The sequence below is a fragment of the Lagenorhynchus albirostris genome, chromosome 10, assembly GCF_949774975.1.
Source record: "Lagenorhynchus albirostris chromosome 10, mLagAlb1.1, whole genome shotgun sequence".
NCBI lineage: Eukaryota > Metazoa > Chordata > Mammalia > Artiodactyla > Delphinidae > Lagenorhynchus > Lagenorhynchus albirostris.
In genome coordinates, this window is record NC_083104.1 from 72,443,787 (window position 1) to 72,513,907 (window position 70,121).

The 70,121-nt window shown below is 53.6% G+C and overlaps 1 protein-coding gene across 1 annotated transcript; it reads left to right on the plus strand.

The window, feature by feature from the left end:
* Nucleotides 1-2,421: 2,421 nt before the first annotated feature.
* On the plus strand, nt 2,422-20,298 carry VEGFA (vascular endothelial growth factor A). The gene is made up of 9 exons (XM_060163925.1): nt 2,422-2,430; nt 4,518-5,294; nt 8,303-8,351; nt 11,529-11,725; nt 12,544-12,620; nt 12,989-13,018; nt 14,876-14,947; nt 16,071-16,202; nt 18,358-20,298. The coding sequence occupies exons 1-9, from the start codon at nt 2,422-2,424 to the stop codon at nt 18,377-18,379; spliced, it is 1,365 nt and encodes a 454-aa protein (XP_060019908.1). The 3' UTR covers nt 18,380-20,298.
* The last annotated feature ends 49,823 nt before the right edge of the window (nt 20,299-70,121 follow it).

Sequence of the window (70,121 nt, forward strand, 5' to 3'; positions counted from 1 at the left end):
TTGCCTAAGGTCACACAGTTAAGGAGTGGCAGTACCACTTGGGTCCATTTGGATCCAGAGTCCTTGTGCTTTCCACTGCTCTACTTAGGTGCCCCTGTATCTTCTATAATATTAGCACAGTGCCTGGTGCCTGTCAGGCTTTGGGAAGGATCCACAAATTGGAACAAAGCTCGGCTCCCAGGCATGGCCCAGGTGGGGAGGGAGAATGCAGCTTTAGGTCCTTAGCTGCCACCTCTGCCACCACCTTCTTCCCAGCAGAGGGAGTCCCTCCAAGACTGGGTGAGGGTGTGAACAGACGCAGCAGTGGGCAGGATGGGGGTCAGACTTTGAGGGATGGCAAATTTGGGGTGTCAGGAAGTGGACATGCCTGGGGCTGTTGGGGAGAAGCGATCCAGAGAGACAGCCTGGTGTTCGGGGATGAAACTGAGGCCCGTGAAGGAGGGGCAGAGACGTGGCTGATGGGTCTGGGGCTGCTGTGGGTAGGGGTGCTCCCTCAGACAGTGACCCTACCCTGCCCCTTCTGCTTCCTCTCCCTCTTCCCTCCCCTTTTCCTGACTGGCTCCTCTTCCTGGGCTTCCTCTGCCCTAATCTTGTTCCCCAGTTGGCATCATTACTCCAAGTCAGACCTCCAAAACCAGATGGGAACGTGACACTGGCACTGGAGAAAGAGGGCCTTCTTCCTTGCTTTCGCTTCATCTTCCCATTGCTTTATTGTAAAGACCTAGTGAGAGAGAGAGAGAGAGAGAGAGAGAGAGAGAGAGACAGAGAGAGAGAGAGACAGAGAGAGAGAGACAGAGAGAGAGAGAGAATTGAGGGAAACCAAACCAATTCTCTCTCCTTCCATTCAACAGATTCTATTCCTACCCTTGCTGTGGATCAGCTCTGTGTCCTGCTAGGCACCTGGGGGTTGGGGGATGGCGTGAGTGAGACACCTTTCTTCCATCACAGAGAAGCCACTTGGAGAAATGTTTAGACAACAGTGAGACTCAGCGCCTCTCTCCCCCATCTCCCTTCTAGCTTCAGAGAGGCTCTGCCTCTTTACCCAAGCAGGGAACAGCCTCCACCCACACAGGGAGAGCGACCCTGAACATCAGAGGTGTCAGGACATCAGGACAAAGTACAGCTATTGTGCCTTGGGCCTGATCACTACTCCCTTTGTCTGGGGCCACTGCTGGCTTCTGGACACCTTTCATGCTCTTCTCCACCCACCTCTGCCCTTCTCTCCCCTTCACCCTCACCTGGAACACCTTCCCCTTCCTCTTTGGCTCCTTCTGAACTACTACAGAGCCGCAGGCCGAGGCTGCCCTGGCTGTGAGGTGGGGCCCTCTGAGTGGGGCTGAGGTTGCCGCTGAGGGGGCCCAGCGTGACCTCTGTCTGGGCTGCTCGCTGCTCCACACGCCCCCACCCCTCCTTGCCATGTTGCTGGGTGACCTTGGGTCCCTCTGTACCCTTGGAATTCTCTGGGGGAAAGTCTGCCCTGATAGTCCCTGTCCTGAAGCAGCCTGCAGAGGGAGGATAAGTGGAATCAAGTTTGTTGGAGGGGATTAAGTCCATGGAAGGAGAAGATGCTATAGAGATGTGATGTGGTCTTATGGCTGTTGACTTGTGTTCTTGTTCTGTGTGTTTCTGGCCCCCATTTTTGAAGACCCAGGAGCGTGGGGCTCTCAGTTTGATGATCACCCATGGGGTTGGATCCATGACAGCGTATTAATGTGAAAGCTGGTGACATCATATTGGGGGATGGGACCCAGAGTCAACCCCCCACCCCCAAGTCACCACCAGGTTGTGGCTGTGAAATGAAGGGTGGAGATGGGAGACCCCTCCTCACCCTAGTGAAGGGTGCTCAGGACCCTTCAGACAAGGCTGCAGTTCTGCTCCCTCATCCCCCTGGTTTCCTGAGCAGAGCTCACAGAGGTTGCTGTAACACACTTTGCTGAATGGGGAATGGTTGGCTCAGGTAGGGGAGAGACTTGTGGCTATTAAGTGACAACTGATGGCCATCCCTCCTTGGAACGCCTCCGTCTTCCTCCCAACTTCAGGGTCCTTTATTAAGACCTCTTCAGGCCTCTCCCGGGGCCAAGGAAGGCTGGGATGAGAAGGGATGCAGAGGAGGGGGCCAGAGTGACCCCCGGTGGTGAAGCGGGGAGCCTCTGTCCTGGGCTCTGCCGGCCCCAGGGTAGGGATAAGGCAGGGGATCCCTGCCAAGGTGCCCACATCTTGTGTTCTGGGGGTGCTAGACGAGGACCACGTTGGGCAAGGAGGAAGTCTAGTGGCTTCGCTTCCATGTCCCACGTGGCATCTTGGAGGGTGGAGCCTTGGTGAGGAGGCCTGCCTGGGAGGTGGAGACTAACTGTAAAAAGACCTTGTCCCTGCTGCTGGGGAGCCTGCCAGGTGGTGGAGACGGGACTGGAGGCATGAACGATGGAGAGGGTGCGATAGGGTGGCGGCTGAGCCAGCCCCTCTGCTCGCTAGGGCCTCAGGACACCACTCCTGTGGAACCGGGGTACTAAAGGGATAACCTGTCACCCCCACCAAACCACAGCGCCATGAGCTGAGGAGTTGCTGTGTTCTGTTCTCAGCCTAGCTCCCGTTCTCAGCCCAGGCCTTCACAGAGGCTACATCAGCCCCAGGCCAGGCCCTGGCCAGATCTGGATGAATAATAAGACCGGTTAGTCCCTCTCTTCCCACAGGTATCACCCCCACTCCTTGTTCCCTGGGGGAGCCTGGGAGCTGCTGGGTCAAAGCCCAACCAGGAATTTTTCCAGGCTGGTTCCTGTATGCAAGGGTGAGTTGGGGGGCCTTGGGGAGCACTTAGGGAAGACATGAGGAGTTGGGGGAGAGGGAGGCTTTGAAGGAACGGGGGTGACTGAGGTAAAGGGAGAAGAGACTGCCAGCTGCGAGAAGTGGGCAAGGGATCCCGGAGGTCTGGGGGCTGCTGAGGAGGACTCCCCAATTCTGTTCGGAAGATGAGCTGTGAGCCTGGACTCTGGGGCTGATAGAGGCCTTGGCCTCCGGCCTGGTGGGAGCTCTGGGCAGCTGGCCTACAGACGTTCCTTAGTGCTGGTGAGTAGGTTTGAATCATCACTCAGGCCCTGGCCTCCATCCGCCCCCACCAGCCCCCTGGCCTCAGTTCCCTGGCAGCATCTCGGGGGGGGGGGCGGGAAGCAGGAACAAGGGCCTCTGTCTGCCCAGCTGCCTCTCCCTTTGGGCTCTGCCAGACTCCACAGTGCATACGTGGGCTCCAACAGGTCCTCTTCCCTCTGGGCCACTGACTAACCCCAGAACCACACGGTTTCCTGTTCTCAGCCCCACGAACACGGTGCCAAATACTTCTCCCCAGGGGAGACTCCCTGAACACTTCCCAAAGGACCCCAGTCACCCCAGCCTGTGGGCTGCAGCAGGCCAGATGAGGGCTCCAGAAGGGCACAGTGTCCAGATGGATACATCGTGCCCTCTGTGCCTAGCACTGGGCTCTGTGCACATGGGGCCATTTGAGTCCCAAACATGCCACTGTTTGAGAGGTCACAAATGGGGATACCAGGGGTAATCTCCCTCAACCCTCTTCCTGAGGCCTCTTGAACCGGAGCTGGGGTGTGCAGACGGTAGTCACTAGGGGGCGCTCAGCCACCACAGGGAAGCTGGGTGAACTTGGGAGAGGGAGAGCAGCATCTGCGTGAGAGTGAGGACGCGTGTGAGTGTGTTGGGGGGGTAGCTGAGAGTGTTGGAGCGGGGGAGAAGGCCAGGGGTCACCCCAGGATTCCAGTAGATCTGTGTGTCCCTCTTTCCACCAGTCCCCTTCCGACTCCCCCAAACCCCTGCCCACTCCAATATTCCCAGCATAGAGGGAATAGCTCTCGAGTCCTGTCCGCACATAACCTCACTTTCCTGTACCCTCCCCCCAAATACCGCGCGGGCGTGTGTGTCTCCGGGCAAAGGGGGTCGCATAGGTAATTTTCAGGCTGTGAACCTCGGTGGGGGGTCGAGGTTTCGCTTCGCTGGTGTGGGTGGGGGTCCAGGCTTCGCTTGGGGTCCCCAGGCGAAGGCAGCGCCAGGGGCCGAAGACGCGCGGAGGGGACGGACTCAAGGAGCCGAGGCAGGGCCTGTTCCCGCCCCTGGGCGTGTCGGGGCGGGGCCAGGCCTTCTTTTTAGTCTGCTCATAGCGGTGAGGAGCGCAGAGGCTTGGGGCAGCCGGGCTGCAAGGAGGCCGCGGCGCGGGGGGCGAGTGGAGCCGGCGGCAGCGGCGCTCGGTCGGGAGACGCATCGGCGAGGCGGACGAACCAGCGGGGTCACCAGCCAGGAGTCTCCGCACTGGAATTTGATATTCATTTATCCAGGGTTTACCCTCCTCCTTTTATTCTGAAACATTTTTTTTGGAAAAAACCGTATTCTTTCCCCCTTTTAATTTATTTTTGCTTCCCATTCCCCGCTAAATCGGGCCGACCGTTTGGGGAGATTGCTCCTTTACTCCCCCAAATCACTTCGGATTTTGGAAACCAGCAGAGAAGCAAGAGGTATAGCAAGAGCTCCAAAGAGAAGTGGAGGAAGATAGAGAGACCGGGTCAGAGAGCGCGCGCTGCCGAGCGAGAAACGAGAGGGACAGGGGCAAAGTGAGTGACCTGATTTTGGGGGTGACCGCCAGAGCGCGGCGCGAGCCCTCCCCCTCAGGATCCCACGTCGGACCAGCCGCGCTGACGGACAGACAGACAAACACCGCCCCCTGCCCCAGCGCCCACCTCCTCCCCGGCCGGCGGCCGACGGTGGACGCGGCGGCTAGCCGCGGGCAGGAGCCGGAGCCCGCGCCCGGAGGCGGGGTGGAGGGGGTCGGGGCTCGCGGCGTTGCACTGAAACTTTTCGTCCAACTTCTGGGCTGTTCTCGCTCCGGAGGAGCCGTGGTCCGCGCCGGGGCAGCCGAGCCGAGCGGAACCGGGAGAAGTGCTAGCTCGGGCCGGGAGGAGCCGCAGTCCGAGGAGGGGGAGGAGGAAGAAGAGAAGGAAGAGGAGAGGGGGCCGCGGTGGCGACTCGGCTCTCGGAAGCCGGGCTCATGGACGGGTGACGCGGCTGTGTGCACAGACAGTGCTCCAGCCGCGCGCGCGCCTCAGGCCCTGGCCCGGGCCTCGGCTCCGGGAGGAAGAGGCGCCCGCCTGGGCGCCGAGGAGAGCGGGCCGCCCCGCAGCCCGAGCCGGAGAGGGAGCGCGAGCCGCGCCGGCCCCGGCCGGGCCTCCGAAACCATGAACTTTCTGCTCTCTTGGGTGCATTGGAGCCTTGCCTTGCTGCTCTACCTCCACCATGCCAAGGTAAGCCGCCGTGCCCGCCTGGCGCCGCGGGCCGCTGCGAGCGCCTCTCCCGGCTGGGGACGTGCATGCGAGTGCGCGCGTGGGGGCTCAGTGCCCCACGCGGGTCCTTGGGCACCAGGCGCGCGGCTTCGCCTCTATCTTCATACGTGTAGGGGGAGGGGGCGCGCGCTAGGTGGGAGGACACCGGGACAGAGTCTCACCGCCCACGCGGGCCCTGCCCACCCACCAGAGTTACCGCACGTAGGATCTGGGCCGACCAGCGGAGGGCGGGAGCCGGAGGAGGCAGCTGAGGGGGCTGGGCTTGCGCTGCCGCTGGCGGCTGAAGTTTGCTCCCGGCCGCTGGTCCCCGACGAACTGGAAGTCCGGGCAGCGGGGGCGGGAGCCGGAGCCCAGCGGGCGGGGGTGGGGGTGCTCGGACCTTGGACCGGGGGAGGGCAGAGAGCGTGGAGACGGCAGGGTGCAGGCGAGAGAGGGGCTTGCTGTCACTGCCGCTCGATCTCTGCGGCCCTCGCCTCGAGTTGGGGAAAAGTTTTGGGGTGGATTGCTGCTGGGACCCCCCCCCTCCGCCGGGCCACCTGCGCCGCAACACCCCCGCCCGTCCCAGCTCGCGTCCCGCTCGGTGCCCGCCCTCCCCCGCCCGGCCGGGCGCGCGCGGCGCGGAGCCGATTACATCAGCCCGGGCCTGGCCGGCCGCGTGTTCCCGGAGCCGCGGCGGCCCGAGCGGGGAACCCGGGGTGGCGAGCGGCGCCCCTCCCCCCGCCTGCCCTCCGCGGGAAGGTGACCTCTCGAGGTAGTCCCTTGCAGAGGACCCGGAGAACCACCCCTATTCCTTCCCGCTGTCCCCAGCCCTTAACTCCCTCCTAGGAGGAATTTCCTAACGTCCCTTCCCCATTTCCTCTCTGCTCGAAGAGAAGCCCCTGCCACCTCTTTATTTTTTATTCCCCTCTGCTGAGAAGACCCATCTAACCTCTCTCCGGCCCCAGAGTCTGGGAAAGAATGATCGCTGTCAGGAGTCGGGCTGCCTGGGCCCAGCCGGGTGCTTTGTCGAGACTCAACCTAAAGTCCCGACTTCGTGACAGTCTGCTTCCCTCCCCTCCCCCACACTTCCGAGTGAGCTGTGCTTTAGCTTTTATGGGGGTGGCCTAAGGGAGGGTTTAAAGAGGGTCCTCAGACCACTTTACACTTTTTGGAAAAATGGTTTGAAATTTGCTGTGACATGGGCCGTGTGGGACTAGCCCTCCCCGAACCTTTGGAGGGAGCTCCTGCCAGCCGTGCAAACACACTTTGTTCTGGTGAAATGGGCGTTGGAGCAGGAGCAGGTGGTTTTTTCGGAACTCCAAACTTGCCCACCCACCTTGCCTCCCAAAACCACCTAAGGGATCCTTTTCCGCTCTTCCTTTAGCTACAGAATCCCCTTAGAGAGTGGCAGAAGGAAGAAAATGGGCTGGGGTCCCTGCTGCCACCCGGAGTTCCTCAGACCCTGGCACAAAGGCCTTGGCTCCAGGCCTCCAAGGGGGGGGAGGGGGAGGAGAGGCCGCCTGGCCACAGTGTGACCTTCAGAGGCCCCCAGAGAAGGGCACCTGGCCCCTCCCCGCCCAGAACTGCCCCTCCCAGTGCCCCCTGGACTTGGAGGGGGTATGAAGTTTCTGATCCCTTTGCTCTTTGGGGCCCAGGAGGAGTGGAGGGCATAGGCAGAATGTTGGCAGAGGGAAGCCAGGGGGTGCCATGGAGATGGGTGAGGGGCTGAGGCAGAGACTCCAGGGGGGTCCCTGAGGGAACTGTAGGGGGAGGCTCCAGCTGGGATCCTGGAAACTTGGCCCTGGAGGCAAGGCTGGGGATCTGGGGTGTATTGGGGGGGGTGTGGGAAAGAGAGAGACAGACAGACAGACAGAGTCTCTGCGGAGTCTGCAGTTCTGTGGGCTACAGCGCAGCTCTGCTGCTCGGGATCTGCCCCAAAAGAGGGGCAGGTGGGGTGGGCAGTTGGTGACAACTGGAGACCCTCTGGAAGGGCTGGGAGAAGCCTCTGCCTGCGGGGTGCTGTCAGGTCCACATGGTTGGGCTAGTTGACCTTCACAGCTTCTGGGGAGGGGAGGAATGATCTGGTGGGGGTGGGGAGGGATGAGAGGCCTCAGGCCTAGGTAGTGCAGGGGGCCCCCTAGGGGTTGGGCAGTGCTAAGGCATAAAAGGCTTCCCTGGTTGCCTTTGAGGAAGGTGTCCAGCAGGTGAGAGGGACTTGGGAACCCCCTCAGTCCGGGAGGGAGAAGAAACCAGGGAACAAGGTGGGAGCCCGAGGCTCGGGGCTTTGGAGATAAATTCAGGCTCTAGGGAGATGGGTGCGCAGGGAAAAATGGGGCCCTCCCCTCCCCCAGGGTTTCCTCCCATGTTTTCCCCTCTAGGCAACCTGTGGCTTTGCTAAGTATTCCTGAGGATAGAAGAGTTTGGATGGGGGAGGGTGCTCGGTGCCCTTCGGTCCTCTGTACCGCCCCCCCCACAGCAACAGCGCACCCTGGTATTTGTTATGTCAGCAGGAGAAGGTCACCATGTTGTTTTTCTCGCCCCCAGTCCTTCCTTCCTGCCCCAGTCCAAATTTGTCCTCCTGTTTGACCTTAATACTTACCCGTGGCTTTGGACCAGGGAGTCAGGGGGGCTGAGAGACTTCACTTCTTTTAGCTCAGCAAGGGGCCAGTGAGGGCTGGGAAAGGGAAATGTGGGGGAGGGGCGGGGACCTGGGCAGCACAGCATTCTGGTGTTTTCCTCCTGTGTTTTGAGCCCCCCCACCAATATCTGGTCAGTCTTTATCTTCCTTGGCTTCAGAACGGGAGCAGTCCAGGGGTGGTGCTTTGTGCTGTGGAGAGCCCCCGGAGGTGCCCTGCACCATTGAGAAGCCCCGGGGAAGCCAGAGGCTGCGGGTTGGGAGGGACTTAAGGAGGGAGCAGGGGCGGGGTGGCTGGGTCTGTGCATCCCTGCTTCTGCCCATGCCCATTCTTCGTTCTTTGTTTTGTCTTCAGTGGTCCCAGGCTGCACCCATGGCAGAAGGAGAGCAGAAACCTCACGAAGGTAAGTCCCCCCCCACGCCCACCCCTGCACATGGATGGGGGGGGGGTCCCTTGATCCCCCAGGGGATGGGTGGGAAGGCCTAGTTCCTTCTCAGGTCTGCTGGGGTTTGGGTGGGGAAGGGGCACAGGAATCTGGGGATCTAGAAGGGAAAGGTGAGCTCCGGGAGATTAACCCTTTCATTCTGGAGCACTCTGTCTGTACTACTCAGACCATGGCTAGAAATAGGACTTGTGGTCTTTTTTTTCTGCTCTTTCCAGTAAAATTTTATTTGGAGAGGGAGTTGCGAGCACAGACCAGGAAGACGAATAGTGTTCAAGGATCCCAGGTGTCAGGGGAGGTGTCCCTTGTCGCCCCTGCTCCCAGGGGAGGATGGATACTCCATGTCACTTCCAACCCAGCCAGATTCCACCTGTGGGGTCTGTGTGGCAGAGGCTGTGACCCCTGCTGTCTAGATTGCTGGCTGTGTATGAGCTGGAGGTGCAGAGGGCCCAGGCTCATGGAACTCCCTCCCCCCACTTGGCATTCCTTTGGGGGTGGAGAGAGAAAGCCCTACAGCCTCCCGCTGCCCTCCTGGGGAGTAGGTTTGGGTGCTTGTGAACTTCCCTCTTGGTCCAGCAGAGGGCTGGCTGTAGCTCCCAGGAGCCCCGCCCCTCTGCCCAGCCTGAGTCTGCCTGCCTTTTGTTTGCCGCGGTTTGGAGTACAGATCCTCCCATTTCTCTAGGGATGCCCTGGCTCTCCCCACTACTGAATGTGGCCTCTGCTCCAGCCCGATGTGCCACTCCCCCAGCTCCCCACCTCTGAGAAGGGACGACCCTGGGGTCTTCCTCCAGGCGAGTTTCCCTGACCCAAATCCAGTGGCCCGGATGGTGGCCAGGGGCAGTGTTTCTACTCCCCAGGCTGGTGGTGACGCCTGGCCAGTTCTGCCTCCTTCCTCACTCAGGAGCCCTTTCCTTGACCCAGGGCCTGGCTTCCCCACCTGTGCCACTGACAGGCCTCTGCTCCCAGGGTGCACCCACCCTGCCTCAGCCTCCACTGGTCTCTCTCTGAGGTCTGGGAGAGGCAAGACAAATGGTCTTTGTTTGCTGGGGTAAAGGTTGTCTTAGAGAAATAAGGAAAACCACGAAGCCTGAAGTTGGAGTGTATGTGCGCCCACGCCTGAGCAAAAGCAGGACAGCTTTCCTTGGAGGTGTTGGCTGGGGTGCGAAGGGTGCGGTGAAGTCACCCCCCTCTACCTCCTGTGGGCCCTGAGGATACCAGGGAGCTTTTCCAAGGAGTTCCCACCCTGGATCTTTTTACCATCAGCTACCAACTGCCATGACCCAGGCCAGACTGTTCTGCCGTCCTGTCCTTGTGGCCCTGAAGGCTTGGCCACCTCTAGCCCCAGCCAGGACGCAGTGTCAGGGCAAGAATTCTTGATTAGTCATCTTCTTCAATATAGACCTGGCTTACAAAAGGACTTCTTCAGATCCCTGGTCTTGTTTATACTCTTTTTGGTGATGCTTGGTCCTAACCCTTGTAGCGGTGGGGAATTCTGTGCCCATTGTCTGGATGGGGAAGCAGAGACCTCAGGCAAGGCCAAGGACTGGCTTGGGAGCCCCCAGTGTTTTCCTTCCTGTTTTCACACGTACAGCCTCCCCACTTCCCCTCAGCTCCTCACATTCTCCCTAATCCACTATATATACCCCCCTCCCCAGCACCCTGGCTCATCTTCCTTCACCCTTCTGGAGGGAGGAGTGAGGAGAGGCTCAGCTGTGGCCTCTGGGAAGAGGCAGCTGGGGGTATGCCCTTCAGATGTCTTGGTGGGGCTCTAACCTTGTGTCTCCTGGGCTGAGAAAAGGGCGCTTGTTCTTAGGGCTGGAGATGGAAGGCAGAACCCTATACTTCAACCTCTGTTTCAGTGTCTTTAGAGATCAGCCCAACCCACTTACACAGATGTGCAGAGTCTGAGGCCTAGAGAGGGAGGAACTGTCCCAAGGTCACACCAAGTCCTGGCCAGAGCCCAGGCTTCCTCGCTGGCTGGATGCTGCTGCTTCCCTTCTGTTCAGGGGAAACTCATTTCAGGGACAGGATTGCTCTGTGGTGGTGGTGGAGGGCTGATGGGGAGTGGCAGTCCGGGCCACAATTTGGAGTAGTCATTCAGAGTCCTGACTTTATTTATTCTCAGGGGCCCTACCTCTGTGGCCCAGAATTACCCCTTCATGCTCCGGTGCACCCCAGGCTCCACGGCCAGCCTGGGAAGTTGTCTTTACCCTGGTCTCCCTCCAGATCAGCTTCTAGAAATGCTCCGTGACTGCAGTGGCGGCACCGTTTTTTCCATGATGCAAGCAGTTTGCCCTCCTGGGTGGGGTTATCGGTGGCTGGCAGGGCCAGCACAGTGCTCCCGCCCATAGCCACCTGCTGTTTCCAGGCAGACCCAGCCCCTGTGCCAGTGCCCACCACCTCCTCAGCCCGAGTCTGGGGAGGGGGTCTGGCAGGTGGCAAAGTGCCCCCTGATGCTTCCCCTCTGTTTCACAGGATGTTGGCTTGGGAAGGCTTTGATGTCAGAGTTGACTTTAACTCTGTTACTTACTGGCAGTGTGGCCTTGGGGCCAGTTACTCAGCCTCTGTAAGCCTCTAGTTCCCCATTTGTAAAACGGGGGGTCCTACTAGAACCTCAGAGTACCATGGGGGGGAGAATTGTTTGGGGTGGCATCTGTGGACTCCTGTACACAGTGCCCAGCGCATAAGAAGTGCTCAGTAAGTGGTTGTCGGTTAACGGCAGGGCAGCCGCTGTGGGGAGTTGGAGGGAAATGGAGAGTGGGCTTGCCAAGCTGGCTGCTCCTCCTTTCACGGGAAGCTTAGAGACCCCCAACAGGTATACTCATACTCAGACTGTCCTCTGGCATCACGGTTGACCTAGGGATTGGCTTGGCTGTCCTGGCGAGGCTAGGGGATCAGATGTGCAGGCTGACTCCCTTCGAACCTGACAGTGCCATGTGATCTTTGGAATAAAAACAGGCCTTTCTCAGTGTTGGTGGTGGAAAGCTAGGAGAGGACTTCAGCCACAGCCAAGAGACTTAAGTTAGATTTTCAGAAGGACGGTAGTGGGTACCTCTTCCAGACAGGAGCGGGTGGAGAGAAGGGCCGGCCACCTCTAACGTGACCTGCTAGGCTCATGTGTCACCCCCTGCCATGCAGTGGTGAAGTTCATGGACGTCTACCAGCGCAGCTACTGCCGTCCAATTGAGACCCTGGTGGACATCTTCCAGGAGTACCCCGATGAGATCGAGTACATCTTCAAGCCGTCCTGTGTGCCCCTGATGCGGTGTGGGGGCTGCTGCAATGACGAGGGTCTGGAGTGTGTGCCCACCGAAGAGTTCAACATCACCATGCAGGTGGGCACCTGTGGGGAGCGGGGGAGGGGCCGCGTGGGTGGGTGGGGCATTAGGCTTTGACAACAGGTGGTCCCCAGCCCTCTCCTGGGCAGCTCTCGAAGGGAGGAGCCAGGCTTGCCTTGCCCACCTCTCGCCCCTGAGTCAGTCAAGGGGAGATGTGGAGGTCTTACCCTCTTTGGAGAGAAAGATGCTCGCATTTCTGAGCCCAGGTTTCCAGCAAGCCCCGACCACCTCCTCCTCCTCCCTGACCTCTGTCCCCTGAGCTCAGGAGGGGGATGACACCTGTGACAGGAGCCCCTCCCTTCCTCTCTAGGAGGGAGAGAGCCCTCCCTCCCTGGGGGCTCTGTTTGGGAAGCTGGATGAGCCTGGTCTGTGGGGAGTTTAAAAAGCCAGTCGTTTGGTACTGCCTGGTGATGGGGCACATCTCAGCCTGGATGGGGCTGGAGGGAACTCTGAGACCCCAGGGAGGGGTGGGTGGCTCTTGGGTAGTTACTGGGGGTAGGGTGAGGCCTGGAGGGGTAAGAGGAGGGGAGGGATGGGGAGTGGCAAGAACCCAGGACCCAAATTCCCAGCCTGGCCAACCCTGCAGCCATGTCTGCCCTCAAGAGAAGCAGGGGCTCCTCGAGGTCAGCGGGGTGGGGGGAGTTGGGGGGGGCCTGAGGCTCTTTCTGGTAGAGCCCCTGGTCCCCCCGTACTTCCGCCACCCTTCCCTGCTCTGTAGAACCCCTGGGTGCTGAGTGGCAGGAGCCATGGGGTCTCCCGCCTGGGTATGGCTGGCTGGGTCACTAACCGCTGTGATCTGCTTCCTTTTCCTCCAGATTATGCGGATCAAACCTCACCAAGGCCAGCACATAGGAGAGATGAGCTTCCTACAGCACAACAAATGTGAATGCAGGTAAGGATGGAGTCACGGAGTCATTTGTTCAGTGAATGGCTGCTGAACGAATTCAGGGGGCCCACTCTAGGCCAGGGTTAAGTACGTTCCACTTGTTAGCCCGTTTCCACCTTCCAGCTGTGTAACTGTGGGCATTTCGATATTACTTCAATGTGCCTCGGTTTCCACATCTGTAAAATGGGCACAGTAATAGTATGTACTGCTTAGCATTGTTATAAGGATTAAATGAGTCCTTATATGTCAAGAGTTTAAAACTGTAGTGATGTATCATAAATACTATGTTAAGTTTTTATTATTATTATTCTCGTTACCATCACCATCTGAACTCCTCTCTGTTTTGTTCTTTTCTCTTTCTCTACCCACTGCAGACCAAAGAAAGATAGAGCAAGGCAAGAAAAGTAAGTGGCCGTGACTTTCCCTCTTCTCCCTCTACTTGGTGGTTGTCTTGGTTTGGGGCTCTTGGCTTCCTCTCTCAGGGGGGTCTGATGGCTTCACTGGGTCTGAGAGTTGGTTTCATGGGGACTTGTGGTGGCAGCAGTGGGATGGAGCAAACTCCAGGATTATGGCTCTAGAACAACTGACAAAACCCAGCCTGGTGCCTGGAACTTCCTTTGGAAGAGACGATGCATCTCCGGGCCATTCCCGGCCAGGACTTGCGGTCTTGGCGTGTCGGGGGCTGTCGTGGAAGCTGGCTCCCGGGCCTGCTCTAGCCTCCTGTCACCCATGGCAGGGAGAGGGAGTGGGTGGCAGAGAGGCCAGCTTTTGTGTGTTAGAGGAAATGGCCTCGTTGGTGGCTGCAGTGGTGGTGCAGTTGGATTTGGGGCCAGCTGGGGTGTTTTCTTGGTGCGTGCCCTCCTGCGGGAGTGAGGCAGGCCAGAGACGCTCAGCCGCCTTGGCCGGGGAGAAAGAGGTGAATGTTGGCCATTTCCTGAGGCTTTCAGTTGCTCAGTGTGGAGGGTCAGGTCAGGATGGAGCAGGGGGTGAGGTCTGGCAGCGGTGATCCTTCAAGACAGGGCGAGCGGCTGGCATGGGAGAGAGCCTGCAGGGGAAGAGACTGAGAGAGAGCACCTCTGCCCTTCCCCCACCCATCGTCCTGTCTGCCCCCAACGCTCTGGTGACATTGAAGCCCCCTAGGCCTCAACCCCTTGCCTCTTCCCTAAGTCCCCAACTTCAGGATTGCTAAGCAGTGACTGGGGACAGGAGGCTCAGAGAGAGAGAGAGTGTGTCTGTGCGCGTGTGAATGAAGACCTTCCTTCCTCCAGAACTTTCTCCCGAGAGGGAACAGACTTGCCCCTCTCCTCCATCCCCTCCCCTTCATTTGTCCCATGTGGCAGCCATCCTGAGGGGCATTCTCTGGGGCCGGGCAGGTGTGGAGAGGGCTGGTTCCCTGGAGGGGGACAGGCTTCAGCTTGCCGCCCTTGCCTGTTCCCCAAACGCCTGCCTTGCCCACAGGGAGAGTGGGGTTTCGCCTGGTCTCCGAAGAGAGTCTGGTGAGATGGTGTAGCAGGCTTTGACAGGCTGGGGAGAGGACGCTTCGCCAAATGCCGCCTAGGCCCCCCTCCCCATGCCTCCCTAACTCCCACCCCACCCTGCCGCCTGCCTGGGGCCCCGCCTCTCAGCCCAGGTTATGGCCGGGCTGGCTGGCGCCTTTCGTATGCCACCCTTGGTTTTGCGCCAGCTCCCAAGATAGCTGCTCCCCTACACTGAGATTCACAGAGGCAGGGCCCCTGGAGGGACCCCTCGCTCTGGTACTTGGAAATGAAGGCAGAAGGTGCCTGGAGTACAGCCTGCACCCCCTTCCCTCGCCCCCCATCGAGTCAAGTCTCTGACCTTCTCCCCAAACTCTGGCCTACCTCTTATGGCCCCTGACCTTCAGGGTCAGACTTGTTCAGGGATGCTGGGCAGAGAGCCTGCCCCCTAGGCTTTGCCCCCTGCCTGGAACCAGGAGACACCATGAGCGTGGAGGCCTGTGGGTCCAGTGCCCTCCACCCAGCCTCTGCTCCCCCCGCCACACACACAGCCTTGCTAGGAGCTGGGTTTGCCACCCCCCCCACCCCCCGCTCCGCCCAAGGGTAAAGTGAGAAGAAGGCGCCATTGAGTGCCTGCCGCCCCGGCCCATCCCGTGTGCGTGCACGTGTGCAAGCTCTCCCTCGTGCCTCGGAGCGTGTCCTGTGTCCTGCCCTCCTCACTGCTTCCTTTCCTCTCCCCTACCCCCTTGCTTTCTCTCTGTCTGTCTCTGTTTTTTTATTTTCCAGAAAATCAGTTCGAGGAAAGGGAAAGGGGCAAAAAAGAAAGCGCAAGAAATCCCGGTATAAATCCTGGAGCGCGTACGTGGTGCCACCGCTGTCTCGTTTCCTGGAGCCTCCCAGCCCCCAATCAAACTCCCGCCTGCAGGACCCTGGAACCCTGCCTCCCTCCTGCTCCCCTTCCCTGGCTCCTATCCTCCCTCTCCCCTAGTGACTCTCTCTCACTCTCACTCCACTAATTGGCACCGATGGGTAGATGTGGTGGTGGCATTGCTGGTCCAGGGCTGGGGGTGGGCGGGTGGGCAGAGTGGGCCTGGAGGATTCAGGGAGGGGCCTCTGGCTTGGCTGGGCACCCACCGCCTTTCCCTCACCCACTGGGCACTGGTGGCGGGCCCATGTTGGCACGGGTGCCGGGCGCTGATGCCTGCTCACCCAACTGGTTTCCACTGCTCTAGGCTTCCGCACTTCTCTGGAAGCTGGGGGGTGGGGGTGGGGAGGGCAGACGTGGCGTGAGGAAGGGGCGTGGATGAGGTGAGGCAGCTCGTTGTTGGCTGAAGGAGGATGTGGCGTCAAACACCACCGCGGCCCCTCCTTGTGGACTTGGGGCCTCTGGAGGAGAGCCCCCTATTCCAGCCCAACCCATGGCACCCACAGAAGCCTTCCCGTAGGGTGGCCTCTTCCTCTGGGTTTGAGGCTGTGGGCGACCCTTTGGCCACAGCGGCCTGGCCTGTGGACCCTGCCTCTGGGCCTAGCCTGCCGTCACTCCCTGCTTCAGCCCCCACTTTGGTGGAGGGGCCTGGGCATGAGCCTTCACACAGGGAGGAGGTGGCCCCGATTGCCATCCCCAGCAGGTGGAGAGTGAAGGTGTGCTTTTCCGGGGGTGGTAGCCGTTGGGGCCCTGTGGCCCGAGACTTGCACTTGTGCCCGTGGGACAGCGCTGCCCCTTACAGCACCCCTGTCCTTGCATTCTGCCCGTGTACGTCCGCCTCTTCCTGCGGGCAGGCTTCCTAGCCAGTGCTGCCTCTTTCCGCCGCTCTCTCTTGTCTTCCGCTGTGGCGTCGGACCCTTCCAGGGCGTGGAAGGGTGTGGGGCCCGTGAGCTGGGTGGGGTGCAGCTGCTGACGTGGTCGGGGGTGTTGCATGGATTTTTTTCTCTCTCTTTGCTGACGCTCTAGCTTAGATGTCTTTCCTTTTGCCTTTTGCAGTCCCTGTGGGCCTTGCTCAGAGCGGAGAAAGCATTTGTTTGTACAAGATCCGCAGACGTGTAAATGTTCCTGCAAAAACACAGACTCGCGTTGCAAGGCGAGGCAGCTTGAGTTAAACGAACGTACTTGCAGGTTGGTTCCCAGAGGGCGAGCAAGTCAGAGAGGGGCTTTGCACAGAGATGGGGAGAGAGAGAGAGAGAGAGAGAGAGAGAGAGCGCGCGCGAGCGAGCGAGCGAGAGCGAGCGAACGCGCACCTGAAAGGGGCCAGCTGCTTGCTCAGCTTCTAGCTGCTTGCCTGGTGACTGCTGCCTTCTCTGCTCGCGGGGCCCCTGCACTGGGCAGCGGGTGCTGGCCGGCCCGCCAGGGCCAGTTCAGAGCTTGCCCTGGTTGCGTGAGTGGGCAGGCCAGTGTGGCTTCCCGTGGTGGTGTGGACTCAGGCTGAGTGTTGTGTCCTGTGGTCCTGCTCGTAGTGGCTGTTGGTTCTGACGTCGTGATTCCTACCTCTGCTGCTAATAGGAAGGGCCCTTCCCGGCGTGGGGGGATGCGCCTCTACAAAGCGCAAACACTTGGGGGCCTCGCCACCGCCTCTGAGGTCTGCACCGCTGGGTTTCTCATCCCCTCAGTGTCTCTCCTTGGGGACAGGGCTCATCCTCAGACTGGGGTCCTGGAGGGCGTGGGCTCTGCCTGTTGGTTTAGGGCAGATAGGAGATTCAACATCAGGAGACGCTAGATAGCTTAATACTCCAGTCATCACGGGCGACAACCCCAAACAGCCCACCTATTTCCAAATGCCCCTAGGATGGGTGGAGGGAGGGAGCCACACCCATTCTCCTAATGTTAGGCTGTGAGCTCCTCACACCTGGGCCTAGGTTTTATTCATCTGTGTGACCCCCCACTCCCACCCCAGGCATCTGTGCCTCTGTCCCTTGTTCACACCAGGGACCAAGGAAGTGTCAAGTGCGTGAGTGAATACATGACCGAGTTCAGGGGTGAGGGCAAGAGCACGGGGCCGTGACAGGTGGCTGGCAATCTTTTGATGCCTCGCTGGTGTTTATACTCGTCTGGCCTGTGCTCAAAGGCAGGGAGCCCTCTGGGCCAGCGTAAGCTTCACCCAGGAAGGAGAGGCTTTTATGGGGATTCCCGGGCAGGGCCAGGGTGCCCCCGGCTAGTCCAGATGCCTCATTGGTTAACAGGGTCCTTGGAGTGTAGCTCTCTCCCCCGTCTCCCGTGTTCCTGTGGCTTGTGCGTGTCAGGGAGGCTGGGGACCAGGCCCTGGGGGTGTTACCGTGGGTTCTGTCTGTCTTGGCGGTACGTGAAGGCAGGAAGTGTACACTAGTGCTGGGGTGGGGGCTCTGCCTCACCCCAGGGCTGGCTGAGGGGTCTCCACATCTCCCAGGGACCTCCGAGAAGATAAGGGATTTGCCATTTTAGGGTTACCACGGTGATCATTCTGCAGTGATGGGATAGGGGGATGTCTGCAGTGACCTGGGGGCTAACTGAAGTTACCCGAACCCATCCTCTCACCTGGCTGTATGGGGGAATTTCAGTCCTCAAACAGGAGGCTTAGGATCCCCATTCCTAAGCTGTCAGAAGGGCAGGGCCTGCTCTGACCTCTCTTCAAGTGGGGAGGGTAAAAGGCAAGCAGCCCAGGTGCAGGGGCATGATGGGAAAGTTCTAGGAGTCCCCTCTGCCTCCCCGACCCTAAGTTAAATAGCATATTGGAAAGGTAAGGCAGCCTGGTACCTGGGGCCTGCAGCTGAGGCCAGGACAGTGGGCATGGCGAGGGGAGGTGTGTCTCTCACCTTCCCAGGGCCCCAAGCCCTGCTGGCTCCGCCTCTCTTGGGAGCCTCACTTCCCCAGCTTCCTGGCCTGCTTGGCCTCTGCACAGGCCCTATCCTTTGCTCTCCCAACTCACTCCCCCAAACCAGCACCATAGGGACTGCACTGAAACATCTCCTTCTGCAGGGAGGCTTTGCTGATTAACTTGGTCCAACTTTGCTCACCTATCAGCTCTTAAATGTCAACTAGGGACTGTTCTTTGGGACGTGTTCATTTGTTGCTTGTGATGAGATGTCATTCTGCCTTTGTCTTGTCTCAGCTAGATTGTAATCTCCAGAGGGCAGACTGGGAGCCCCGGACGTAGCTGCCACTCTCCCAGAGGCAGGACTGCGCTTTCTCTGTCCTCTCCCCTGCTGGCCTCGGGCTGCAGGAAGGGGAGGCTGCGGCCTCCCCACCGGGGCTCCTCCCCTGGCCCTAACCCCCAGCCTCTGTTTCCCGTTCTCTGCAGATGTGACAAGCCAAGGCGGTGAGCTGGGTGGGAGGAAGAAGCCTCCCTCAGAGTTTCAGAAACGAGACGTCTCACCAGGAAAGACTGACACAGAATGACCCATAGCCGCTGCCCCCGCACCACCACCACCATCAACAGAACAGTCCTGAATCCAGAAACCTGACATGAAGGAAGAGGAGGCTGTGCGCAGAGCACTTTGGGTCCGGAGCACAAGACTCCGGCAGAAGCATTCCCGGGCGGGTGACCCAGCACGGTCCCTCTTGGAATTGGATCGCCATTTTATTTCTCTTGCTGCTAAATCACCGAGCCCGGAAGATTAGAGAGTTTTATTTCTGGGATTCCTGTAGACACACCCACCCACATACATGCGTTTATATATATATATAAAATATATAAAAATAAATATATATATTTTATATATATATATAAAATATATATATTCTTTTTTTTTAAATTAACATTGCTAATGTTATTGGTGTCTTCACTGGATGTATTTGACTGCTGTGGACTTGAGTTGGGAGGAGAACGCCCCCATCCAGATCCTGACAGGGAAGAGGATGGAAGCAGAGACTCTGGCATCATCTTTTTATCCCTCTTAGGGAAGCCGGGGTCCCCTCACCTGCCTGGGGACGCGCAAGGCCAGGGCACGGGGGCAAATTTGGCCTGCTTTTGGAAACACCGACAAACCCAGCCCTGGCCCCGAGCCTCTATCCCGAGTCAAACGGACAGAAAGACAGGCAACAGGTACAGGGCACGAGGACGCTGGCTCTGACCAGGAGTTTGGGGGAGCCTCGGGACACTGCTGTGCTTTGGAGAACCCCTCCACGTGCTGCACGGGCATCTTGCCCCCAGGGGCACTTGCCTGGAAGATTCAGGAGTCTGGGCAGCCTTCACCTCCTCTCACCCGCTTCCGAGATGCCCAGGAGGCCACTGACATGCCTTGGCGAAGAGAAGAGAGACGTTGGTGGAGGAAGGGCCGCCCAGTGGCAGCTCATCCTCCGAGGGAAGGGCCTCCTGCCTTGGCCCTCTCCCAGCTTCGCTTCCCGGGGCGCAGCCCAGGAGGGCCCGATGTCCTCAGACCATTGAAACCACTAGTTCTGTCCCCCCAGGAGACCTGGCTGTGTGTGTGTGAGTGGTTAACCCACCTCCATCCCCCAACCCGACCCTTCCTGCGGCATAGAGAGACAGGGCAGGGTCCCGGTGCCCACCCTGGAGGCAGAGAAAAGAGAAGTGTTTTATATATGGTAGTTATTTAATATGCCCTTTTAATTAGAAATTAAAACAGTTAATTTAATTAAAGAGTAGGGTTTTTTTCAGTATTCTTGGTTAATATTTAATTTCAACTATTTATGAGATCCATCTCTTGCTGTCTCGCTCTCTCTTATTTGTACTGGTCTTTGTGTATAAAATTCCTGTTTCCAATCTCTCTTGCTCTGATCGGTGACAGTCACCAGCTTGTCCTGAGCAGATATTTAATTTTGCTAACACTCAGTTCTGCCCTCCCCTTTCCCTTGGCTCCCCACCACACATTCCTTTGAAATAAGGTTTCAATATACATCTACATACTATATATATATTTGGTAACTTGTGTTTGTGTATATATATATAATATATATATATATGTTTATGTATATATGATTCTGATAGACATTGCTATTCTGTTTTTTTATATGTAAAAACAAAACAAGAAAAAATAGAGAATTCTACATACTAAATCTCTCTCCTTTTTTAATTTTAATATTTGTTATCATTTATTTATTGGTGCTACTGTTTATCCGTAATAATTGTGGGGGAAAAAGATATTAACATCACATCTTTGTCTCTAGTGCAGTTTTTCGAGATATTCCGTAGTACATATTTATTTTTAAACAACAACAAAGAAATACAGATATATCTTAAAAAAAAGCATTTTGTATTAAAGAATTTAATTCTGATCTCAAAGCTCCTCCTGGTTTCTCCTTCTCCATTGAATCTTTGTTCCAGACTTCCTCCTGCCCCCTTTCCCTCCTCCCATGGGAAACATGGCATTTGCCTGAGGTCTGGGAAAGGGGTTCCAAGCGTGTAGGATACGGGGTGACCCACCTCTTTGTGCCAGGGGCCAGAGTCTTTCCATTCTGTCTGGGCCCGTCGTGGGGGAGCTCGTTCATCTTCTGCCATCTGTGGAAGTGGGGGAGGGAGAGACAGCTCCTTAGATAGGAGCCAAGGGCCCTGCAATGAGTAGAGCTGCCTTCAGGAGCCGTGTGATCCAGGCAATGTCCCTCGTCAGGGAAGGAACTGGCCATGTCTCTGAGCTTGTTTCCCAGAGGACAGGAGGGGGCTGGGAATGGGAAGGGGGTGCTTGTGTGGGGCCTGTACCCCCAGGGTATAAATTAATTTTACGTAGTAGTCCTGGAGTTCCTTGAGCCTCTGGAAGGTGGGCCCACGGTTCCACTTGCCCCTGAGGGGACTCCCTGCCCTGCCTTGCTGCGTAGGCCCAGCTCTCCTGCAGGCCCGGGGAAGGTGGAAGCTGTCTGGGTCTTTGGCGTTTTTGAACAGTGCTTCCAAATCCACTTCTCTAGCCTCTTTTATTCCTTCAAACCGTATTTATTGGGCCACCAGCCATCGTGCCAGGGCAAGGGATGCCGTTATGAATAAGACACAATTCCACCCCTCAAGGATCTGGTGAGGGTGGGTGAGGAGACACAGAACTATAAATCCACAAATAGAAAAATACATAAATTATGATGGGGGCATTTGATCCAGCTTGGGAGTGGGGATGGATTGCGGGTGGTGGAGTCTGGGAGGTCTGCTCATTATGTTACCTTTAGGCTGCCCCTTAAAGAGTGTGAAGGAGAAGACAGAACATGGAGGGGCGGGTGGAAGGGTTGAAGCCGACATCCCAGGCAGAAGGGGCAGTGTAAGCAAAGGCATGGAGGGAGGACTCGGGCAGGGAGTGGGTGAGGGGATGAAGGTGGGAGAGAGAGGCAGGAATAGCCCTTGCCTGCCGCACCCATGGTGCCAAGAGCCTATGACCTGGGGATGAGCAGCACGTGAGGGGTTTTAAGCAGGGAGCACCTCTGCAGGGAGGTGGTTGTAATCCTCCCGTGGGAGACACCCTGAGGAGGGTAGAGGTGACTTCGGTGGCTGAAAAGGGAGGGCACCCCCTGCCTCTCCTGGCCACACTGGGTGGGGGGGGACTAGGGAGGCGAGGTTCCTGCCCTCGTGCAGCTTTGGTTCTGGTTAAGTGCTCATTTTCCAAGCGCTTTCCACCTGTGGCTCTTCTGCTGGTTAACACAATCCACAAGACCTGTGAGGTCGGGGCTCTTGTCATCCCAAGTGGATATTTGCCTGAGCCTCCAACTGGCCTTCCAGATTCTTCTCTCTCCTGCATTCTCATCAGCCAGAGTGAGCCTGTTAAAATGTGAGCTGAATCATATTACCTTTTGGCTCAAAACCCTGCAGACTCCGTTTTATTCGGCGAAAGAAGCCAAAGTCCATACAGTGGCCTTAAAAGGCCCTGTACCATCTGTGTTGCCTTGATCTCCCCAACTCAATGACCTCTGACCCCACCTTGACCACTCAGCTCCAGCCACACTGGCTTCTCTGTTCCTCGCGGGTGCGCTCCCACCTCAGGGCCTTTGCACGTGCGGTCCTCTCTTCCTAGAGTCCTCTTCCCCCAGATGTGGCATGCGTGGCTCTCTCACCTTTAAGTTTTGTTACCATCTCAGCAAGGCTGCTTGACTTGCATTTACAATCAACACCCTGCCCTCGGGCTCCTCTGCACTCGGGGTCCTCTTTTCACCATCCTTCTTTTTTTCCCATAGTACATGCCACCATCTAACATACCCTAGAACAGGTCTGTCCAATAGAACTAAGATGTGAATGAACCATGTATGTAGTTTAAAGTGTTCTCTGAGCCAGGTGTTGAAAGGTAAAAAGAAACAGGTGACGTTTAATTTAATCATATATTTTATTTAACCCCAACATATCTAAAATATCATCGAATCAATATAAAAATGATTAATGAGAGATTTTATGTTTTTCGGTATTAAGTCTTCGAATCTGATGTGTATTTTGCTTTTATCAAACTTCTCAATTGGGAGTAGCAACATGTCAAGTATGCAGTATACGTATGAGGCTGGTGCCTACCATTTTGGACAGTGTTGCTTTAAAATTTACCCCTCCTCTTATTTCCCCCACTACTAGAATGCAAGTAATGTGAGGGCAGAGATTTTTATCTGTTTTGTTCAATGTTGTACATTGTATCTCCAGCTCCTAGAACGTGCCTGGGACATGCTCAATAAACATTTGTTATCTGACTGACATTGTTGAAACTGAAGCCTGGTGACTGAGGGTTTGTTTTATCCCAAGACTATGGAGGTAGGTGATGGCTGGCACTGGCGGGAGTGGTGGGTAGACAGGCTTTTTGACAGGTGGGGACTCGAGCAGGGCTGGGTGAGGAGAGAGGAACTCAGAGTCGGTGGTGGGGGTGAGGGACAGAGAGGCCTCTTCCCCTGTGCCAGGCCCTGTCTCCTCCTTTTAGCCACCCTGGAGACGGGGCTCATTATTTCTACTTGGTAGATGAGGGTCAGAGAGGGTACATAACTTGCCCAAATTGACTCACAGCCAGTAAAATGGCCAAGCCAGAATTTAAACCAGCTTTCCTGACTCCGATTCCAGTGCTCTTCCCACCTCACCACAGTTGCCCCAGGCTAGGGCAGAACATCAACAACTAAAAATGAATCGTCTAGACTGAATACAAACAGGCAGAAGAAAAGTGGGACGGGGGAGGATGTGGTGGTGGCCAAACCCAGGGCTGAAATCCATATTTCCCCAAGCGTGGCAAGGCAAGAGATGTCTCTAGGGCCTGGGCTCGTCAGTAGAAGATCTGAAACCTAAGATGGAAGAGATTGCAACACGCAGCCTTGGAAGACAGAAACAGTCTTTAAATAGACTCTGGAGAAAAAGAAGGATAAAACGAACATGCTGCATCCCCCAGTTGTATAAGACCTGCTCATACACCCCCTGCAGCCTTCCCAAAGGACCTCTCAAGGCTCAGTGCCAAGCTGTCCCAGCCTTTCTCCCCTCTGTGGGACTCACACCCTCCCCTCTGGTCTGGCCACTGTTTTCCCTGGAGACATAGTGCTCCTTCTCAACTCTGCTCTGCCCAGCCTGAGCCCCTTTCCCCTTTTCCTAAGGGGCAACCTACCCTGGCCACAGCCCCAAAGGCCTTTGTATACTTCTTCTCCAAGGAAGCTGACAGCCTACTCTTTCCTCCTGTAAGGAGGCTGGGTGGATCCGTACAGAACTTGGTGATTCTGGATCAGTTTCACGTGTTAGTGCCGTTGTGGTGGCCTGGGTCCAAATATGGCTGCCAGCAGCGCTTTCCACCCCTACGTCTGCGTGCTGCAAGAAAAAGAATCTACTTTTCCTCTGTTGAGTCTGGGCTGGCCTTATGACTTGCTTTGACTAAGAGGATGTGGCAGAACAGATGTTCTGGGACTTTTGGGCCTCGGCCTTGAGGGAGTTTGCAGTTTCCATTTTTTCCCTCTTAGCCGGCGGCTGCCATGCTGTAAGGAAGTTCAACTACCCTGCTGGAGAGAGAGGCCACGTAGAGAGAAAGAGAGGGGCTCAGGCTGCCCCCAACTGTTCCAACCACCCCAAGCTGAGGCCCCAGACGTGTGAGTGAGATCATTTTGGATTCTCTAGCCCCAGGTGAGCCACTCTTGCACAACACAAAAAGGAGGGAAGCAATCTCCTGCCCAGATGTACAGGGTTGTGAGTAAATATATGGCTGTTGTTGTTTCAGACTATGATGTTTTGGGGTAGTTGTTACTCACCAATCATATCTGAACCATCTAACTAAATGGCCATTTCTTTGGGGCTAGGACCTTTGTCCCTTCCCATCCATAAGTCTTAGCATGATGGTCTCAGCGGGTGGAGGGAGGTTCCAGGAAGGAAGGATATTTATAAAGCAGTCAGAGACCAGCAGCAGTCTGCCTTGGTGGGAAGACTCAGGGCAAGGGCTGACCCAGGCAGGACAAAGTATTGTCCAAATTTCTAGAATGAGGAGAGCCAAAAGAAAGTGGGCCTCATCTATAGCATGAGGGAGAGAGGCTAGAGGCTGAGAAGAGCTGGCAGAGAGAGAAGCACAAGGGATTTGGAGGAAAGGGCTATGGAATCTTGTCCTCTCCTTCCTTCCTTCCGCCCTCGCAACCTCCAGAATTTATGGACTAGCAGCCATATGGGCTATGCCCTGGTGCAGAATGGGCTCTCACTTACCGGGGCTGGCTTTAGCCTAAAGATGGGGGCCAGACGAGATGACCTCTGGGAGGCCCCACCAGGTTGGCCTCGGAGTTCTTGGGAGGAAGATAATTCAGCTGCATCCACAGGACATTATCCATCAGGACATGGGGAACAGGGGAGGGCAGGGAAGGAATCAGTGAATATTCATAATCTTCCTGGAAAGGGAAAATGCAAGGCAGAGATAGGGCCTGGCTGAGCATCTGCAGAGGAGGAGGTGGGAGTGACTCCAAAGGTGGATGAGCTAGAACCGAGGGGAACAGGGATTCAAAGGAAAAGGACCCGTCAGGCCTAGGGGCCTATAGGAGGAAGGCCGGGCCTGGGTCCCCTCAGGACCAGAGGACCGAGAGCCGAAACAGATTTTCAAAGGTTGCATTTGTCTTTGGGTGGTGAGTCTGTTAGTGAAGAAAGTATAAGTACTACCCTCAGGGAGCTCCCAGTCTGAGGCGGCTGACATGGTCCTTGCTTTCAGGGTGCTTCCTGCCTTCCCAGAGTTTCTCGTTTGAGGGAGGAGACGAATCCCTGCCACCAGACATTTCTCTGTTGATTAAGATGGACGCCATTCTCAGGAAGGCGCCCCCTCGCCTTCATTCGGCTGCTGTAGATGTTTGGAATCATGGAATATTGGCGCCTGGTGAGCCCTTTGGGGGCCTGCAAGCTTCCCTCACCTCCCAGTGCACGTTTGCAGTCCCTGCCCGACTTTTCTCTCTATGTGTTATGAGCCAAGGGTGGCTGGGCCGTGATGTTTCCCCACGCATCCCCTGCTGCTCCATAGGTCTGGCTCCAAGTGGGGCAGATGCCAGCACGTACCTCCCTCCTGGGGCTCCTCCTGTCTCCTCTGAGAACCCCATTCTATCACCTCCTTGGGCTCCCTGTGGGGATACCGTGTCCCCACTTCCCACCCCATTTGCAGCGGGTGCAGCCATCTGGAGGCCAGAAGTCCCCAGGAGGTGGGGTGATGGCCTTTGAGGCCAGCCCTTAGGGACTTCTCCTCAAACACCCTGCCTGCTGCCTCTGCAGAGCCTGATCTGGGCTGCCCTAAGCCCCGCCAGGACTTCTGACAGATCTAGGTTGGAATCCTGGGTCTGCCGCTGGCCACATTACTTCTCTGGGCCTCGACTTTCTCACCTCCAAAATGGGGACAATCATACCTGCCCTTGAGCTTGAGGGAAGGAAGTGATGTTGACGTGTGAAGGTACCCAGTACAGTGCCTGGTATGTAGGGTGTGCTCACAATGGTCACTATAATTATGTTGTTATTTCTAGTGCCCACGTCAATGCCTTTTTCTTCTCTTACTTTAGTATAATTTGGTTGTTTTTCTCCCTCCTCACTTTTTAATTTTTAAACCAAAATACCATGACTGGGTTTCATACCCATCTTTGCAAGTGTACATCCTTGCTCCCCTGCTAAGGACTCAGGTAAGCCAGGCCCTCAGGAGTGTCCATCGCAGAAGCCCTCCCAGGAGGGCTCCAGGATCTCTGGGGGAAAGGTTTGTGGTACAGGTGGGGTGGGAGCGGGGCTCTGGGATGGGGCAGGGAGAAGAATGCTTTCCCTGGGACTTTGAGAGCTGGGAGCTGCCATCTCCCAGGGAGGTAGCAGGAAGATGGCTTCCGGAGAAATAATTCAGAGAGGGTGTTTGCATATCTGTTTGCTTTTGGCTTCCAGAAGAATCTCCACCCCCACCCCAGGTGTCTCTGCTTCCTTCCCCATGGTTTCCCTCCCAGCTGCTCCACCCTTGCTCCTCTCTGTCCAGCTCGAGAAAGAGAGAGGATGCTGGGCTTGGATTCAGGGCCTGCTGGGCCCCTGAGGCTGGGAACCGTGGGGAGGCCAGCCCCTGGCAGACACCCTCGCCGCCTCCTCTCACCCGGAGCAAGACGCCAGGTCACAGGTCTCCTTCCGCACGAACCATCCACACAGCTCGCACACTCACAAGTGTGACAGGGGTCACCATTCCCAGTCACGGGGTGGCCGCCTGGTTGGGTAAGGTCTCCCGGGGCTGTGGGACCCAGCTGAGCGATCTCGTTTCTCAGGATGAGCCCCCATGGGGCTGGTGGGAGAGGGGCTGACCTGGCTGGAGTCCCATGACCCTGCGCTCCCCTCCGGGAGCTGCTGACTGTTCAGCAATAATAAACACCTCGCAGCTATTAATAACCTGCTATCTGGCAGCCACAGAAATGATAACACTGGGTCACTTCTGGCCTAGCCTGGCCTGACTGCCTGGGTTCAAACCCCGACGGGTAATTCTGGGTCCCTGATGTCCAAAACCCAAACCCTAAACACAGGCCCAACCCTGACAACTTCTAGACGTGTTTTGGGGCAAAATTACTTTTTTGAGACTCAGTTGTTGTCTGTTAAACAGGTACCATGATACCTGAGGCCTGGAGAAATGTGGACGGACTGAGGGCGGTGACTGGCAAGTAGTGAGTTCTTCCAAAGGGTCAGCTATTGTCGCTGTTGTGACTGGTCACAGGGTGTAGGAGAAGAGGATTTGGGATCAGACAGAGCTGGGCTGTACTTTTGACATCGATAGTGTTCTCTGGCTCTGTGACCCTGTGCAAGTTGCTTGACCTCTCTGGGCCTCATTGTCGTGGTCTGTCACGTGGGCGTGGTAAAATCTATCTCCCAGGTGTTACTGTGGATTAAATTACGTAATGAATATAAAGTAATTTCTACTTAAGAGGGGCTCAATCAATAGAGTACTTGTTGAATGAATGAATGAGGGGATATTAGTCACGTCACTCTGTCAGTGTCCCCAAGGGCAGGGATGGATTCCCTCTTTTCAGCCTGGGTGCTCCCTGAGGACTGGGGTGCCACTCTGGGCTTGCTTTCTTGAGGCTGATCTATAGTACCCAAAGAAGGCTCAGCAGTTTAGATAGTTTATTCCCTTGGTTGGTGTGGAATGTGGAAACAGCCAGTGTAAAAACCCACAGGGAAATAGAAACAACTTTTCCTTTCCTCCTAGTAATAAGGTGCAGGCAGGGCCTGGGACCCAGCACTTAGCTCCCCTCCTAGGTCTGGGGAAAGGGACGTTTTTGGCCACAAAGGCTATGGGAGCTCAGGGAAAGCCCTCCCGGTGAGGCCAGTGGGACCACCGCAGCCATACCCTTGGCACTGCCTGCCCCCAGTGGCCACACTGACAGCCACAAGTGTGGGTGGCGTGTTGGGGGGTGCAGGGAGGAAGGAGGGTGGGGGAGAGAACTTGACTCAGGGCTGGTAAAACGCTCCCCGCACCCCAGGGCCCATGCCTTCAGAGAAACGGCCTCCAGATGCCGGTGGTGTGCCAGGCCCGGCCGTTGGCGTTTGCCTAACAGGCAGTTTCCCTGAAGACCGTCTTATCTCGACTGGCCTGGTGGGGCTGCAGAGAAGGGGCAAAGAGAGCTGCTGGCTCTCGCTTGGCCACCACCACATGCCCACCCCAGAGGCTGTCCAGGGCCTTCCCCATCCCAGCCACACTTCCGGGCGCGGGTGCTGGGGGAGAGGCAGCTGCTCGGGCCGGGAGTGTCTGTGGGTTTCGAGGACTGCCTGCTGGAGGCTGACGGGATCCCCTGATCAGTACCGGGTGCCTAGAGCCCTGAGTTTCTCCTGCCGTGAGTCCCAGGTGGGCCTCATGGCCCCTGGTCAACCTGATCCGTTGGGTCTGAGGAGGGACAGTCCTGGAGGCGGGTTGCCAGATACAGCAAATGAAAATACAGGTTAAATTTTCACTTTCATTGTTTATCTGAAATTCAGATGTAACTGGGCATCCTATACTTAATCTGGCAACGCTGCCTGGAGGGAGTGGCTGGCCTTTGCATTCAGGTGATTCCTTCAGGTGCCTCGATGCTTCCCTTCTTCCTCCTCACCCTTCTCGCTGCTTTGCCAGAGAGGTTCCCAGTGTAGACATGGAATTCGGGCCCTCATTCTGGATATGTCCTCAGTCTCTGCCCGCAGCAGAGATAGGGTCTCCCCGCTCAGAGATAGGGTCCTCAGTCTCTGCCCGCAGCAGAGATAGCCCCCCACCATGCTCAGGTGGGGGCTCCCAGAGGGAGGGGCTTTGTGTCTCCCTCCTCAGACTGGGAGCCTCCCTTTCCCCTCTCCCGCGTCTCTGGGACCTTTCTAGAGGCACTGAATTCTGCCCACCGCCACCCACCCCTCAACCCGGCAAGCCCGACCTTTACATAGGCTCAATATGGCCTTGAGCGCTGTGACCTGGGGGAGGTCTAGGGGAGCCTGCTGGTTAGCAAACGTCTATCTCATCTTTTCTGATGGTCTGCCAGCGGGAATCCTGCCTGCCCCCGGCCTTGTTTCTGCAGGCAGCTGTCTCAAGAAGTCCCCCAGGCTCTGGAAACTTACAGAGGAAAATCTTCCCTGGGAGCCACCTGAACTCCGGCTGGGGCTCCGTCATTGACCAGCCCGGTGACCTTGGGAAGGCTTTGGTTCCCCTCTGGGCCTCAGTGTCCCCATCTGTGCAATGGCGATGGATCTAGCTTGGTGAGCTTACAGAAGTGTTTTCCAAACTGCAAATTGTCATCTATCAATGGGTCATGAGGTCAGTGGGATGGTTTGCAACCAGCAGGATGCTTTTTCTAAAATATGAAAGAGAACAGGGTAGAAAATATTCAGAGAAGCTTGCACGTAATAAGGCTAAGTACTGTTTCTTGAAACTCTTGGGGTATGTGTGTGTGCATAGGTGTTCAGGGAGTCCCATGAAGGATGTACTTTTTTCACATGGGTTATGGTAAAACAAAAATGTCGGGAAGGCAATTTCTTGGAGGCTGTGGGATGGGCAACTGGAGACCCAGAAGAGGGTGTCCGCTACTTCTCCACCTCATGGATACCAGCCCTGCCAGCAGCCTCCTCTCTGGGGCTCCTTTTTGCTCTCTTAAGTAGAAGCCTCAGCTGGGCCTGGGTCCCCATCCCCAGAGGCCAGGCCTCTCCGGGCCAAGAGCCCTCAGGGGCTAGTCTGGCTCCTCTGCCACTCAGACAGGAGACAGTGCTGGGATCTGCAGCCTGGTGGTGCCCCGCCTGCCTGGCTCCTGTCTCTGCCCCACAGTAACACTGGGTTGGGAAACTGAAGCTCTGGCCAAGTGGAGAAACACTGCTCCCTCCCTAACTTTCCCAACTGCCCTCCACCCTGCGAGGCCTAGTGCTCATTAACCCCTTCCTGGGGGTGGGAGAGGTGGCCGTCAGCAGGAGTTGCAGGGTCTGGGTGCGTGGACACCACAGATAGAGGGTGAGGAGCTAGGGACCCCATGCTGTGTGACCTGGAAAATCCCTGGCTTTCTGAAACTCTGCCCTGTCTTTCCTCTGGGGAATGCGATCTAGGTGTGACCCACATTCCTGGGATGATTTGAGGTAAAACAGGTGGAAGATGCAAAAGACCTGGTAGATCGCTCTTCAGATTTGCTACATCACTGCTCATCTTTGTTCCTGTGGGAGCTGTCACCCTGGGATCCAGGTCACGTATCATAAAACCGGCAGAAACGGGAACTGGCTCTGGTGTTGGGTCAGGATCACGCAAGAAGGGGAAGATTTGGTTTGGAAAAAAAAAGTGGAACCAAAAGCTCTTGACCTATGGGGCTCTCAACTGAGGGGGAGACACAGCCTTACTTTCTTCAGGGAGCCCCGGTCTGAGGGGAGGCGCGGCCCCGCCCTCGGGGAGCCTCCGATCTGAGGGGAGGCGCGGCCCCACCCTCAGGGAGCCCCGGTCTGAGGGGGAGCCCTGTGAAAGGCTCCTTCCCAGGCCTGGGGATGGCGGCTGCAGAGGGGCCCTGGAGGCCGTCAGCCAGCTTGTTCGGGAAGAGCCTGCCAGGGCATTACCATCCCTTCCCTTGCTTGCCTGTAGCCTTAGGTGTGGTGGGATCTGGAAGGTACCAGGAAGGAGTCCCCCCCTTAGCGGTGGCCACCATCACCCTCCCAGCTCTCCCTTTGCTGGCTGACCACAGGTCTGAAATCACTTCATGAAAGTCCCTTCTTAGATTACAGACTGGAAGAGATCTTGGAGATCGGGGAGTTCCAGAATCAGAGGAGGCAACTGAGGCCTAGAAAGGGGAGGAATCCTTCCTGAGTTCACCTAGGGAGTAACAGCAGAGCCCAAGTCCCAGGCCCAGGCTCTGAGCCAGAGGGAGGCTCTGGGGCATGTGGGGCCACCCAGCATGAGTGCGTGAGTGTGTGTGTGTGTGTGTGTGTGTGTGTGTGTGCGCGCGCGCGCACGCGTGTGTGTGTGCGCGTGTGTGTCTGTGTGTGTGAACTGGGGAGGGATCTGGTAGGAGCCACTCTGGGTCCTCTGTGAGCAGAGGTGTGTTCACACTGTGTTCTCTGCCTGTGGTCTGGCCCTTCCTGTATCTCCGAACAGGGTGGAGGGAGGGGGAGGGACAGGCCTGGACCAGGGATACCAGACAGGTCTTACCATCCCCATGCCAAGTCCACTTGGCCCAGACCTCTTGAGACCAAGAGCAGAGGGCAATGAGTTACAGATGACTCAGGTGCTGGAGGCCACAGCCACGCGTGGCACGTGACAACCAAGAAGAGCCGGGCCTGTTCTCAGACAGACAGATGACCCAGGAGGCTGACACTGCGAGTCCCCTTTCCTAGACGACAGAAGGCTCTCATTCAGGCCTTGAACCCAGGCCCCTGTGCTGGGGATGACAAGAGGGCCAATTGGCTTTCTTTTCCTCCTGAGCCTTTAACCCACTGGCTGGCCATGTTCCTCCAGTGGGGTGGGAGCAGAGCTGGGCAGAGCCATCCCTGTTCTCCCAGAACTGCGGGGTTAGCGTCACTCTCAATGGGAAAGAGTTTTCCCAGCCACTTGGAGCTGGTGTCCGGCAGTGCGCCTCCCTGCCCTGCCCTTAGATCACGATGTCTGCCCATGACAGCCCTCCCTTCTTTGTCTGAGACAGGGAGTGCCAAAGACTGGCTTCTTGAGCCCAAGGCCTGGGCTGCAGGATGAGACAGTCTGGGGTGTGGACAGTGTCCTGGGTTTGACTCTTACTATGTGACCTAGAGCTGCACAATTTTTTCTCAGGGCCTCCTTCTCACCCTCTGTACCATGAGGGATTGTGTTTGAAAGCTTGGTGGTTCCTCTTAGCTTCTGCCCTGTCAGGGCTTGAAGGCTGGACTGAGGCCAGGGCCCAAAAGATGCCCCCCCCCCATGCTTGAGTTGGGGGCCTGGGGAGGGGCTGGCTGAGGCTGGGGAGTCCTGGCCGGGCAGGCGCATGCCCCAGGGTCCCTGTGCACCCGAGACACCCTGATGATTACAGGGTGAGCGGCCAGCACCAGACACTGTAATCTGCTGCCCTCCCTTCTGCCAAGGGCCTGCTGCAGGCTTTCCTTCTGCTTTTTACAACTGTATTCTAAGAACTGTGGGAAGGAAGAGGCCCTTATCTCCTTGGGGTGAAGCTGAAAACAAAAAGAGGTGAGGGGAAGGAGGGTCAGCAACGGGATGGGAGAGGAGAGGGAGGGAGGGAAAGAGGATGAGGGAGGGGTAGTTGGACCACAGAAGGCTTTTCCCTGGTTGACAGACTGAGGAAGAGGAGGGGATAGAAGGGTGGGCGTGTCCACGCTCTACCCTTCAGCCCCCAGCTTAGATGCTGCTCCTCAGAGAGAACTCCCTGACCTCATTAGGTAATAAATAAATAAATAAATAGCACACACACACCCGCCCCAATCACTGTCTGTCAATCACACCATTTAATGTGGAAAGTGTGAGTCAAACCCCTGCAATGGCTCTTCATTTTCCTCAGAGTAAAAACCAAATTCCTCACCATGGCCTTCAAGGTGCTACAGGATCCCTTTCCAGTCTGGTTTCCTCCCTGGCCCCACCTTCAGCTCCTCTCCTCCTCACTGCTTTAACCCCACTGGCCTCCTTGCTGTTCTTCAAACATATCAGGCCTGCTCCTTGCCCAGGACCTTGCACAGCTTTTCTCCTCTGCCTGGAATAGTCTTTCTTCAGATATCTGCAGGACTCCCTACCTCACATTCTTCAAGTTTTTGCTCAGACATCACCTTCTCACGGAGGCCTACCCTGAGTGTCTTATTTAAAAGGGCAACATGCTTCCCACACCCTCATCTCTCTTACCCTACTCTCTTTCTTCTAAGCACAACCACTTTCTAATTTTCTCACATTATAAAATGGTATTTATTCGTTAGGTGCCTTGTCTATTGTCTCTCTCCCCCGCTAGCGTTTAAGTTCCACAAGGACAGTTATCTTTGTTTTGATCGCTGCTATATCTTAAGTTTCTGGAACAGCACCCAAAACATCATAGGTGTTCAATTTGTCGAGTGAGTGAACAGCACCCATCCCTGTTGGAGAGATTTTGTCTTTCTCCATCTCGACTACTTACCTACTCCCCATGCCCCCACGCATTGGTGCCCTCCCAGCACGTGCTTGGCAAAGAATAGGCACTTGGTAAATATTTGTCAGCTCGATGGAAGGGACCTGAGGCAGAGCCTAGGGAGAGTGAGAGGCAGGGCCAGAAGCAGGCTCATAAAGGGGGGATTCTGGAGGAAGAGAGTGGTAGGGGGTTCACTGGTCGCTTCAAGACCCCTTAAGATCCCCCGTCCTAAGTAGGGGATGTGTTCTTCCAGGCTTGTCTCTCACACACACACTCTCCAGGGTCATCACACACCAGCGTACAGAGCAGAAGGGAAAGGAGGGCTGGAAACCCTACATCTAGGTGGATGGTGGTGGCAGCAGGCTTAACCCCTGGGGGCTTTCTAGAGGAGGTGGCCTGGTGCTAGACCAGCCAGGAGGGAAGACATATGACAGCTTCATCAGAAGGAAAGAAGGACCACATGGAGGAGGGACTGGGATGGGGGAGAAAGACGAAGGATGTGGCCGAGGTCAGCAGAGGCCCAGGAGAGAGGCCGGGATGAGCCTGGGCCTGAGACTGTGGCTGGGTAAGACTGTGGGTTTGGGGTTCAGTGGGGCCTTGTGGGATACACAGTTGGAAGAGGCTGAGTTTCCCAACTAGAATCCCTGGAGGAAGGAATTTGCTGGGTCTTTCTCTGGGGTTTGCAGTGATAGGCACAGGGGCAGTGGTCAGTGGAACCCTGTAGTCCGGGAGGCTTCCAGTGGGAGCTCTGGCTGCAGGGTCCATGCCCACGTTTCCCTCAGAACGTGGTACACAGAGTGTGGTTTTGTATATGATTCCAGCTGATACTTTTTTTTCCAATAAAAAGGAACTCTTATTTAAAAAAAAAAGTCACAATCCAATGTCACTGTTCCCATAATATAAAGATGGGATGAGAGAGTGAGCAAGAGTTAAAGGACCACAAACGCTGGGCGCGAGGCCTCCCTGCCAGCCCCGCTGTCCCTGACCACTCTCCTTTGGCCCCAGGGGAGAAGCCTGGCCGTCTGCCTCGCTGTGTGGAAAACCCAAAAGGAAAGGAATTTTGAAATTCTACTCATGATTGATACATTTCTGGACATTTTTGGCCATTGTCAGAGCCCAGCCTCTGCTTCCCCCATCTGTCACAACCTCCTTTGAATCCTTTAAAAGGCTCTATCTTTTGTTGTCATGTGGACACACTGTTATAAAGCACATTCAAACGGGACAGGTTTTTTTCTGAATTTTATTGATTTTTTATACAGCAGGTGCTTATTAGCTATTTTATACATATTAGTGTATATATGTTAATCCCAATCTCCCAATTCATCCCACCACCGCCACCCCACCTGCCACTTTCCCTCCTTGGTGTCCATACGTTTGTTTGTTCTCTACGTCTGCAAACACGACAGGTTTTGTGAGCAAAGGACATTGAGCTTTTTCCCAGGTCTACAGCTCATAACTCTTGGTTCCCTTGGAACGTCTTTCTGTACCTGTAAATGGTGTCTCCATCACCGCCATTGCCCAGGCCTGAAGCCTGGCATTCATATTTGATCAGCGCTTTTGCTTTATCTCCCACATCCAAATCCATCAGCAACCCTGGGGCCTGTTCTACTTCAAAGATATTTCCATCCCTTGCTCCCCCTTTCCCACCATCTGGCCTGGGTCCATGGCTTTCTTGGTCCCCCTCCAGCCCCTCCAATTCTTGTCCCTCCCAGCAGCCAGGATGAGCTTTGACACCACACACATGGCATCATGCTGTTTCTGCTTAAACCCTCCCTGTGCACATAAAGTCTATCCTCCTCATCTGCCTCCTGACAACCTCCCCCAGAGGGCCCCTCACCCCCTGCACACACTGACCTCTCTGTTCCTGAACATATCAGATTCATGTCTGCCTTAGGGACTTTGCTCTTGCTGTTCCTTCCTTCTGGAACATTCTGGTTCCACACCTTTGTGTGGATGCCTTCTCCTCACCTTTCGGGACTCAGATCAATGTCACCTCCTCCAAGATGCCTTCCTTGAACACCCCTCCCCCCACAATGTAAATTACATTGCTGAGCTGTTCAACTCTCACTGTATTTACTTTCTCTATAGCATTTATCTCTAGTTGAATTAATTTGATGTGTTTACTTGTTTATCATCTTTGTCCCTCTCTAGGATTCCAGGAAAACAGGAACCTTGTCCAGGTGATTTACCGCTGTATGTTCATGTCTAGTGCTTGGGGTCCAATACATATTTGTCGAATGGATGAATGCTCCAACTCTGCCTCTGCTGAACTGCTAGAGATTTTGCAAGCTCTCTTACACAATCAGGAGCCTGGTAACCTGTTTGCACTCTCATTCCAAGGATTTTAGGCCTGCTTGGCCAATCCAGTCACAACTCATCAATTCTTGGCTGCCCCACCCCTGCCAGCAGGGCACAGAACCCAGAGTAGGTCCTTGACGCCTGCCTGTGGGACTGAGTTGGTTAAGGCAGCCTGGACCCTGTACCGATTATCTGGGTGACTTCAAGCAAGTGGGTATACATTTTGTTGTCTGTAGTCCTCACTGGAGAGATAAAGAGGTTTGCACAGATGGTCTCTGAGATTCGGCTTGAATTTCAAGGACCAGAATTGACCAGTTCAGGAGGTTTTAGTGGATTGAGAGGGGATGAGTGGGTTGGGGTAAGGGACATGGTGATGAGCGATTTGGAGGGGTGCTCAGGCAGGACTTTCTCCCCAGCGCCTTGAGGATCAGCTTTGGGGGACCCTTGGGTGAGGTTTGCTCCCCAAAGTTCAGGATTTGCCCCTTGTCATTTCCTGCTTCCCTGGGGACTGTGACAGCCTCTCTTTTTCTGCTCTGTAATAGAGCAAGGATCTCCAATCTGGGGCAATGAATCCCCTGTAACTACCTGCACAGAGTTGGGGGTATGTCGATGAATGCCTTTTGGGGAGAGAAAGTCCTTGCTTTCATTGCTTTCTCTAAGGAACTTGTGCCCCTAAAGTTTAGGAACCCATGTTTAGAAGGCCAGGCTGAACTAAGAAGATGAATCATAGGAGAAAGAGGGGGAGGGGAGAATACCCAGTCCTTCCATTTTTTCAGGTCTTTTCTGGACCTCAGTTTCTTCATCAGTCACATTAGAAGTTTGGGTGAACTCTAGTTACATCCAGCCTTTAGAACAATAATGCCTAATTTTATTTCACATACTTTCTCTCATTTACTCTTTCCAAAAGCCCTGGGAAGGGGTTTCCTGTCAGCATCCCCATTTTCCGGATGATAAAACCAAGGTTTGGTGAGGTTTGGTAACTTGCCCAAGGTCACACAGCCTGTGAGGGTCAAAGTGGACCCCAGATCTGGCTGCTGGCTGAGAAATGTCAGGGCTTTCTTGCACTGCCCAGGAGAGTTGCATACGGTAAGCTCTCTAGGGTTCCCACCGGCCAGTCTGGGCCAAGGGGAGTGAAGAGAGGGGAGAAGAGGAGGCGGTGGTCATGCTCGGGGAGGGGGGGAATCCTCAGCTCCTTCCAGTGAGTCCAGAGGGCCTCCTGGAGAAAGTGGGGCTTAGGGGAACTGAGCTGTGGAGTGGGGAAAGGGAGGAATGCCCGGGCAGCCAAAAGCATCCTTTCTGGTGGGTTCTCAGGTATTTATGGCCTCTTTGGATGTCTGGAATGCAGGTGTGGGTTTGCTATCGGACTTTGGGCTCCGCTGCAGGCCTGAGGCTGGGGAGACTTTTCGGAATGTGCCCCTTGCCTTCCAGAGCCACCTTTGACCTCACCTGCTGTTTACCATCCTCTTCCTCCCCCTCTGTCCCCCTTGGCAGCCTGAGCCAGTGCCAGGAAATTGTTGGTCAAAGGTGGGGTCGCCAAGAACCTGGAGAAACAGGAGGTCCTCATTAACCTCATTTACCTGCCAGGTACCTGTTGCCTTACGAGGTTCCTCCTGCCCCTTCTCATTACCTGCGTCTCCTGCTCCCTTTGAAGCTCAGATCCACTGGTGGGGATTTCTTCACAGTTGACCTTCCCAAGAGGCTCCCCCTTCCTCCAGTTTCGGGTACATGGTCTCTATATCTCAGGTCACATCTCAGACTGTGTGGTCATCTGAGTTTAGATGCCAGCTTCCCAGTGAGGCTGTAAGCTCCTTGAGGTAAGGGCTATGCTCATTTGCTATTATATCATCAGGGCCTGGCTATTAACTATGTCTGTTTCAATGGTTGGATGAATGGATGAATGAGACTCATGTCCTGGGTCTGTACGGTAGTTCCAAACTCACTTCCTCTGGGAAGCCTCCTGGGATTGCTTCCACCTTGTTCTATCACCCTCCCATTCCTACCTTTGGTCTATCTATCCCATCCTGCCTTCTCCTTGCTGTTGCTCTCAGATTATTTCAGAGGGGTGCATTCGACCACAAGTGAGCTCTGCAAAGGCAGAGACCATGTCTTTGGATTCTCCCATGTGGCCCCTAATGGATGCTCACCAACTAACTGGCCTGTAGAATCTGGGCCAAAGTCGGGCCAGGAAGCTCAGATTATTTCTCAAGCTCACCTAGCTTTTTGATGAAAGAGCTTGGGCCCAGCCTGGCCCAACCTGCACATCATCACTCCGATCTGGGGCTCCCCCTGCATGCAGTGCTTATATTTTAAAACCATTGACACTTATTCATTTATTCACTCAAAAGATATTTGCCCAGGGCCTTTGATGTGCCAGGCGCTGGGCTTACTCTGGCTCTCAGAGTCAGAGGTGATACAGTTCCCGGCCTCAAGGAGGTACAAAGCATTCACGGAGGTGAGATATTTACCGGAGCAGTGCCTCAGCGTTGGGGCCGAATGCTGGGGCTGTCAGAGAAAGTTTCCCTGAAGTCTGAAAGATTCTTACACAACCATACATCTGGTGTAAGCCATTTAAGAGAGCTTTTGCCCATCTTGTTTAGCCCAAGATATGCCTGTGACCCACCTGTGGTCCTGGTTCACAGGGAAGAGGAGGGTGGAGGCCATCCCCTGCATCAGCACCACCTGCTCCATCATCGCCACCCGAGGGCTGCAGAGCCACGGCCACTGGCTGGCAATGAGAAGTCCCAACGCCTGCAGGCAGACACACTGGGCTCAGAGATGGGCAGAGACACTCCCGAGGCCCCTGATGGCTCAGGGCAGAGCTGGGTCCAGAACCCAAGGGTCCTGGCTCCTCCCCCACAGATCACCACCTGCCCTTGTCTTCGCTAGGCCGGTGCCTTTGCTGGGTCGGCACCTTGGGCTCTGTGCTGGGTGCTGGGCACAGATGGGTGGCCCTTACCAGGGCTCCCCTTCTCGCACAGTGACAGATGGACATCAAAAGGGTGATCCAGGCTGAGACACCTATTGGAAGAAGGTGGGATATGAACCAAGCCTCACAATTCGGGCAGAGGGATGCCCATCTCCAAGAGTATGAGTCCTGGAGACCCGAGTGCACAGCCTGGCTCCATTATTCACTGGCAGGGCAAGCTTATCAGGGGGAGAGAGAGGGAAAGGGAAAGGGGCCAGGAAAAGCCGCTCCCCAGGCTGGACTGCCCGGCTGTGGGCCTGCCTGGGCAGGCTGCACGTAGCTCCCAGGCCTTGTTTTCTACAGCCACCTCAGGGCACAAAGTCCAGTGGGGTGATTTTGTCATCTCTTCCCAGGGCAGCCTTAAAGGGCCAGCACTTCTCCCTGAGGTTAATGATTACCTGTTGGGTCACCAACAGACCCAGATGTGTGGGGTTGAGTAGGAGGTGGGGACCGAGGGGTGGCCCAGGGCGGGGCTAAGAAGAGACCCAAAGAGGAAGGCGATGGCTCCCTTGAATGCCTCCTCTTGGGGCTGCTTCCTCTCCTGGCTGGCCATGGGCCATGAGGAGGGACCTGGGTCTTTAAGGGCAAACAGCCCAGGGAACTTGTGAGCCCCAAAGGGAGGGTAAAGTCCAGGGTGCTGCCCCTCGGCACTGACAGGAGAGCAATTTTTGGGGAGAGGAAAAAACATGCCGGGCTTGGGATTCCCATAGGTGGGAGGGGGCTCCTAGCCAAACCGAAGGGAGGGGCATGTCTGGGACTTAGGAGGTCAGGCCTTAGCCGGGCAGGCCCCTGGTCCCCTCACCCTCACCCGCAGACACTTGAAGGTGCCCCAGCATCGCCCAGTCCTGACCCAGCAACACCCTAAATCGTTCCGTTCTCATCTCTGTTCCACCCCACCCCCCAGCCTTGGGAAGCAGCGTACAAGTAATAATAATGATAACTTCATGGGGCCCTGGGGACAGTATATAGATTCACCTGTATTCCTTACAACAATCCCGTGAGAAGGATACAAATGTTACCCCTGTTTTTACCAGAGTAGAAAATGAAAACTAGAAAGCTTAAGATAGCACAGAGAGCAAGGAGCAGAGTGGGGCTTGACCCCTGGCCTGGGTTGTGTCAACGTTCCATGCTTTTTGCCACTGTGGGTGATGGGCTGTGGCCCTGCTATTTCCTCGCCAGGCTGGCTCAGCCAGGCTTCCGGAAAGCTTTCGAGATTTACCCATCCAGCTCATGTCTCTCCTTGTCCTCCCCGGGGCGGGGGGGGACGGGGGGGGGAACCCTGCGCTCAGCCTGGCTGGATCCTCCTGTCACTGCCTTGGGCTCCATGGCTGCAAGTGACTGTGGCCTCCTTGCAGCCCCGGGGGCTCCCCAGGGGCAGGGGCAGGGGCTCTGAGGGGCTTGTAGATTAGGACAGGCCTGGAGGAGGCAGAGGGATGGACAAGAAGACCCTCACGGGAAAGCCCTCTGTGCAAAGGCCTGTCCCTGCCTCTGGGAAGGCTCTGTCTCAAGCTCGCGCTCCTGTCCTACATTTATTCACAGAGTTCTTCAGGAATGCTTTCTCCAGGTGTATAAATCTAATGCCTTCCACTAGATCCCCGGCTGTGGCTTTCAACGTTTGTCCCCTGTCTCAAATACAGCAAGCTGCCTGTTTATCCTTTCCCAAGCCCTTTGCACATGCGATCTCCTATGGGTTCAGCAGAGCAGGTTTCTTTCAATCCCATTAGACAGATGAGGAAACAGCCCTCGAGCGAGTAAGTGACAGGACATAATGAGGTTTGGTGGCAGAGGCCAGCTCTGCCCTCACCCACACCCAGGTTTCCCTCTTGCTGCTTTTTCCGTGGCCTCTCTCCTGTCCATGCCTCGGGCAAACTTTCTTACCTCGGACCGGCTGGCATTGCAGTTATGGTTTGCCTCTAGTTCTTTTACTTAATTATTTTTATTGTGGTAAGATACACGTACATAAAATTTACTGTCTTAACCATTTTCAAGTGTACAGTTCAGTGGTATGAAGAACATTCATATTGCTGCGCAACTATCACCCCCATCTATCTATAGAACTTTTCATCTGTTCCAACTGAAACTCAGGACCCTATGAACGACTCTCCATTACCCCTCCCCCAGCCCCTGGCAACTACCATTCTACTTTCTATCTCTGTGATTTTTACTATGCTGAATACCTCAAGTCAGTAGAATCATACAGCGTTTGTCTTTTTGTGGCTAGCTTATTTCACTTAATAAAATGTCCTCAAGGTGTATCCCTGTTGTAGCATATGTTAGAACTTCCTTTCGTTTTAAGGCTGAATAATATTCCATTGTATGTATAGACCACATTTTGCTTATCTATTCATCCATCCGTGTACACTTGGGTTGCCTCCATGATTTAGCTCTTATGAATAGTGTCGCTATGAACATGGGTGTACAAATATCTCTTGAAGACCCTGCTTTCAATTCTTTTGGGTATATACACAGAAGTGTGATTGCTGGATCGTATGGTAATTCTTTTTTTAAAACATTTTGAGGAACCGCCAAACTGCTTTCCACAGCAGCTACACCATATTACATTCTCACCAATGGTGCACGAAATTTCCAGTTTCTCCACATCCTCCCCAACACTTATGATCTGGGGTTTTTGGATAGCAGCCATCCTAATGGGTATGAGGTGGTATCTTATTGTAGTTTTGATCTGTGTTTCTCTAATGATCTGTGATGTTGAGCACTTGTTCATGTGCTTATTGGCCATTTGTATATCTTCTTTGAAGAAATATCTGTTCAAGTCCTTCGCTCATTTTTTAATTGCGTTGTTTGTTTTTGTTGTTGTTGTTGAGTTTTGGGAGTCCTGTATATATATTCTGGGTATTAATCCCTTCTCAGATATATGACTTGCAGATATTTTCTCCCATTCTGTGGGTCACCATTTTACTCTGTTGACAGTATCTTTTGATACACAAAGGATTTTAAACTTCCACGAATGCCGGTAGTTCTTGCTGCTGTCATTGTGGTTCCTTCACACGGGGTTCCAGAGTGGCCCATATCTACGCTGCCTCTAGACCTGTCTTCCCACATTGATGCTCTGTTTACCTGGCTGACCTCACCCAGGGACAGAGAGCTCCCCGGGGCCAGACTCCAGCCTGGTTGAGGGCTGCATTCCCAGCACCCGCACGAGGCCTGGCACATAGCAGGTGCTGTGTGTGTTTGGTGATTGGGTGAAGATGACCTAAGTGTGATGACAGATGATTCAGGCTGGGGTGGGGTTGGGAAAGATGAGGGGCCCCAGTACTATGGGGAAATGGGCACAAGACAGCCTGCTACTGCCCACAGGAGGAGGAGAGCAAGACGGCGAGGAGCACAGACTCTGGAGCCAGGGTGCCCAGTTCGAATCCTGTGCAGCCTTGGGCAAGTTACTTAACCCTTCTATGCTTCAGTTTCTTTGCCATCTTTTTTTTTGTGTGTGTGTGGTACGTGGGCCTCTCACTGTCGTGGCCTCTCCCGTTGCGGAGCACAGGCTCCGGACGCGCAGGCTCAGCGGCCATGGCTCACGGGCCCAGCCGCTCTGCGGCATGTGGGATCTTCCCAGACCGGGGCATGAACCTGTGTCCCCTGCATCGGCAGGTGGACTCTCAACCACTGCGCCACCAGGGAAGCCCCTCTTTGCCATCTTTGAAATGGGAGTAAAAATAGTATCTAGTTTAGAAGACTGGTTATGAGTCATATGATGTGTAAAAACCCTGAGAATAGCGCTTAGCATATCATACACATTATATAGGTGCTGGATGTTCTTATTACTTCACTATAGTCTCAGTTCTTTGAGGGCAGAGAACACACTCCCTACATCACTGTGGCCCCAGCACCTCACACAGTGCCCGATGCAGAGCTGTTGCTCGTATAGTATTTATTAACTGAATTAAATTGTCTTTTGTCAACCAGGCAGTCCTTCCTTACTCCGACCTTAGTTTCTCCTGCTGCATCTTCCTGACACTTTTGGTCCTGTTCTCCATTGTCCTGCTGTACAGCTGGGTCTTGGTCTCCTGTCACTCTGGAAAGGACCCCTAGGAAGGAAAACTACTGGTTCTCAGTACTTCCTAAAGGGGAGCCTGGGGCTGGGCTGGGACAGGGGCTGGGTGGGATAGGTGACAGTTCAGGAGAGTGGGAGCTGGAAGAGGGCTGCTTCTCCCCATTTTCTTTCTCCTCTGTATCCCCTGCCCCAAGTCCTAGAATCAGAGTCTCAGGGCTGTTCTATTCCCATGGAAGGACCTGAACCATTCTGTGCCTGCTCTCCTTATGGCTTCCCAGCTGCCTGGTTCTCTCTTGGAACCAGGGAATCAGAGAGAAGACGTTCTGAAAGGGTGTTGGTCTTGTCTCCTTCCAGAGACTCTAAGAGGTGACTCTTGTGGTCATCTCCTTGGCACTGTTGTTACTTCCAGAGGCACCTGGGAGCCAAGCCCTAGCGCGAGGGTGGAGGGACATCCTTGATGATTCCCCAGTGGCAATCGGACAGGCTTCTCTGTGGGCTGCCTCACTGCCGTCTATTCACTGGGCCCCGCTGTCACGGCCAGCTGAGCCCCAGGGTGCCAGGCCCACTTGGACCTGGGCAGTCAGCTGTGCCCTCTGCCCAGGGATCAGCCCTCCCTGGGCTCCTGATGTCCCGAATCCCCTGACGTCACCTCAGATCCTGTGACTTGCCCCGACCCACTCAGGAGGGACCTTGTCCCTGAAGACTTTGGCCTTTCCTCTGATGCTCGCGAGCAGTGTGGCTGGTGGGTCAGGTGCCAGTGGACGATGGGGAGGCTTGGAGACTGGCTTGGGCCCTGCCTGGGTGGCTCTGGCTGTAAGAGCAGTGAGTCACAACTTTCAGGCAATGGTTAGGAGAGAAGGCAGGTCATGGGCACCGGGTATGTGAGGGTGTGGAGCCTGGGTTCACACCCCAGATGTTCCCATCTTCCGAGAAGCCTGGTAGCTGACCTGCATCTCCATGTGAGTGGGATGGGCTTGTGTAGGAGTGTGTGGCTTGTAAGTGTGTGTGCAGGGACGTGAGGACGGGGATGGTGTGCAGTGTGGGTAGAGTGTGTGCTCATGGGTGCCTGTGCCTTGAGTGGGGTGGTCTGTGTTGGGAACGGGACTGGTATTGATGCTGGGCTTGGGGGCTGAGCAGAGGTCAGTGTAGAGAGTGACCACAAAATTACAAGGTACCTTGATCTCTCTTTATTTTAATTTAACCTCAGCCTCTGCCTGGGAGTCGGGTTTCTGGGTAACTGTTGGGAATGGGGGTAGAATTTAAGGCCTCCTGTTGCCACCCCAGCTGCTGATTAGCATCTGAATGATGATGACTTAGGAGGGGGGGAGGTTTGTCACCCTTAGTAATCACACCTCCAGCAGGCAGGGCTGGCTTTTGGGGGTTGGTCTCTGTGTGTTTATGACTGTCAGTTTGTGTGTGTGTGTGTGTTGTTTCAAGTCTGGTGTATCTTTGTGTATGTACCTGTGTGAGCCTGTGTCCTGTAATGGGCTCTGTATCTCAGTTTTTAGGAATGTGTGTTCATGTGTGTATAGCCATGAGCAGTGCCATTGTATTTTATTTTATCTTTTGATTGAGGGAACATGCTGGAGTCATATATTTTCCAAATTACACAAACAAAAAACATTCTAGAACTAAATTTTAACAGTCCCTGTTATATATATGTATACATGTATGTATCATATATTTGATATATATCAAAATAAATGCCTTATTGAAACAATTTTCTTAAACAATTAAAAATGTAAATCATGTCTTCTAATCATTTATTTCTTCTAATAATAAAATGAATTGTATTTTGATTAGATGCTTTTATTACCACCAACTGAAAATAGTATTTAATTGTATATTATCTTTCTCTCCCACTAGAATATAATCTTGAGGAGGGCAGGGATTTTGTCTGTCTTGCTTCCTGTTGTATTCCCAGTTTCTAGAACTGTGCCTGGCATGTAGAAGGTACCGAATAAATAAGTTTTGTATAAGTGAAAGGGAAAGCATTACTGAGAAAATGGCATTTAAGAGGCCTGAAGGGTGAGGAGCCATTTACCAGGCCAAGAAGGGGTAAGGACTGTTCTAGGTGGCAGGCACAGTATGTACAAAGGTCCTGAGACAGGCGGGGCAGAGTGCATTCTGAGGAGCTGACAGGTGGCTTGCACAGTTGGAATGCTCTGAGTGCATGCATGCGTGTGTGTGTGTGTGTGTGTGTGTGTGTGTGTGTGTGTGTGTGTATAGGGCTTTTTCAGCCATTTGAAGGAATTTGAAAAGTTGTTGAAGAGTTTTAAGCAAAGGAGTGACATGATCGGATGTGTGGGATTTTTTTTTTTTTTTTTTTTTTTTGCGGTACGCGGTCCTCTCACTGTCGTGTCCTCTCCCGTTGCGGAGCACAGGCTCCGGACGCGCGGGCTCAGCGGCCATGGCTCACGGGCCCAGCCGCTCCGCAGCACGTGGGATCTTCCCGGACCAGGGCACGAACCCGTGTCGCCTGCATCGGCAGGCGGACTCTCAACCACTGTGCCACCGGGGAAGCCCCGGATTTGTGTTTTTTAAAACATCCCTCATTGCTGGAGGAGGCTGGACTCTGGGTTGGGATGAGAGGTCAAGCAGCAGGACTAGGTAGGGACCTGGTGCTGTCCTCTAGCAAGGTGGTGACTTGGCCTGGGGTGGTTGCCATGAGGCTGGAGCTCCTAGGACAGAGTCAGGAGCTTTTTTAGCAGTGGACTTGGCAGGGTTACGACGATGGGCTGGGTAGAAGGAGTTGGGAGGTGAGGGAGAGGGAGGTGCTGGAAGTGGTTCCAAAGTTTCTGACTTGCTTAATTGGTTGGCTGGTGAGTTGAGTGCTTCCTATGTGTTGGGCGATTTGCTAACTATTTCACTCTCCCAATTAATCTTCACAGCCCTCCGAGACAGGTCAAATATAATCCATGAGGAAATGGAGGTGCAGAGCGATAAGCCCTCTGCTGTAGGGTTTATACTTGGAGCAATGAAGCCCTCCTATCTAATAACATCAAGGCTTGCAGTTGGCTGGTTAGCATGGGGATCATAAAATAATTAGATGTATGAAGGGTAAATATGTCATTTTAACTGGAGACTCATGGATGCGCTAACATTTGCCTGCATTTAGGTGTGTGGCTGAGGCCCCCTCCCCTGGGCCCAGGCTCTCCTGAGTGCTGAATGGTCTTTCTTGCATAAACTACCCCTGACACTCTTGTCTTCTCTGAGCTCCAGTTCTGGTTTATTTAAAGTAGAGCGAGAACTTCATACCTCTTAAGAACCAATCAAGGGGACTTCCCTGGCGGTCCAGTGGTTAAGACTTTGCCTTCCAGTGCAGGGGGTGTGGGTTCGATCCCTGGTCAGGGAATTAAGATCCCACATGCCTTGTGGCAAAAATAAACTTAAAAAAACCATAAACAACAGAAGCAGTATTGTAACAAATTCAATAAAGACTTTAAAAATGGTCCACATCTTAAAAAAAAAAAAAAAAAAGAACCAATCAAGGGCAGGATTCTTCCAGATGTTTGGACCCCCCCACTCCCCCCCACTCCCTCCCAGCCTGCCAGTCCCACTCTTTACAGTCTGTCTTTTTCCCATTTGACTCAATGGCAATTTTTTCAGTGGTTTGCTGTTACCAAAACTTCCAAAGCATTCAACTTGTATTTTTTTAATAAAAAAAGAAAACTCTTTCTTTTCACAGTCATATTTCATTGTTTTGTGTCATAGTTGATTAAATTACATAATTACAATAACAAGCACAACTGGCAGACAGATTTAGGGACTAACAAAACGGTTCTTGGGACACATGTGGCTTGGCTGGTGGGAGCAGAAAGGGATGGGCATGTTGGAGAGCTCCCCCAGGGTTGGGGCGGGGGGGCTGTCTCGGGCCCTCCCTGCCATGGGCATCATCAGTCTGCAGGCTTCACGGAGGCCGTGCAGGGTTATCGGCTGAGGCCCCAGGTGAGGTTGGTCACCAGGTGAGAATGTGGGCAAGGGGGAGAGCTGTCCCCAGGGTGACACTCTGTTACATTTAACCGGAAGGTAAATTCTGTGTTCAGTATTGGGTACACATATTTCGAGCCCTTGGAAATCAATATGAAATGCCATCAGTGGTTTAAATGCTCGGCACAATTAGGTTTAAAAGGTATGTTTTGTGCCTCTGTTAATAATGAGCTGGCAGGCCTGGCATTTCATTCTGGAACGTCTCATCATCCCGAGCCAAGCCCTGGGAAAGGCAGCAGTAGGTAGTTCCGCTGGGAGTGGCTGAGGCAGTGCCCTCTTTTTTACTGAGGTGTCTACTGTACTTGGCTAGGCTGGGCTCCATCCTGAAGGCCAAGTTTCTGCCTTTGAGGAACGTCTATTCCTAAAGAGAGTGAAGGTGAGATACCCCGAAGCAGTAGGAATCTGGATCCAGACACTGGGAAGGAGGAACCTTCTGGTTGGGCTAACAGGGTGCGTTCTGCCCGTGGGGCTTCTGGGGCAGCAGAAGGACAGGGATGGGATGGTGCTTTCTTTTTTTTTTTTTTCTGGCGGTACGCGGTCCTCTCACTGCCGTGGCCTCTCCCATTGCGGAGCACAGGCTTTGGACGCGCAGGCTCAGCGGCCATGGCTCACGGGCCCAGCCGCTCCGCGGCACGTGGGATCCTCCCAGACCGGGGCACGAACCCGCGTCCCCTGCATCGGCAGGCGGACTCCCAACCACTGCGCCACCAGGGAAGCCCCGATGGTGCTTTCTTGATGCACAGCGCCCACCTGGCCCAGGGCGGGACACAGGGGTGGGGGGACCTCATCTGCCAGGACTCGCCAGGCATCTGACTAGCTCTTAACGGGTGTTGGGGACCATTTCATCTCTCAGAGGGTTGGGGGAGGTGAATGGGGGCAGGAGGATTGGTTGACAGAGTGGGTTGGCATAGTGACAGCGACACGGGAAATGTGGGATAAAGGTGAGCCTGTGCCTTACTCCTAATAGTCAGGGAAGGGAAGTTGGTTCAGTTTAGTTGAACCATCATTTCTTGAGTCATTGTGTTAGGCTCTGGGAACACCAAGAGGAATAAGACACCATTCCTGCCCTCAAAAGCATACCATCTTGTAAAGCAATTATACGCCAATAAAGATGTGGAAAAAAAAAAAAGCATACCATCTAGTCACGGAGACAGAGTCCAACAAGAGCATTTTCATATACCATGTTATAGCAGTTTGGAGTGCATTTGATCTCAAGTAATAGAACACACAATGGATAGTGACTTGAGCAAAAAAGACATTTATCAGTCTCACACAGCAGGAAGTCTGGGGGCAGGTGGCTTCAGGCTTGATGGAAGGACTCAACCATGTTATAAAAAACTCTGGCTTTGGACTTCCCTGGTGGCGCAGTGGTTAAGAATCCGCCTGCCAGTGTAGGGGACACGGGTTTGAGCCCTGGTCCGGGAAGATCCCACATGCCACGGAGCAACTAAGCCCGTGCGCCACAACGACTGAGCCTGTGCTCTAGAGACCACGAGCCACAACTACTGAAGCCCGAGCACCTAGAGCCCGTGCCCTGCAACAAGAGAAGCCACCGCAATGAGAAGCCCGCACACCACAACGAAGAGTAGCCCCCGCTCGCTGCAACCAGAGAAAGCCCGCACACAGCAACAAAGACCCAACATAGCCAAAAATAAATAAATAAATAAAACAAAAACCAAAAAAACCCTCTGTCTTTTTCTTTCTGCTCTGCCGTCCTCAACATGTTAACTTTTTGTCCACATGCTTGTTGCTTCATGGTTGCAAGTTGGTGGCTATGGTGCCTCCTACATTTACATTCAAAGCAGAAAAAAAGACCAAGGAGAAAATAGGGTTTATTCTTTTTTTAAAAATTTGTTTTTGGAGTATAGTTGATTTACAATGTTGTGCTAGTTTCTGCTGTACAGCAAAGTGAATCATTTATGTGTATTATGTGTATTATGTGTATTATGTGTATTATGTATATGTTCTGGAGGCAGGACAAGCTCTTCCTACCAGCTTCTCCTGGGATGTGTCGGAGGTCTCCCCGCATAAAATGTCATTTCAGGCACAAAGGAAGCTTGTGAACGAGACTGCTGGGTCCATTTGGCCCCTTCGGAAGAAGTTTAAGGCATGGGTACGCAGTAAAGAGGAAATGTGGTTCTGAGTTTCAAAAAGAGGAGGAGGTCAGAACGTGCAGCTACACAGAGGAGGGCAGTCCTGGGCCAGGATCCTTGTAGACTGGGAAAGAAATGGTCTGTGGGCACTTAGAAAAGGAAGGGGTCTCCAGGAGCCAGCATGGGCTCACCGTGACTAGTGTGTCAGGCCAATTAAAAACAAGAGTGTTGGGCTTCCCTGGTGGCGCAGTGGTTGGGAGTCCGCCTGTCGATGCAGGGGACACGGGTTCGGGCCCTGGTCCAGGAGGGTCCTACGTGTGGTGGAATGGCTGGGCCCATGCGCCACAACTACTGAGCCTGCGCTCTAGAGCCCGCAAGGCACAGCTGCTGGGACCGCGTGCTGCAACTGCTGAGGCCCGCTTGCCTGGAGCCCGTGCTCTACAGCAAGAGGGGCCACCGTGGTGAGGGGCCCGCGCACCGCAGCACAGGGTGGCCCTCGCTCGCGACAACTGGAGAGAGCCCGCGCGCAGCAGCAAGGACCCAATGCAGCCAAAAATAAATTTAAAAAAAAACACACAAGAGTGTTGAGAAATAGATCAGAATAAAATGGAATAAAATTCAAAAAGTACCAAAGGGTATACAGTGAAAAGTCTCTCTCTTACCCCCGACTCCTAGCCTCCCAGTTCCCATCCTCAAAGGCAACCAGTGTTACCATTGGTGATACATACTATCTATCCATCTATCACCTATCTATCTATTCACCTATCTATCTATCTATCCATGTATGTATCCATCCATCCACCTACCTACCTACTTAACCTTTTAAAAAGACAGATTGTAGCATATTTCACTTGTCATTTTTAAACCTTTCTCTTCCTCTAACGATATATCTTGGAGATTTTTACACAGCCGTGCATATGAAGCTACCTCATTTTTTAACGCCCTGGGGGTAACCATGGTCCAAATGCCCCATCATCTATTCAGTCAGTCCCCCACAGTCCCCAGACTTTCTCTCTCGTCAACATCTCTACAACAAATAACCTTGCATATATGCTACTTCCTGAATGTTTGATATATGTGATACGTATGTGTTTCTATAGAATAAACACTCAGAGGTAGAATTGCTGGGTCAAAGAATACGTGCATGTTTACTTTTGATAGATATCATCAAGTTGTCAAATTCCATAGGAGTTGTGCCAATTTGTGTCCCCATCTTGAACATATGAGAGGGTCTATTTCCCCGTGTTTTGGCTAACAGTGTGTTTTCAAACATTCAGGTCTTACTGGTGTTGGGTAATCAGAGAGAAGAAAACTCTAGTTTTCATAGACTTTTCTCCTATTAAGATTTCTGACTAATGGACTTTCTGACTCTCAGGAAGATTGGAGACTGGAAGATGTGGGAATTGTGGGAAGTATGGGAACTCCACAGAGTTCTTTTTTTTTTTTTTGCAGTACGCGGGCCTCTCACTGTTGCGGCGCACCGGCTCCGGACGCGCAGGCCCAGTGACCATGGCTCACGGGCCCAGCCGCTCTGCGGCATGTGGGATCTTCCCGGACTGGGGCACGAACCCGTGTCCCCTGCATCGGCAGGCGGACTCCCAACCACTGCGCCACCAGGGAAGCCCCTCCACAGAGTTCTTGATAAAGCCTCTCAAGTACTTTGAGGGTCAAGATGGGGAAATAGAGCTGGATCCTGAAGTGGTTTTACGGATCAGTAGCTGGATAAATGGTCATCCATTCATTCAGCAGACATTCTTGGAGGGCCTACTATTTGCTGGGCTTTCCTCTAAGACACTGGTATACATCAATGAAGAAAACAGACCCAAAAAAAAAAAAAATCCTTCACGGAGATTATGTTCAACAGGGGAAGATGAACAATAAATGAAAACCAGAAAAATTAAGTGAATTATGTAGTGTGTTAGAAGGCCGTATGCCAAGGGTATTGCTTAATGAACCCACATAGGTCTAGAAGAGGACAGTTTTCAGTTTCCAGTGGATGCCAACCGGGGCAGGGGATCTGTTATTAGTCCTGTCTTGTTCATTCAACAAATATTGATTGAACATGTAGTATGTGCCAGGTTTTCTTTTAGGAGTCAAGGATACAGCTGTGAACAAAACAGACAAAAACCCCTGCGCCACTGAAGCTTATATTCTAGTGGTAGGAGACTGACAGTAACAAAATAAGAAATGTATATAGTATATTAGAAAGAAAAAAAAGTGCTAGGGAGAAAAATTAAGTGAGAAGGACCGATAAACAGTGCCAGAGGCTGGGGTGGCAGTTCCAGATGCGGTGGTCAGGGGAGGCCTCAGAAGGTGACATTTGAGCGGAGAGCTGAAGGAGGGAGGGAGCGTGAGGCTCTCCAGAGAGGGAGGCGGTCGCAAAGCCCTGGAAGCTGAAGCAAGCTCAGGTGTTGGAGGAGCTGCAAGTAGCCAGCATGGCTGGAGCAGAGAGAATGAGGGGGAGTGTGGAGGGGATGGGGAGGAAACGGAAAGGGAAGCTGGGTCCTGTAGGGCCTGGGGGCCCCTGTGAGGACCTTCAGCGTCTACTCCAAGTGAGGCAGGAGCCCTTGAAGTGTCTGAGCGGAGGAGGGCTAGAATCTGAATTAGATTTTTTTTTTTTTTTTTTTTGGCGGTACGCGGGCCTCTCACTGTTGTGGCCTCTCCTGTTGCAGACAACAGGCTCCGGACGCGCAGGCTCAGCGGCCATGGCTCACGGGCCCAGCCGCTCCGCGGCATGTGGGATCTTCCCGGACCAGGGCACGAGCCCGTGTCCCCCGCATCGGCAGGCGGACTCTCAACCACTGCGCCACCAGGGAAGCCCTGAATTAGATTTTAATAGGATGATTCTGGCTGCTGGGTTGAGAACAGACTGTAGTGGGGGAGGGCAGAGCAGGGAAACTGTAGTAATCCAAAGAGCGGGGGCAAAAGTCATGAGGCTCTTGCAAAAATCCGAGCGAGAAATGATAGTGGGTTGAACCAGATTGGAAGTGACAGAGAAATGGTTGGATTTGGATACGTTTTCAGTATAGAGCCAACAGGATTTGCTGCCAAATTGGATAGGGATGGGAGAGAAAGAGAGGAGTTGAATGTAACTGCAAGGATTTTGGTCTGAGCCATTGGAAGGATGGAGTTGACGGGACCGAAATTCTGAGATGGTGCGGCCTGTGGGTGGACATGTTGGTGGGAGTGGGGCGATCAGAAGGTCAGGTATGGAATGCTAAGTCTGAGATGCCCCTTAGACATCGGGTGGAGATGACAATGTACAGATGGATGTGTGAGTCTGGGATTCAGAGGAGAGGTCTGGGCAGGAGATTTAAATTTGGGAGGCATTAATTAATAAATAATATTTAAAGCTTCTGATCCAGATGAGTTCACCAGGGGAATGTGTGAAAATAAGGACGAGAAGCGAGAAGGGGTTCAAAGAATAGCCATGGGGAATTCCAATGTTACAGAGCTGGGAAGCTGAGAAAGAACCAGTGGAGGAGGCTGAGAAGGGGCAGCCAGGGGAGAAGGAGGAAAACCAGGAGAGTGTGACGGCTGGAAAATCAAGTGAAAAAAAAGTTTTCACAAGAGGGTGACCAACTGTGCCAAATGGTACTGAGAAGTCAACCGGGCTGAAGTCTGAGGATTCACCTTAAAATTGACCAGAGCAGTGGAGCACCAGTGAGGGAATCAGGACCCAGAAGGGCCGCAGCAGGTGGCCACGAGGCATCCAGTGGTACAAGATGGCATCTTCCAGGCCCTGGACTGGGGTCCCCAACACCAACTGTCTAAGTGGGAGGCAGCAGAGGGACTTAGTGGAAAAGACTTGGGAGACTTGTTGACAACTCATGATGTGTCAACAGTAACGTGTAGTGATTGTAAAGCAAGGCAGTTATAGGCTGGGTTAATGGACATATTCAGCGCGAGGGAGGTGACTGACCCGCTGAGCACAGCACACGAAGTGAATCAGGTTCAGCTGGGGAGGGTGGAGGCGGAGACATGGTGAGCGTGTGCAGGGGGTGCATAGAGGGTGAGGACCTGGAAAAGAGGCTTTGTGAGGGCAAAGAGCTAAACTGTTGAGCTTGGGAGAGAGTGGACATGGGGACATCATCCATTCCGAGAAGAGCCCTCCTAGGAAGGGTGTGTGTGTCAAAAAATGGTGGAATGAGGCTGAAAGGAGACAGACTGTGTGCCATGACCTCTCCTACATTTATCTGTGGATTCACCATGACATTTTGCCATTTGTGAACATTCCAAGCCGTTTCTAAGCCAGGTGTGTTCCACAACTTGCTGAATGACTGCATCCAAAGTCTTGGGAAAATGATGCCTCCTCTTAAGACCAGCGGAATGAGATGAGCGTCTTGTGATTATGGCAGGCCACAGGGCCGGGGGCAGGGCCTTCCCTGGGCCACGCCCTCACTGACTTGGCCGAGGGTGTGGATGGCCGGCTCCCACGTTGCCACCTTGCGCTCCTCCCAGCTGTCTAGGCACAGCTAGGAGGAGAGAGCAGAGACCTGGCCCCTGACCTCAGAGGACCCCAATCTGTTGGCAGGAGGCGGGACAGGCTCTAGGGGCCGGAAGAGGTGGTGTGACCCTATCCCGGTTCTGACAGGAGGGGAAGGGTACAGCCTCCAAGCTATATTTCCCGTAATGCTCTTGGTCAGCACTGTTTAATAGAATTGTAATGAGTCATGTCTGTGTTTTGAATTTTTCTAGTAGCCACATTAAAAAAGTAAAATGAACAGGTGAAATTAATTTTAATAATAGATTTTATATACTTATATGTATTGATTGAACCTCATATATCCCCAAATATTATCAACAGGTAATCAATAGATGAAAACTAATTGAGATAATCAATGGTAGTTTTTCAGGCTAAGCCTTCACAATCTGAACGCATTCTACACCTATTACAGCGCGTCTTGATTTGCACCAGCCACGTGGGGGCTGGACAGTGAGATCTGGGTGATCTGTCTCACTGTCCCTCCCTGTGCTTGAAGGAGCCGGGGCTGCCAGCGGGGGGTGCAGGGACTTGCCGTTGGTGCCCGCCTGGCTGTGGGAGGGGCTCACAGGGACCCTCAGAGGCGATCAGCTGCGTGTGGCTTTCACAAGCCCCGGTGTGCGTTCGTTTCCAGGTGGGGGGGGCCGCCCGCTCTGTGTGTGCCTGCCGATCTCCAGTGATGGTAAACATTAACGAAGCAGTGGGAGCCAGGACCACTGGGAGGCCTGGGCTCCCCGGGCGAGGGGAATGGAGATAATGCTGTGTACCTTAGATAGGGCTTTAGACCCGGCCTCCGAGGCTGCTGGGCCTGAGCTACCAGGGAAACACGGGCATGACTTCTGTTCCAGGACCAGGATGCCTGGTGGGGAGATTCTCAGAACCCGCAGACCTCAGAAGTGCCGCTTGCTCTACATCTGTGCTGGCCTCACCCCACTTCTCAGTCCCCCCTCCCTCCCCGTCCTCTTTACTTGGAGAGCTCTTCTCTCCAAATCCACTTGCCCACAAACCCAGCTTAGCCCAATGTAAGGGAACAGATTGAATTCAGATGATTTCTCCTTTAACCACCCCCCCTAAACAATAAGCACTCACTTATTGAGCACTTGCTGTATGCTGGGCCATTACCTAGGCTGTCACCTTCCTCACAGCAAGTGGGGCTACGGGTGGTTACCCCCACCCAGGCGAGGGGCCTGAAGGTCAGTCTGGTCAGCGTCACACCTGAGCATCACACCTGAGCTATTGACTGGATTAGTTCTAGCTACCAGAAAGTTCTCTCTGGGGAGGGGAAAGCAAGAATATTCACTTGTATTTACATTAACAGACACTGGAAGGACACATAGAGGCTGCTGTGAGTGATGACATGTGGTGGCCGGAATGGGGAGGAATGGAGGTATTGGGGTAAGAATTCTCAAGGTGTATCCTTGTGTATTATTTCGATATTAGAACCATCTGGATATATTGTCTAATTTAAAAAGCAAGTGAGATGAAATTTTAGCTGTTCATCTTTTCCTTCTGGTAGATGAAGATGTGTTTCTCAGAGTAGGTGAGCTTGATGACCAAACTGAAAATTTTTTGATATCCAGCATGTGTGTGGGCTTTATTTTCCATAAAGATAATTAAAATGACAAAGAAAAAAAAGTGAGTTCTTTCTGGTCATGGCTTGGAATTGGTCTTCTTTAACTTCTATTCTTGGCTCCTAGTCCATGTTCTAGAAACTTCTAGTCTGATGAGGAAAAAAACTCAGACAACGCCCGGTCTGAGGGGAGACACAGCTCTGCCCTAGGGAGTTCTCAAGCCCAGCTCATCTGCATCAGGTAGAAGAAATGGAGGGATTCCTCTGTGTTCTGAAGCACCCACTTATGCTCTGGGCCTGGCTTCCACTTCCCATCCCAAGATACCTCCTTAGTTCCCAGCCTGCTCAGTGTGTCAGCACTAGATTGTTTTCCTCTGACTGCTTGTCCCTCGTCCCTGGAAGGTATCTGTGCCTCATCCTTTCTTGCCTCCAGGCTCTCCTGGAGCCTGGGAATGCATGTCCTGGGGACATGGGGAGCCTGGTGCCTCTTTGAGAGCCTCCCCTGCAAGATGTGGACACTACACCGCCACACAGACTGAGGCCCCAGCTGGGCTGGGGTGAGCGTGGGCCACCTGCAGGTCTGCGTGGGGCTCTGGGGGGCTGCCCTGCCCTTTTCCCAAACGGCGTGTGGGCAGTGAGAGCTGAGGCGAGCACCCAGGAGGCTTCTCCCTGCTTGGGGATCTCGTGCAGTGATTCTGACCTAAAGACAAGCAGAAGGATGGGAGATTTCCTGAGTATTCTCGGAGTTCCGGAGGTCACTGACCTGGGAGGCAAGGATGAGCCTGGGGAGGGGCAGGCCAGGGCACACACACACATGGCTGTGTTTCCTTCTGAGCAGAAGGCGCTGCCCTTGGCAGAGCTGGAGGGGCCCATCCCCATCCCCAGCCAGGGCTCCTCAGCGTCCTTGAGGGGAGGCCAGCCTCTGAGGTCAGTGAGCCGCAGACCCCAACTCACCCCAACCCAGCTTACATTCTCTCAGAATTCTTCCCCCACCAGCAGAGGGGTCCTAGGGGTCCAGCCCAGGCCTTGGAGGCTGGCAAGCCATGTGGGGATGGAGTGATGAAATCTGGTTAGGAGACTAGGGGGTGGTGATGAGTGAACCCCTTCTTGAATACACCTCTCCGAGCTCCCCACCCTTCCTGTCTTCCTGTCCCCATTCTTGACTTTCTCCCAACCTGGCTGTGAAACTGAGAGCAGACCCCAGCTCCCTGCAGGGTCCAAGCAGGGTCCAGGTGGAAACAGAAACCACTCTGTGGAATATAGAAATAGAGTCTGAGATTCCTAGAACCTCAGAGGTATAGAGGGCATGTTCTTGGGGATCAGCCAGCCCAATGCCCTCAGGGAGACCCATAGAGGTTTTTCCAAAACATACTGGAGAAGCCACAGAAGACAGGGCCCCGGGACTGGGACCCTGAAAGCAATTTGCTGGGGTGATGTGAGAAAATGTCAGGGTGAGGATGAGTGAGGTGGGAGAGGAGAAAGAGATCCAACGGGGACAGGGGCTGGGGGTGTTTACCCAGAGTATCAGGCCTGCAGGAAAAGAAAACAAAGCATTTGGGATTCTTGGAAGACAAGACCTCAGGTAACCCTAGGGCTCAGCGGTCAGCTTCCTAGGAATGTCAACCAGTCAGCAGCACCTTTGATTCAGCGCCTTTGCTCTGCGGCCCCGAGTTATTATGTGCAAGTCATTCCCCCCTCAGGGCCTCAGTCTCCACATCTGTAAAAGGTGGCAGGTACCCAACCTTCTCAAAGTACCTCCCATCTCCACATTTCTACATCCACACCCTGAATGGCCGAATGATATCTCTGAGAGACTTTTCTCTACTTGGCATTTGCCACTCTCCCTGTGCCTTGGTGTCTGCTTCAGTGAAATGGGGATAAAAAAATAATACCCATTTCTTAAAGTTATGGTGAGGATTAAATGAGTTAATACATGTAAAGCATTCAGTGCCTGGTATGCAGAAGATTCTTAATAAATGTTACTTAGTAACTGGGAAGGCTGTTGACGGCTACACAGTTGTCCATGGCCTGTAGTGAGTTTCTTTTTTAAATGAACGCACTGGGACAAGGGCCTCCTTGGGGCATTTTAAGGGCAGCCTGGCTCCAGGGAAGCCCACATCCTATTCCAGGTGCCACCCACATCCAGGCTGGAGAGCCTAGAGGACAGTGAGACCCGGGCCTGGAAGCTCCCAGAACCTCATACCAGGACCAGCGAGGCTGACACAGTGTCCCCCGCCCAGGGTTTCTGGGCCTTGGGTCCCAAAGGGAGAGCAGCAGCCCTTTACTCCCCTCCCCCGCTGCTGGAGGCACTAGGTGAGGGTGGCTGGAGATAGGAGAACAGCGAGAGGCATCCTGTGGAGGGCTTTCAAGAGGCCGCCTTGCTTAGGGTCAATATTTGTTCAGCTCTTGGGCTGGCGTGGTCCATCACTGCCTCTGGCCCCTCACATTCCTGCCATTGCATCCCTATCTCAGGAACTCGCTCCAGTCGACTTGGGGGGACCACGCCCCTTGTCGCCAGTGGTCTGCCCTGGTCTGCCACCACCACAAGATCAGGCAGAAAACTGGAGGCCCCAGGCAGGTGTGTGGAGGATACAGGCCAGGTGTGGGCCCCTGCTTTCCCTTGGTGAAAGCCTAGCTTCCTCACCAACTGCAATCAATGCGGGGGGCGGGGGACAGGACCTTCTGGCTTCCATCTGATTCCTACTTAAATTAGATAATTATTTCAGCAAACATTTTCTAGGCACCTACTGTGTTCCCAAGAGGATACCCCCCTCCCCAGCTAGAGCCTCATTTCAAGGGGAAAATATCCTTAGGGGGCCCCAGTATTAACTTCAATCAGGTTCGCTTAGATATAGGCAGACATACAGCTAGATATAAAACACCTTTCACTAGCAGCTTTTACACGACTCAAAAACCAGAATCAGTCTGCAGTTTAACTACAAAGAATAGAATACAAGCAATCAATTTCAAACGGAGGACAGACACTTTAGTGCTGAAGCCAAATCATCACTTGTGGTGTGAAGAGTGCCAGCGACAACCAACATAGTTTAAGGTTTTGTTCCCTGGGCAGGGCTTGCTTTTACCAGACACAATGCCTCATTTACATACTAAGCCCCACCTCTGCTCTTTCCTCATTGGCCCAGGACAATTGGCCCTAATGAGGCCAGGGGCAGTGTGCTCAAACTTACTTCCTGAGGTTAGCTTGTAAATGTGAAGACCCTGGGGGATGAGGGGGAGGCCTGGGGACAGGACTAATTGCAGCCAGGCTCTTGGGGTACCTTCCCCTGGTGGGTCCAGAGCTCGTGACTTTCTCCTGTTACCTCATTCACTCCTCAGTCCAAGGTGGAGGCATGGGCAGGGCAAGTTGGTTCCAATGCTCTTAAGCTGTTACCCTGTCTCCACAAGGGAAGGCATGGATTTTTAAGTTTCTATTCTTATTTATTTCCTCCCTTTCCTCCACAAAAGGTAGCATACTTTACACATGGTTCTGTACCTCACCTCTCCAGTTTAGTTTATCTTCGAGGAATTTGGGTCACGGTACATAAGGAATGTCTTGATGCCGCTCCCCACCCCTTTACAGCTGCATAGTATTCCATTGCACAGCTGACCTGTCATTTATTCAACCAGTCCCTTGTTGAGTTAGGTCATTTCCATCTTTAGCTTTTACAAACAACGAGGCAGTGAATAATCTTCTACATGCGTCATTTCACACTATTAGGTATATCTGTAGCATCAATTCCCAGACCTGGAATTGTTGGTCAAAGGGTATATGCTTTTGTAATCTTGATACATATTGTCAAATTGTTCTCCAGAGATTGTAACAATTAAACTTCCTGCAGCAATGGATGAGTGTGACTATTTCCCCACAGCCTGGCCTAACAAAGCGTGCTCTCAATTTTTTTTTTTTTGGAATTTTTGCCAATCTCCTAGGTGAAGAATTGTATCCTACTATAGTTCTAATTTGGACATGCTTTTATTTACAAGGTCTGGCTGGGGTGAGATGGATGCAGTGTCAGAGAGTGGAGTATTTCCCAGGGCTAAGGGGTCCAGGAAGGGCCCGTGCCCCTGACCTTATTTGCTTTAACCTGTGGACAACTGGCTCCAGGGAGAGACTCTAACCATGGCAGGACCCACCCAAGTCATCTTCATATCCGAAGTTGCCTGGAAAAGCCAGGTCGGCTTGCCTGTGGATGGATGGGATGGGGCCTTGTGTGTATTAATTTAGAGCGCTTTCCCGGGAACGTGGCCAGGTCCCTGGGACCTCACATCGGTGGGGAAGTTTCCCTGAGGTTCAACCTCCTCCACCAAAGACCATGCTGTGCTTCCGTGTTGGCCCTCTGTGGCATGTGAGAATCACAAGATGGGAGGCGCCGATGAATGACTGGGTGCTAAGCCCCTTCTGGTTTCCCTGGAATCGTAGTATCCATGGTGTCTCTCAGGACCCAAGACCCTGTTGAAGGAGAAAAGAAGGTTAACTTCGTGATTTGTTCTCTGTGACCCCATATTCTTGCTCCAGGTGACCACTCTCTCCTCAGAAAAGAGAAGAGAGGAGAGAAACCAGAGGCAATCTGACCCTAAAATATGTGGGCCTGGTATTGCTGGGGCCTGGTTGGCTCAGAGAGGGGCCAGTGAGGATCCTCACCCCCTGGAACCTGCCTGAGTGTTCAAATGCTGGTCTTCCCTCCTTCCGAATTGTCGTGGTCTTTACAATAGCACTCTGGCCCCAGCCTGGGACCCCAGAGCAGTTTAGTTTGAGATCTGTGGGTCAGTCCCTCGAATATGTGGGCTGAAGAACCTTGGGCAGAATGCAGCTCAGACTTAGAACATAACACATCAGAGCTGAAGGGACTCCGTATTCAGTTCCTTTATTGTACAGCTGGGGAAACTGAGTCACGGGTAGGTTAAGGAACTTATCCAAGGTCCCCCAACTAGCAGATGGCAGAGCCAGCCTGGGCATGAGGTAGCTGGACTCCTTGGCCAGCCCTCTCTGAGTTTCATTCTAAGGGGTGGGGGCTTAGCCTCAGAGCAAACCTGGACGCCCCTTTCCTGGCTGAGTGTGGCTGCCCAGGATGGACGTCACTGCTGCTGCTGTGGTCACCACTGCCTGGATGGCTGCCAGCTCAGGCAGGAACCCCAGAGGCCAAGGTGGACGAGGGGATTTTCAGGGCACTCTTGGCGTGCCCAGATTTGTTTCCTGCCTACTTTTAATTGCATTTAATGATCAACAGAGAAACGGAGAGCACCCCTGGCTCCCTCCTTCTGCCTCTCTCCCTTCTGCAGACGTGGGGAGAGGGGGCAGGTGGAGGCATCAGCCTTCCCAGAAGTCGGCCTAATCCCTTCGCCTGTCTTGGGAAAGCTCTTGGGAGAAGTGCTCCAAAGCGTGGGGGCAGGGAGGGGGCTTGCTCCTTGCCAGTGCGTGGAATTCCTGAGAAGCTCCTCCCCTGAGATGCCAAGCCCCAAGTCTAGCTGCTGAGACTCCGGACTCGGAGAAGGAGGAACCCAGGGCCTAGGCATGGAACAGGGAAACCCCTTGGGGCAAGGGTGGGGCGTGTCACTCAACGCTTCCTCATTGCTCTCTGGATTGGTCGCCTTCTTTCCAGCATCCCCGCCTTTGCTCGTGCTCTTCCTTCTCCTGGGAGTTCCATCTCCACTGCTGTCTGCCTGTTCCACCCTGCCCATCCTGGATGGCCCAACTCTATCCACAGGTTCCTCAGGAACCTTCCGCTACTGCTCCAGCCCAGTGAGATTTCCCCCGCTTTGAACCCTCCGTGTCTTGGACATAGACGTTGCTCAATAGACCCTCATTAATTAGAATTTGTTAAGCACCTAATATATGTCAGTGTCTTGGTCTGGTTCCCCCCGAGAGAAGGATTTGAGCACTAGTAGCTGATTTAGGAGGTGATCCCATGAAACACCAGTCAAGGGGTGCATATAGGTGGGTAAGTCCATGCCTGTGTATGCTGGTGGCTGGGGATACAAAGATGAATATAGCAACCCAGTGCCCTGTAGGAGTTCACAGTCTAGGGAGAGCAGAGGGAATGTAGTAAAGGCCAGGATGGAGGTGTCCATACTGGGCTGTGGGATCTTAGAGGTGGGACCCTTGTCCAGCCTGAGATTCAGGGAAGATATCCCGGAAGAGAGCAGAGATTTGGAGTTTGGAAGGATGAGTGATTGTCAAGGTGGAGAAAGGTGGAAGGGTCTTCCACACAGAAGGAAGAACACAGGCAAAGTGATGATGGGGTGTGTGTGGGAGAACCTCTCAGCCTGTTGTCAGCTGTCAACACCGGCTCTGCCACCATCTCTACCCTCGCACAAGGGTTCACTCACGTTCAAACTAATTTCAAGATAGCAACTAATCTTAACATTCACCTGGGGGGCATGGCTGATGTCAAATTTGCAAACACAAGATTTGCTTGTTTAAGGAGCTTCGTTAGCAATGTGTCACCCACGCTCTTTAAGTAGATCAGTGGTCTCCAAAACAGGGTGCAACAGGACTGATCCGTCCACGTTTGGGAAGGAATTGGAAACTGACTTTATTTTTTCTTTCATCCTTTTAAAATGTCTAGTTTTTGTGTATTTTTCAATCATGTACATAATTTATTCGTACGAGAGTACATGTAAATTATAAAGAGATATACATTTGTTGGGGCACACGTCACAGACTTTTTATCGATAGAGGCGTATGATTGAAAGAATCAGAAACCTACTGAAATGGATAATGGCCGGGGGCCGGCTTGGGATCTGCCACAGGAAGAAGGTTCTAAGAACTCACTCCTCCTGCCACCCTTTCCACCCACCGGCAAGAGGTCCGGGTGGGGCTCCTTGGTGGCATCCCCAGGCCCTTGTCAGTATGTGTGAACATGGGTCCTCTGCGGGCCGGGCTTGGGCTGGGCCACCGTTTGTGGCTGCAGAATAGGCCTCTTCCTCCCCAGGCCCACTGACCCGCCCAGGGGCTTGCGTCCTCTTTCACGCTGTTTCCATGGTAACAAGGCTAAAGCCATCACTGGCCATCTCTGATCCTGGGCCCCCTCCCCTCAGGCCTGAGGCTCCCAAGCCTGGCGCAGGCCCCGTGTACTCACAATTTCTGTCTGACTCACAGCTTCTTCAGCCCCACTCCAGCCCCTGCCACCCCATCCTCTCCTGGCCCTTCTGTCCCAGCTACGCTCAGTCACTAATAACCTTAGTCATCTTTCCATCCATGCTTGTTAAGCTAATGGAGAAGGCAAACAGAAGTCTCAGCAAATGTGGAACAGTTTTGCTGAACAGTTTCTATTGTTTAAGCAGGAAGTGGTCGGCAGCTTTCCTGGTCAGTGCCCGCGGCCCTGGATGGAGGTTCATCTTACCAACATGAAGCAAGGCTTGGCTCAGAGTGGGGGGCAGGGGGCGATATACTCAGCCTGGGGCTGTCTCCAGGTGGGACTCTCAGCTCTGGGCCCCCCAAGATGCCCAGCTGGCCCAGTCAGCTGGATGGGAGGGTGGGGGACAAGGCTGCATGCTCTCTCACACCTGAGGCCTGTTAATAATTACCCATGGGGAGGGCAAGGCCCCAGAAGACATCACTAATGAGCCTGCTAAGTGACAGCTGGACCCTTTCCTCCTCACCTGCTTGGGGAAAACAAGATCTGGCCAAGGAATTAGTTAACCCTCTTTGGGCTGAGAGCTCCCTGAGGACAGGGGCTGTCTGCCCCCCAGATGGGGCTCCCTGAGGCCTTCTCCACTGTCAGTGCCAGATTTCTGTTCCTGTTGTTGATGCCAGAATTTTGCCCTGAATGGGCCCATCTTCACCTCTGCAAGGCTACTGTGCCTAGTAGTGGTTATAGGCAGAGCTGTCCAATAGAATAGATGGTGAAAAGGTTCTAGATGGGCACATGTGGCTTCAGAGCACTTAATCTATGCACTTAAGCTAAATTCTGAGTTACTGGATTTGTAAAACCTAATTTTCATTCATTTAAAATGAAATAGCCACATGTGGCTGGTGGCTACCATACTTCATAACGCAGGTCTATAAAGTTTCACAAGGTGGGACTTGAACAGGTGGCAAGCAAATTGATGCCAAGCGACCCTCCACACTGCCGTGCCGTTGGTGAGTCAGAGCCCATGTCCTCGCCCTGGCAGGCCAGAAGGGACCCAAGGTCATTTTCCTTGGAGATGGCTCTGGGGAAGCTGGGTGGGTTTCCTACCCCCGAACCCCCTCCCCCAAGGGAGCCAAGGGGCCCGGAGAAGCAAGGAGCTGGCCAGAAAGCACCTGTTCTTAAGGAGGGTCCCCAGGAGCCAGGCAGCCCTCCCTCCATAGGCACAGGGCTGTCGCCGCCGGAATGAGGGAGATTTATGGAAAATCCTCTCTCACAACAGGCGGATTTTCCAAGCCTCATTGGCTGTTCTGGTTTGAGCCTTCATTAAGCAGAATGGGGGACAATGGAGGAGGCGGGGGTGAGGCCCTGGGCCATTCAGCACTCTATCATTTGGCACTGGAAACTCTATCAAGGCTCAGGCAGGAACCCCAGAGGCCAAGGTGGACGAGGGGATTTTCTCGGGCCTCTCTCCTTTTAAAAAAATAAAATAAAATAATAAAAGGGCCCTAACCTCTAGTAAATTCAGATTCAGACTTTGAGGGGCATCTTTCTTGCATTTTGAAACATTCTGTGGTTTTGCTTTGACCATTCCCTAAGCTTTGTGATGCACAGTCTTCCTTAGAGCTAACTTAATTTTGTCCCACTTTAGGCCTGACCCAGTAGGATTTCTCTCCCCCTTTAAAGTTATGGCGACATTTCAAAGTGGGAAGGTCAAGTGTGTGATTTCCCAATAAAAAGCCTTGATCGGAAGGAGAAACCACTGTCTCCTGGAGCTGAGGGGCCCAAGAGATCTTCAGGCCCATCCTCCTCACTGTGCATTCAGAGGGCCATGATCCTCTCAAGCAGGTAGTGAAAGAGTTAGAGCCAGAATGCATGTTCCAGTGTAGTGCCCCCATGTACCGATTGCCTCTGATGGGGCACATCTGCATAAATACCCAAGGACGCTTCCTGAGGAGAGAGTAATATCCAAGCCAAAGGAATGAATTTCTAACAGTGAAATAGTAGGTCTTATTCCACAGATGCTTTTTTGGTTCTAAATCCTCTTCCAGAAGGTACTCCCTGTATGTGACAGAGATCAATGGAAGTGTCTTACAGGAGGTGAGACTTAATGTGGGCCTTTCAGGGTGGTGAGTTTGGAAGGAATAAGAGAGGTGAGGCATTCCCAGGGGCAGGTACAGCTGGGCAAAGGCTCAGGAGAAGCACAAGCAGGATCCTGTGAGGGAGCCTTCCCCCTGTGTTGGGGACAGGAGTTTAGGTGTTGTTCGCCAAAGAGAAGGTAGATGAGTACAGCCAGTCCCTGTGATGATGAGGTCCCCGAGTCCTGGGAGGTGACCTGCCTTGTTGGGGGAGCTGGCCAGAGCTGGAGGTGTTTATGGTTTTCCCTCTCCTGGGGGCAGCTGGAGGGAGCCACGTTTACAGTTGCTCAGAACTCCATAAACACTTAGTGAATGTGTGCGTATGTGAGTGCCTGTGTAGACGAGTGACCTCTGCCATGTGACCTTCACCCCCAAGGATATGCTGGCCCTGACCTCCTGCACCTGGTGAAGATGCTTCAGCCGGGGGGCTGTTCGCTCTCTTGGGCCTGGTGACACATCCTGGAGGGGGTCAGTATCAGGAAAAACATGGGACCCTCGGTGCCCCGTAGACTTCCTGCGGAGGCAAGGTCTTGGGGGGATCCTGGGTCATGGGTGTTGGGGAGGCGGAGCAATGGCATTCCAGCCAAGGAGGGGTGTGTGTGTGTGTGTGTGTGTGTGTGTGTGTGTGTGAGGTGTGTGTGTGTGTATGAGGTGTGTGTGTGTGTGGTGTGTGTGTATGAGGTGTGTGGTGTGTGTGTATGAGGGGTGTGTGTGTGTATGAGGGGTGTGTGTGTGTGTGTGTGTGAGGTGTGTGTGTGTGTGTGTGTGTGTGTATGAGGGGTGTGTGTGTGTGTTTGATCATACAGCGAGGAAGGGCGAGCCTTGGGTACACGGAGGAGAGGAGGTGAGAGGTGACAGGACTGGCCAGAGGTTTTCCAGCTTTTGGGAAGGCTTTACACCTGACCTGATAGTTAATAGGGTAGTACAGGAGATCCTTTGAAGAGATCATGGATATGAAAACAGCAACCTCCTGGCTGGCACACAGGCCCCACGTGTTTATTTTATTATTGTTAGTAATTATGACACTATGCAGAGTTATTTACCAGTGTCGTGACCGGGCTGCCCGAGCCCTCCACATTCTGACAAGTGACGAATGTGTGTGGGACAGTGGCCAGCATTAGGGACAGCCTGGGCCCTCAGGAAGGATTCAAGGAAGAACTTCCTCAAACTTCTCCACCCGTTTCTTCATCTGTAAAATGGGGATCTCAATTAGGGGTCAGTCATGGTCAGGGTTAAGGGTCAAGCTGTGGTCAGGTTGGAGTGAGCTTGCGGTGGAGATTAAGGGTCAGTCAGTGGCCAGGGCGAGGGGTCAGATACGGACTGGGAACTGTTTTCTTTGTGTTAAGCTAACAGCTCTGGAAGAAGCTGACCTTGTCAGAGGCCAGACCATTTGTTTGAGAACGCCCGAGACTAGGTTTTCGTCCTGGTTCTGCTAATTTAGGAGCTGGGTGACCGGGCAAGTTGCCTCACTTCTCTGTAGAAAAGTAACAATACATGTGTACCTAGCGTGTGAGGCCTTTGTTTCTAAGTATCCTATTATGAAATATGAGCTACGTAATAGCACACAGCCTACATGCCTCACCGGGACAAGCGTATAAGTAAACCCTCAGTGGTTGGTGGTTGGCCGGGAGTGGGGTGATGGAAGCAGCGGTCCTCAAACTTGACTACTTATTGGAACCACCTGGACATTTGGAAAACCTAGACATCCAGCTCTCACTCCGGCCCTCCCACATTCTGAATTAATTGGTAGGGGGGTGACCTGGGCAGCAGGAGTTTGAAAAGCTCCCCAGGTGATTCTAATGTGCAACGAAGTTTGGAAACCACAGGACTAATTAATGAGCTCAAAAGAGTAAGTCTTTAAGCAGCCACCTGAGCTGCAGATAAAACCAACCAGCTGGCTCCAGCCTCCCTCTCTGTGAGGGCCTGGCTCAGGGAGATGAAGTGAGAGCAGCAAGAGACTCAAGGAACTTTCTCACTTGATCTTCTCCACACCTCTGTTTCTTCATCTGTAAAATGGGGTTAAGTTATACATATCTCATGGAGATTATTGGAGCACTCAAGTGGAATAAATCATATTGTAAACTGTAATATTGGCACCAGTCAACCTAGAGATGTTGACTGAATATTGGGGATGTGGGTTAAGAAGAGCAGAGCTCTGGAAACTCCCTTCAGATCTCCCCCCGAAATTCCTGATGATGGTCTGAAGCCAGGGGTTGGACCACATGGCCTCTGCTGAATCTGGAACCTCTTGGTCCTGCGTAGGATCTTTGGGCGTATGTGTCCCCCGGTTTTTTTTGTTTTTTTGTGGTTCGTGGGCCTCTCACTGCTGTGGCCTCTCCCGTTGCAGAGCACAGGCTCCGGACGCGCAGGCTTAGCGGCCATGGCTCATGGGCCCAGCCACTCCACGGCATGTGGGATCCTCCCAGACCGGGGCACAAACCCCCGTCCCCTGCATCGGCAGGCGGACTCTCAACCACTGCGCCACCAGGGAAGCCCTCTCCCTGTTTTAAGTATTGTCCCCCTAAATACATTCAACATTAGTTTGACCATGTGTTTCATTTTTGGTTTCAGAAAATACCATCCCCATAAGAAGCTGTAGGGTGGTGGGAGACGGGGAGATGGGGGTTCTACCCCTTCGCAGGGGTGGGGTGGGGTATGATGGAGCTCCTGGAAGTTTCAGCTCAGGCTTGGAGGCAGCTCCTGGCTGGGTTTCCAATGTCTTGGTCCACAGGGGAAAGTGGAGTTTTCCTTTGTGGCCTGTGTCTTTAAGACTTGGAGAAGGATGGGGGGGTGGGGGTGGGGGGGGGTGGGGAGTGGGGGGGGGACCTGACTGGGGAAAATGCCAACCAGTGGGTTCCTTTGAAATGGAAGTGACATCTAGTGGTTTGAAAAAGAACTGCCAAGCCGGCCCCCCAGGCCTGGGCTGGCCCTTGGGTCCCCTTCACTGGCCACCAGGCCCCTCTCCCCGGGGCCACAACCTTGCTTGAGGGATCTACAGCCCCACCAGTGGGCTCTCCTGGCCCAACACTGGCCTGGAACCTCTAGCCAGGCCCAGGCATTGGCACTCAGGCCCAGGTGCTATGAGAGGCCAGGCCTGGGGCCGCCAGGAGGGGCCCAGGAAGTGTGTCTCCTTCCCAGTGTGTCAGGGCCACAGTGTAGGGTCCCCAGGTGAGCTGGGCTCCTTGGGCCTCCTGCTTCTTGATTCTGAGAGGCCTTGTCCTGGGTCCAGCCCCACAGAAGTCCTGTGCAGGCCATAGTGCTGAATCATCGGAAACCTGCGGCCGGGCCTCTGTTAGGCAATGGCCCCACCACCGGCCGCTGGTGTCAGCTACAGGCCTTCAGCCTCCCTTTCAGGCAGGCAAAGGGCCTCAGGGAGTGCATGCGCCCAGACTGGGGGTGTGTGAAATGTGTGCCTGCAAAGAGCCTTGGCCTTGGAACCAAAAGGGACAGTGGGAGGAGAGGGACAGGGCCCGATCTATTGCTCTCCAAGGTCCCCAACCTGAGGAGCCCCAGTCTGAAGGGGGAGATGCAGAATTGCCCCCAGGGAGCCCCAGTCTGAGGAGACACCGCCCTGTTATCACAAAAATCCCAGGTGATAGTGGGGGCAGGAGAGAATGACGCACACATGAAACAGACTGATGACCCTTGCAAAGCTCTAGAAAAATTAGGGCAGATGATTATAGGGCAGCAGAGCCCCAGGGGCTGGGCCGGGAAGGGGGCAAGTGACAGGCTCTGAGATTAAGCAGCAAGTGCTCAGAGGAGGCAGTGCCCTTTAAGGTGGCAGAGGGAGCCTGCCCTCTGCCCTCTGTCTATTTAGACCATGTGTTTGGGCACGAGATTTTCCCCCCAGTGTCTGGCTTACAGGGTAGGGGCCCTCAGCCCATCTCAGGCATCGAGTCCACAGGCACCAGGGCCTGAGCAGGTAATAAAAGGGGCCAGGCAGGACTGGGAGGGCTGGCTGGCATTGCCTGGACACCTGGCACCCCTCTGTTTTGTCCCTGACTGCTGTGGTCCTTACCATGTGGAGAGAACCTCCCGAGGGCAGCAGCCCTGTGGCCCGTGTCAGCCCTGCCTCATCCCCCGAGTCAGGCTCGGCTGCTCCTGGCCTCAGCTTGATGGTTCTGGAAGCGTCCTTAGCCCCCTTCTCCAAAACTCTAGGCTCAGTCACATCCTTATTGGTGAGGAAGCATCTGTTCCAGAGGGCAGAGTGTTTCAAGATCAACTTCCTAAAAAAGCTTATGCAGTCGACTCGCTCCTGAGAGATTTGAACACCCAGCATCTTAGAGTTTCCAGAATTTCTGTGGTAGAAAATGCTTGTTTAACTTTGTCATGTTAATTTTTATTTCAAAGAGGTACTGTATGGACATGGTAAAAAAAAAGTTCAAGCACAGTAAAAATGAATGAATCTAGGGTATAGGCAATTCTCCTTGCAACGTTTCCATAATTTTGAAATCACTTCAAAATAAAATAAAAAGCTGAAAACAAATTCAAACAGAAATGTTAAGTCTCTTCCTCCAGCCACTTCTTAGTTCCCTTTCTTGGAGGCATCCGAGTTACCAGTTTCCTGTACACCCTTCTAAAGATAGTCCGAAATATATGTACTTATAAACTTTTTCTCCCATTGCCCCACACTGCTCTGCACTTTGCCTCTTTCACTTAACACTATATCTGGAAACCATTTGGTATCAGCACACGTAGGGCTGTCTTGGGCTTTTTTTATGGCTCCAGTGCATTCCATCGAAGAGGTGATTCAAATTTTCATTTGGAAAGTGTGATGGAGAGGTGAAGAGCATTGACTTTGGAAGCAGAATGTTAGCGTGTGGATTGCCGCTCTACTACAAACCAGTCGTTTCAAGTCAAGCCAGTTACTTAATCTCTTAGGGACTCAGTTTCCTCATTTGTCGACCAGGATGAAGAGGGGCGTCTACCCCTGAGCGTTTTGTGTGGATTAAATGAGATAATGCTTGTAAAGGGCTTAGGATCCTGCCTGGCGTGCAGTAAGCACTCCATAAATGGGAGCCACTGCTCCCAAGATGCGTGCCAGACCCCCTTCCAGAGAGCGGGGCTGCTTCCAGGCTTTCATTATCATGAACAATGTTGCAAAACAAATGTCCTTGCCCACACGTCACTTGCTACTTGTGGGAGTGTAGGAAAAATGCCAAGGGAGCAGAATTGTTGGGTCAAAGGCCATGTGCATTTTTAATTTCAAAAGATACTGCCAGGGTGCCCTCCATAAGAATGCTCCCGGTTGCATTGCTGCCAGCTGTATTTGAGCCTGTTACCCCATAGCCTTGCCAACAGTTTGTTTCGCTTGAACACAGCATTTCTCAAACTTGTTTGGGCACAGGAGGCTGTTATGGTGCTTGTAGGGGATCATCTGGCCTTAGAGCCCCTCCCCCAATACCCAGCAACTCTATCAGGGTATTTGCTGGGAGAAGCCAGCTCATGATGCGGGCTAGAAAGGTCATCGGCCAGCAAAAGTCTCCAAAATTTCGCGCTGCCAAGGCCCCTGCTCATTCATTCATTCTCCACATTTTTCTTAAATATTATGGTGCTTACAATGAGTTTATACATTGTTGATGGTTGTTTTTTTCTGGGTCTGTTAACACAGCAAAACTGTCGGTGAAATCTGATAATATTTTAGATTGTGCGTGTTGTCACTATTTCACTCCTGTGTCAGGGACTTGGGATTTCCAGTCACATTCTTAGCGTTTTATCACACATATGGAGGCAGATGGACAATGCCAGTCCAAAATTAGCTGTGATAATGGGGAAGCCTGACTGTTCTACCTGGAATTAGATTTCCTGTTATAGATAACCTATAAACCGACCTCTCGCCTTTCCCTTCACGGAAAATTGGAGTTGGCTATAAAGAAAAAGAAAGGCAGATCTTGCGCTGCGAGACCTGTCATCTGAATACTGAAACCTCACAAATACATCTAAAGGGTGAGTATTCCTTTCACAAAAGGAGTTCCGACTGAGTACGTTTTAGCAGATTTTTGTTAAAGCCCTTTGAGACGACTTTGGCAAGGCAGAGGATTATTTGAGGATGGCGGCTTTGCGCAGGAGAGTGGACCTGCTACGTCTCTCCCCAATTCTTCACGTTCTTCTCACCCACAGTTTGCATGTACCCTGATCTCACACAGGCCCGGGCTGGAATGCTCCTTTATGATTCACTCTGATTTAGGGTGGAGTGCCAAACTTTCTAGGACTTTGCGGGTTCTCTGGGCTAGCCTGGCATCAAAGCGTCTGATGCCTCTTTCCCCTCCAATGACCTTGCAGATCTAACAAATGCCAAGGTCTGTGCCTCCGCTAGACATGGTGTGGGGACCATCCCAGGCTACTCAGAGTAGCCGGAAGCAAACTGGCTACGTCTCTGGGAGCCCCCCCAGGGGTCAGGTTCAAGGTGAGAGCTTCCTTAAGTGAAGGTCAAACTGGTTTCTTTTTTTTTTTTTAACTGTTTAATAAACTTAATTTTTATCTAATTAAAACACTCACGCCAAAGAGTACACAAATCCCGTTCCTAGCTTGATCATTTTTTACACGCAGCT

Coding starts and splice junctions, on each gene's coding strand:
- VEGFA (XM_060163925.1), top strand. Junction 8,352..11,528: donor AGAGCAGAAACCTCACGAAG/GTAAGTCCCCCC, acceptor CCTGCCATGCAG/TGGTGAAGTTCATGGACGTC. Junction 12,621..12,988: donor CACAACAAATGTGAATGCAG/GTAAGGATGGAG, acceptor TACCCACTGCAG/ACCAAAGAAAGATAGAGCAA.